Source organism: Aethalodelphis obliquidens, unplaced genomic scaffold, assembly GCF_003676395.1.
Source record: "Aethalodelphis obliquidens isolate GAN/ISIS:26980383/991018 unplaced genomic scaffold, ASM367639v1 scaffold26, whole genome shotgun sequence".
Classification (NCBI taxonomy): Eukaryota; Metazoa; Chordata; class Mammalia; order Artiodactyla; family Delphinidae; genus Aethalodelphis; species Aethalodelphis obliquidens.
The window spans coordinates 11,817,888-11,879,991 of NW_020837970.1; the positions used below are offsets into that span (position 1 = coordinate 11,817,888).

Consider the following 62,104-nt stretch of genomic DNA (forward strand, 5'->3'; position numbering starts at 1 on the left):
AGAGCCCGTGCTCCGCAACAAGAGAAGCCACCGCAATGAGAAGCCCGCGCACCGCAATGAAGTGTAGCCCCCGCTCACCACAACTAGAGGAAGCCTGCGCGCAGCAACGAAGACCCAACACAGCCAAAAATAAATAAATAAATAAAATTTTTAAAAAAAGAAATGGACTCATCCTGTACTTTCCATTCTGCACCTTGCTATCTTTCGGAGATTCTTCCTACCTCAGTACTCATAGACTCACTCAGTTCTTTTCAACAACTGCTCAGCATTCCATTGAATGGCTGCAGCTCAATTTATTTCACCATCCTCTGTTGATGGACTCTTGCGTTGGTTCCAGTTCTTTGCTATCATTACAGACAATACTGCAGCAGACATCCCTGCACATTTATCTCTGCCCTCTCACTGTTATTACTTTTGTGGTGTAGATTCTTACAAATGAAGGTGTTCAGCATGAAGTCTACGTACATTTTAAAAAATTCTGATAACTCCTGTCAAATTGTTTCACTATCTGGTCCCAGTTTCCTTCCACTGCTTTTGTTTCCATACCTTTACTGTCTGTTTTCACATGTTTGTTTTTTTAGGTGAACTTTAGTATCGTTTTGCCAAGTATTATCGGGCCTTGTTTTCGAATGAGTTTAGGGATGAATCAGCCACCATGCATGCCTTGAAAAGTTCACCGTCTGGCAAGGAATGGAGTGGAGAGAGCAGTGTAGTGGGGGATGATAGCTGCAAACATTTATTTCCATCAAGGCCAGGGCTGGCACCAAAGGCTGGACCATGGGCTCTGGGAACCCCCAAGAAAGAGTAGCATTTTGGGTCTGGGGCAATAAGGGAAGCCCCCACTGAGAAGGTGTCCTGCCTAGCCTTTGCCCTGGCTACAGAGCACTTTTAGAACACTGACTTATTAAATTCTCACAATAGCCCTTTGCATTAAGTAGTAGTATTATCTCCACCTTTCAGATGAGGAAACTGAGTCCTGGAGAATGAAGGTCTTGCCCAGCTCCATCCTCCCAGCTCTTAAATGCCTTTCCCTTTTTCTTTGCTGTGCTTCCCCCATCACCTCTACCCCCAGCCTCCTGCCCCACATCCTGTGCCATGCTGGCTGTGCTGACAGAGCCCTGGGCTGTGGGCGCTTGCCTATGGACTCTGCCCAGGGCTGGGTATCCTCCTTCCAGAGGCCTTGCACCCAGACCCCACTGTCCAGGTGGACTGGGCTTTCACAGCAGGCTCGCCCCTTCCACTGCTCTGAGGCCCAGACCACACGAAGCTGCCTCATTTCCCAACCCAGGAATGCTAGGTCATCCTATCCCATCCCTTCTCCAGGCAAACACCTCCTTCAGAAATTAGGCCTTCAGAAGTTCTTTTGGGTTAAGCATTTGCCACATTCTACATTTTTCTAAATGCACATCACTCTGACAGGAACCCACAGTAATTCCCAAAAGTTCTGTGTGAATAAAATCATTCTATCTTTTCCCTCAGGTTAAGAAAGGCCTGAGGCTCTCTGACAGGTCCTTGTGAAGTGGGAAATAAGGGGAGTGGGAATTAAACTGGCAGTTAACCCCACATTACAAACATCTCTGCCGCAACTCTTTCTCCCTCACCCAAGTACTTAGCCTGGCGTTCAAGGACCTTCACTGGGAATTCTGGGGAAAGCCTCATAAAGCAGAGCAGCAGGAAGCCCGGAGTGGAGGACCCAGCAGGGAGAGCCTTCTCCTTCACTGGAGGACATGGCCAACCTCAGGTCAGACTACAGCCTGTGTCCATCAGCCTCTCTGGTGATAGGAACAGATTACGTATGCGCACACTGGAGGGAATTACGGTATTTCCTGACTGCGGCTCTTTGCCGGCTCTGGCTCCCCAGTGTGTCCATAACAGGAACTGCAGTCGAGCCAAACCGGCTCCGCCCACTTCCGGCGGAGTTCCTGGAGGAGGCGCCGCTTCTGGAAGCCGGGCCGTCACGCGCGAGGTAACTCTCTCGTCTGTCTCCTCCGTACAGGGGGACTTGCTTGCGCTGTTTTCTGAGGTTTCCCCCCAAATCGCTTTCCTTCCTGACGACAGAGCTGCCCCCTAGAGTTGGGGTGCCCAGCGGAAGCTGGCCCGAAAGACGTCCTCGGGCTTCATCTGTAGCCGCTCCCGCGGCCCTGCCCGGGACCAGCACTGGCTGCGGCGCCTTGGGGACCACTGAGTTCGCCTTTGGAGAAGCCCACTCTGAACTCTTCAGTTGCTTGCAGTGTGTCTCTGGGCGAGTCATTAACCTTTCTGAACTGCACCTGTCTCCTCTGTAAAATGGAGCTTAGATTTATTAGCACTTGGGTTGTAAGGTAACTCAATGGGATGATCCAGGTGGCAGGTGGAGAGCAAGATAGTAATCACCATCATAATGGGACACTCACTGTGTGCATGAGGGAAGAAACTGAGATTTAGTGATTTTCCCAGAGTCAGGCGTCCAGAGAGGCAGAGCTGGGACTGGACTCAGGTAGACATGGGTACACAAGTGCTGGGGGTGTGGGTGGTGGTCCAAGGTTTGTGAGTTTAGGGGTGTGCTCAGAGGCCTGAAGAATATCCAACTTTGCCTCCTTTTGTGTCGTTAATCAATGCTGGCTTATAATGAATTATTCATGCCTTATTGATATAATACCTCAGTGGGCAGGGACCTAAAAGACCATCCATGGGCTTCCCTGGTGGCGCAGTGGTTGAGAGTCCGCCTGCCGATGCAGGGGACGCGGGTTCGTGCGCCGGTCCGGGAAGATCCCACGTGCCGCGGAGCGGCTGGGAACCATGAGCCATGGCCGCTGAGCCTGCACGTCCGGAGCCTGTGCTCCGCAACAGGAGAGGCCGCAACAATTAGAGGCCCGCGTACCGCAAAAAAAAAAAAAAAAAAAAAAAAAAAAAGACCATTCATGCTTATTTCCTTATGAAGAGCCAGGGAGAGACTTGTCCAGGGTCACATGGCCCGGCAGCTCAGAACTGGACTGGAGCTCAGTTCTGTCCCTGTGCTCCTGCTCTTCCACCCATCCTCCTGATTTGGTGGGAGCAGTTCTAGGAGAGGGGGAATGCTCCTTCCCACCCACAATCAAACTGCCCACTCAGTACAGGCTCCTCTCCAGGGGCTGCCCACTGGCCACTCCTGTCCCCACTTGTCAGGTCCTTCTGCCACTCCCTTCTTCTCCCTCCTGCACACACTCTGGGCCTCTCTCCCCTCACAGGGGTAATGCTCTAAGCAGAGAGGAAACCAGTGCAGCCTCTGGCTCCCAAGGGCTGGCACAAGATCAGCCAATATTTTACCACTGTGTGTGCTTGTGTGCGTGCGTGTGCACTTGTTGTTGTTGTCAGAAAGGGGCTAACATAATATATATAGCAAGTGACTGACAGTGGCATCTTTGGGTAGATGAATTGTGGGTGTTTTTTTCCTTGCTTGCGTTTTTAAATTTTCTTTAGTAATAAACAAACATTATTAATAAGACAGGAAATAAAAGTTGCTCTAAAATTCTGTTAAGAAAAAGGCCGGGACTTCCCTGGTGGCGCAGTGGTTAAGAATCCGCCTGCCAATGCAGGGGACACGGGTTCAATCCCTGGTCCGGGAAGATCCCACATGCAGGGGAGCAAGCCTGTGCGCAGCAACGAAGACCCAACGCAGCCAAAAGTAAATAAATAAAAATTTGAAGAAAAGAAAAAGGCCAACAATCATAAAAATGAGCTAGAGGTAAGAACAGATTGTTCGCTGAAAAAAAGAAAATGTTTCTTAAACATAGAAGAAGACTTTGCTCATAATGATAGAAATGCAAATTAAAATTACACTGAGTTAGCATTTCTTACCTATCAGATTGGCAAAAATCCAAGTTGGACGAGTTCTGTTGGGAAGGGTGTGAGGAAACACTTTCATACATTGCTGACGGGAGTGCAAAATAGTATAGATCCTACGTAGGGCATCTGGCAATAGCTAGCAAAATTGTGTGTGTAGTGTGTATTGACCCTTTGACCCAGAAATCCACTTCTAAGAATAGATCCTTTAGATGCACTGGTTAAAAAAATACCAAATGATGCTTGCAAGAGGCTACTCACCATAACGCTATTGTAATAGCAAAAGATTGGAAACAGGGCAAACATCCATCAGCAGGAACTGGTTGAATAAGCCACATGCTGGAGGACTCTGAGGCTGCAAAAGGCATAAGAAAGAGCTTGTACTACTGCAGAGAGATGGCTGAGGTGAGCTGTTCTGTAAATAAAGCAAGGTAGGTGTCCAGAATAGGCAAATCTGTAGAGACAGAAAGTAGATTAGTGGTTGCCTGGGGCTATGGGGGGATGGGAATACTGGGGAGGGGAAGGAAAACTGTAGGGTATGTGGGTATGAGGTTTCTTTTGGATGATGAAAATGTTCTAAAATTTACTGGTGATGATTACACATGAAAACCATTGCATTGTACACTTAAATGAGTGAATTGTACAATATGTAGCTTATATCTCCATAAAGCTGTTACTAAGAAAAGACAATGTGAGAAAAGTGTATATAGTATGCTACTGTAGGAAAGGGAGAAAAAATTATGTACATATTATTGAATTAAACAATATAAGGGTAAGCAACAACAACAATAAAGGTTTTATCAGTCAGGTGTCAGTCAGGATTCAGTTGGGGAACAGAATCACTTTGAGGTTGTGGTATGGAGGCTTTTTAAAAAAATTTAATTTATTTATTTGGGCTGTGCTGGATCTTCATTGCTGCGCACAGGCTTCCTCTAGTTGCGGTGAGCGGGGGCTACTCTTCGTTGCGGAGCGCGGGCTTCTCATTGCGGTGGCTTCTCTTGTTGTGGAGCACGGTCTCTAGGCGTGCATGCTTCAGTAGTTGCGGTGAGTGGGCTTAGTAGTTGTGGCTCACGGGCTCCAGAGCGCAGGCTCAGTAGTTGTGGCGCATGGGCTTAGTTGCCCCATGGCATGTGGGATCTTCCTGGACCAGGGCTTGAACCCATCTCCCCTGTATTAGTAGGCAGATTCTTAACCACTGGACCACCAGGGAAGTCCGGGATGGAGGCTTTTTGATGGTAATTCGCTTTGCACAATTGTGGAAGAGCTGGGGAAGACAGAGACTAGAAGGAGAGTAAGAGCATCAGAGGAGGCACTAGCCACTCTGAGAAACCAAGTTGGTCCAGCTGTGAAATGCAACCAGAGGTGAAGCTGCAGGAGGTCTGTGGGAAGCTGTTTCCTCTGTGTAGAGGATGCCACTGGGTCTGCCGCTGAGCATCTGTGGTGGCAGGAGGCCACTATTGGTCAACTGTGTCATCAGCTGGGAATAAAAGCTGGATATGGAGTGAAGGAGAGGGAGAATAAGGTGGAAGCTGCAGGTCTTAGACAACTGACTATGACAACCTTCAGAGACTTGACTTTGAAACTTGTAAACATTTTACATAATTCTAAAACAAAATTAATGTTAAAAAATATCTAAAGGGCTTCCCTGGTGGCGCAGTGGTTGAGAGTCCGCCTGCCGATGCAGGGGACGCAGGTTCGTGCCCCGGTCCGGGAAGATCCGCTGCTGGGCCCGTGAGCCTTGGCCGCTGAGCCTGCGCGCGTCCGGAGCCTGTGCTCCGCAACGGGAGAGGCCACAACAGTGAGAGGCCCGCGTACCACAAAAAAAAAAAAAACAAACTAAAGAGTCACTGCTGTATGTTATATATCGTAAGACTTCTCATCACATGGAAAAAAATTTTTTTTCTATTTCTTTAATGTTGTATCTACTTGAGATGATGGATGTTCACTAAACTTATTATGGTGATCACTTCATAATGTATGTAAGTCACATCATTATGCCATACACCTTAAAGCTACACAGTGCTGTATGTCAATTATAGCACAATTATCGCTCAATAAAACTGGAAGGAAAAAAAATCTAAAAAGCAAAATGAAACAAACCTATGCCTGTTGAGTTAGTAGCATAATCACATAGAGAGGAACTGTTCCAAGTGGCTTTAAAACAGTAGTGTGACTATACAGTTATCCCTCAGTATCCTGGAAAGATTGGTTCCAGGACCCCTGATACCAAAATCTGCAGATGCTCAAGTTCCTTATAGAGTGGCATAGTGAAACAGGAGGGAAGGGGACAGGGCACAACCTTTAAAAGAATGACACAGCCATAGGACATGACAAAAACTTGTTAGAACCGATTAGGTCCAAGATGGCAGAAGATTCAACTTCCAGTGGACCTTGAGCCTCATTACATGCTCCTTGTAATATGTTAGCATCTAAATAACATACCCACCAGTGCCATGACAGTTCTGAGGCTGACCATAAAAGGCCAAAAAGTGGGCAGTGGTCCAATTTCTGGAAATCCCCGCCCCTTCCTCAAAATAGTTGTAATAATCCTCCCACTCATTAGCCTATGACATTACCCAGTCCATAAAAACTAACCACGCCATATTTCAGGGCCTCTTGCCTTCTGAGATGGCCCACGCTGTCTGTGGAGTGTGTTTCTCTCTAAATAAATCCACTTCTTATCTATCCCTTTGTCTCTCACTGAATTCTTTCTTCGAGGAGACATCAAGAAGCTGAGCTTCATTAAGTCCTGAAACCAGATGTGTGATCTCAATTAAAAGACCGTGGGTTCAAGTCCCAATCTGGGTTTTGGCAGGGTTCGAGTCCAGGTACGTGGGTTCAAGTCCCAATATGAGTTGCACGGTTTCAATAGTATTTGCATATAGCCTACCCACATCCTCCCACATACTTTAAATCATCTCTAGATTACTTGTAATACCTAATACAGTGTAATGCTATGTAGATAGTTGCCAGTATGCAGCAAATTCAAGTGTTTTTTTCTTGAAACTTTCTGGAATTTTTTCCCAAATATTTTCGATCTGGGGTGGATTGAATCCTTGGATGCAGGTCTTGCAGATATGAGGGCCAACTGTATGCCCCTAGTGGGATATACCCAAATGACCAGACAAACTTTAAAAACAGTTTTCAGGAATCATGTTATTGGTTATTATGTTGAAATTGTTATTCCGAGACTGCTGTGAGTAGATTATAGGGTAAAGTGAATGCAGGATTTCCAACATGGGAGAAGGAAAACACAGATGTAATTTTGATGATGTTAGGTAAAACCCTGTTGTCTTGAACTTGAGTTGATAGTCATGAGTATGAACTCATGATGCATTTTATCAGAAGAAAAACAAATGAACAAACATTTCCTAGCCCTATCCACTGAAAGGTCCCAGAAATAAGACCAACCCAGTAGCAGTTATCATCCCTATGTTTACCAATGTATTATAAAAGGATATAACCCAGGAACAGCCAGAGGGAAGAGATGCACAGGGCAAGTATGGGAAGAGGGTGTGGAGCTTCCCCATCCATTCCGGGTCGTTGCTCTCCTGGAATCTCCACGTGTTCACCAACCTGGAAGCTCTCCGAACGCCCTCCTTTTGGGTTTTTATGGAGGCTTCATTACATAGGAATGATTGATGAAATAATTGACTACTGTTGACTGATTCAAACTCCAGCCCCTCTCCCCTCCTCAGAGGCTGGGGAGGGAAGAGGACTGAAAGATCTCACTGTCTAATCTCAATTGGTTCCCCAGGCAACCAGACCCCAATCTTAGGTCACCTAGAGGCTTCCCAAATCACCTCACTAGCATAACAAAAGACACCTTTCTCGCTCTCCACACGTGGGAGATTCCTAGGGTTTTAGGAGCTCTGCTCCAGGAACAGGGACAAAGACCAAATGTATATTTCTTATTATGAATCACAATATCAGAGTGGTTTAAAAAATGGATTTAGGAAATCATCAACGGCCGCTAACATCACACAAAGAGGGACAAGACGTTGTGTATTTTCTGATAGAAAGGAGCCTCTCCAAAACTCCACTTACAAAGCTTTGATCAATCTACCAGTTTATAGGAGACACAGGCGACAGAGGAACGTGTTAAATGACATCCTAGGGAAGTCATCAGCAAAACAGACTGTGGGAATCTCTACAGGTTATACGACCCAGTACAGTGAATCAACAAATAAATTGTGAGAGGGAGGGAGGGAGGGTGGGAAGGAGAGAGAAAGAGAGGGCGGGAGAGGGAGGGAGAGAAAGGGAGTGGAGTGGAACTTGCAGACTAAGAGACAAATCAGCCAATTTCAGTGTATGGAGCTTGTTGGAATTCTGATTCGAATAAACTATAGTAATTGGAGAAAGTTGAACACCGACTGAATAGTTGATGATATTAAGGAATTACTGTTAATTTTTAGGTGTGAAAATGGTATTTTTATTATGTTTTAAAATGAGGCTTTACTTATAGAGGTCCCTTAATGAGGCTTTACTTATAGAGATACTCACATTTATGGATAAAATGGTATTTATGAATCTGCTTAAAAATAATTCAGGAGGAGGAGAAAGTTCGTCGTGGATTGTTAATTGTTGAAACTGGATGATAGATAGGTATGTGGGGTTCATTATATTATTCTCTCTATCTTTGAGTATAGTTAAAAATTTCCGTAGCATTTACAAGACTCATATCTCTTAGATAAGATAAATATGGCAAAATATTAATATGTGGTACTATTCTTTCAATTTTTGTGTAGGTTTAAATTTTTCTAAACAAAACATTAGGAGAAAAGAAATAGTTGCTTTGTCTTGATCCTTTTGCCCCAGCAGGAGTACTCACAGCCCAGACCTTGCGCCCCCAGGGGCCCTTCTGAACAATCCTTTGGGCTTGGAAGAAGTCTTATGGTCACAGGCTACCACCTGGTGTAGCCCCCAGACCCAGCAAGGTCAGAGCTAGGAATAAAATCCAGGCATTTCTGGAGTCTTCCCAAATGTTGCCTGGGGCACCTGGAACTTCAGACCTTCTCGTTCAGGGCTCCCATCAACTTAGAGAGTCCTGTACAGTCGAGACTTGCCCTCCACTGTCCCTCCCTGTGATTTAATGGTGAACAAAAGTGCTTAAAGGGAAGTAGGGGAGGTAGCTAACAAGCCAGTAAACAAACATTCACATGACATATTCAAAAGTATTAAGCTAGGAGTCTTCACAGCCTCTGAAGGAGGAGACTGGCTGCTTGGGGGCACCCCACAGGGCTGTTGGGGCAGTGGAGGAGATCCCAGTGGCAGGAAGAGGTGCGCGGTGCTCGGGCCTCTCACTATCGCGGCCTCTCTTGTTGCGGAGCACAGGCTCCAGACGCGCAGGCTCAGAGCAGACAAAACTGTTCTATATGAAAAGCAAGGCTGCGCAGAGAACATTTGGATGTTACAGTCTGGTTAAGGAGAAGAGCGGCAGAGGAGATTTGGAAGAAGTAGGGGCCCTACTGGGATGAGTGGACCTTTGGGGAAAGAGATATTGAAATACAGTTTTTAGGACATTTTTCAGTGTCTGAATTTCCCTGAAATCCTTGCCACTTGTGTATTGGTTTGATATGATTTCAAACCCACTTGTTTATGACTTACGCGCAGCTGTTTTAATCTACTTGTTTGTGTCAAAGACAAGAAAAAAAAGAGTTGTTTTTAGAAGTAAAGTTGTTTTGATATGAGTGAAGTAAGCTGTGTCAGGATGTCTTCATCTCATCTGTTGCTGTTGATAAGCACTTAGTAGCTCAGCTGCTGAGGGGCCCCAATGGGGGCTTATCAGTAAGAATGTGTGGAGAAGCCACTATGGCAAGGGGCATTTAAACTATAAATACCGAGAGTTTTGCGTGGGATATATGAGAGTTTCGGTCTGGGCAAAGCTACCTTTTGCTGATCTAGCTCTCCGAAGATCTTGGGGCATTAGCTCCTGCCCTGGTAAAGACTACTCCTTTATCAGCGGTGGTGACAAACCTTGCAGCCTAGAAGGATACCTGCCTGCCAGATAATACAGGTGCCATCGTTGCCTAGCAACATGCTCTAGCAACAAGGGACTTTTATTTTTGCGTTGATAGCTGAATGTAGCTGTCTCTTGGCAAAGATGTCTCTCCTGAGAAACCAAAACTGGTAGAAAGGGTACACCTCAATTGAATTTGGGCTTTGAGCTCTACATCTGCCCCTGCCTGGAACAATAGTGTAATTAATCTATCATTTGTTGCGGAGCACAGGCTCCGGACGTGCAGGCTCAGCGGCCATGGCTCACGGGCCCAGACGTTCCATGGCATGTGGGATATTCCCGGACCGGGGCACGAACCCGCGTCCCCTGCATCGGCAGGCGGACTCCCAACCACTGCGCCACCAGGGAAGCCCTGTTTGTAGAATTTTTGATGATGGCCATTCTGATAGGTGTGAGATGGTACCTCATTGTAGTTTTGATTTTCATTTCTCTAATGATTAGTGAAGTTGAGCACTCTTTCATATGTGTGTTGGCTATCTGTTGTATATCTTCTTTGGAGAAATGTCTATTTAGTTTTTCTGCCCATTTTTGGATTGGGTTGTTTGTTTTTTTGATATTGAGCTGCATGAGCTGCTTGTAAATTTTGGAGATTAATCCTTTGTCAGTTGCTTCATTTGCAAGTATTTTCTCCCATTCTGAGGGTTGTCTTTTCGCCTTGTTTATGGTTTCCTTTGCTGTGCAAAAGTTTTAAGTTTCATTAGGTCCCATTTGTTTATTTTTGTTTTTATCTCCATTACTCTAGGAGGTGGGTCAAAAAGGATCTTGCTGTGATTTATGTCATAGAGTGTTCTGCCTATGTTTTCCTCTAAGAGTTTGATAGTGTCTGGCCTTACATTTAGGTCTTTAATCCATTTTGAGTTTATATTTGTGTATGGTGTTAGGGAGTGTTCTGATTTCATTCTTTTACATGTAGCTGTACAGTTTCCTGCACCACTTATTGAAGAGGCTGTCTTTTCTCCATTGTATACTCTTACCTCCTTTATCAAAGATAAGGTGGCCATATGTGCAGGAGTTTATCTCTGGGCTTTCTATCCTGTTCCATTGATCTATATTTCTGTTTTTGTGCCAGTACCATACTGTCTTGATTACTATAGCTTTGTAGTATAGTTTGAAGTCAGGGAGCCTGATTCCTCCAGCTCTGTTTTTCTTTCTCAGGATTGCTTTGGCTTTTCGGGGTCTTTTGTGTCTCCATACAAATCTTAAGATTTTTTGTTCTAGTTCTGTAGAAACTGCCATTGGTAATTTGATAGGGATTACACTGAATCCCTATCAACTTAGGGATTAGCAATTTGTAGATTGCTTTGGGTAGTGTAGTCATTTTCACAATGTTGATTCTTCCAATCCAAGAACATGGTATATCTCTCCATGTGTTCGTATCATCTTTAATTTCTTTCATTGGTGTCTTATAGTTTTCTGCATACAGGTCTTTTGTCTCCGTAGGTAGGTTTATTCCTAGGTATTTTATTCTTTTTGTTGCAGTGGTAAATGGGAGTGTTTCCTTAATTTCTCTTTCAGATTTTTCATCATTAGTGTATAGGAATGCAAGAGATTTCCATGCATTAATTTTGTGTCCTGCAACTTTACCAAATTCATTGATTAGCTCTAGTAGTTTTCTGGTAGCATCTTTAGGATTCTCTATGTATAGTATCATGTCATCTGCAAACAGTGAGAGCTTTACTTCTTCTTTTCCGATTTGGATTCCTTTTATTTCTTTTTCTTCTCTGATTGTTGTGGCTAAAACTTTCAAAACTATGTTGAATAATAGTGGTGAGAGTGGGCAACCTTGTCTTGTTCCTGATCTTAGAGGAAATGGTTTCAGTTTTTCACCATTGAGAACAATGTTGGCTGTGGGTTTGTCATATATGGTGTTTATTATGTTGAGGTAAGTTCCCTCTATGCCTACTTTCTGGAGGGTTTTTATCATAAATGTGTGTTGAATTTTGTCAAAAGCTTTTTTTTCATCTATTGAGATGATCATATGGTTTTTCTCCTTCAATTTGTTAATATGGTGTATCACATTGATTGATTTGCGTATACTGAAGAATCCTTGCATCCCTGGGATAAACCCCACTTGATCATGGTGTATGATCCTTTTAATGTGCTGTTGGATTCTGTTTGCTAGTATTTTGTTGAGGATTTTTGCATCTATGTTCATCAGTGATATTGGCCTGTAGTTTTCTTTCTTTGTGACATCCTTGTCTGGTTTTGGTATCAGGGTGATGGTGGCCTTATAGAATGAGTTTGGGAGTGTTCCTCCCTCTGCTGTATTTTGGAAGAGTTTGAGAAGGATAGGTGTTAGCTCTTCTCTAAATGTTTGATAGAATTCGCCTGTGAAGCCATCTGGTCCTGGGCTTTTGTTTGTTGGAAAATTTTTAATCACAGTCTCAATTTCAGTGCTTGTGATTGGTCTGTTTATATTTTCTAGTCTTCCTGGTTAGTCTCGGAAGGTTGTGTTTTTCTAAGAATGTGTCCATTTCTTCCATGTTGTCCATTTTATTGGCATATAGTTGCTTGTAGTAATCTCTCATGATCCTTTGTATTTCTGCAGTGTCAGTTGTTACTTCTCCTTTTTCATTTCTAATTCTATTGATTTGAGTCTTCTCCCTTTTTTTCTTGTTGAGTCTGGCTGATGGCTTATCAATTTTTTTTATCTTCTCAAAGAACCAGATTTTAGTTTTATTGATCTTTGCTATTGTTTCCTTCATTTCTTTTTCATTTATTTCTGATCTGATCTTAATGATTTCTTTCCATCCGCTAACTTTCGGGGTTTTTTGTTCTTCTTTCTCTAACTGCTTTAGGTATAAGGTTAGGATTTTTATTTGAGATGTTTCTTGTTTCTTGTGGTAGGATTGTATTGCTATAAACTTCCCTCTTAGAACTCCTTTTGTTGCATCCCATAGGTTTTGGGTCGTCGTGTTTTCATTGTCATTTGTTTCTAGGTAATTTTTGATTTCCTCTCTGATTTCTTCAGTGATCTCTTGGTTATTAAGTAGTGTATTGTTTTGCCTCCATGTATTTGTATTTTTAAAGATTTTTTCCTATAATTGATATCCAATCTCATGGCGTTGTGGTCAGAAAAGATACTGGATATGATTTCAGTTTTCTTAAATTTACTGAGGCTTGATTTGTGACCCAAGATATGATCTATCCTGGAGAATGTTCCATGAGCACTTGAGAAGAAAGTGTATTCTGTTGTTTTTGGATGGAATGTCCTATAAATACCAGGTAAGTCCATCTTGTTTAAAGTATCATTTAAAGCTTGTGTTTCCTTATTTATTTTCATTCTGTATGATCTGTCCATTGGTGAAAGTGGGGTGTTAAAGTCCCCTACTGTGATTATGTTACTGTCGATTTCCTCTTTTATGGCTGTTAGCATTTGCCTTATGTATTGTGGTGCTCCTATGTTAGGTGCGTAAATATTTACAATTGTTATATCTTCTTCTTGGATTGATCCCTTGATCATTATGTAGTGTCCTCCTTTGTCTCTTGTAATAGTCTTTATTTTAAAGTCTATTTTGTCTGATATGAGAATTACTACTCCAGCTTTCTTTTGATTTCCATTTGCATGGAATATCTTTTTCTATCCCCTCATTTTCAGTCTGTGTGTGTCCCTAGGTCTGAAGTGGGTCTCTTGTACACAGCATGTATACGGGTCTTGTTTTGTATCCATTCAGCCAGTCTGTGTCTTTTGGTTGGAGCATTTAATCCATTTACATTTTAGGTAGTTATTGATATGTATGTACTTATTGCCATTTTCTTAATTGTTTTGGGTTTGTTATTGTAGGTCTTTTCCTTCTCTTGTGTTTCCTGCCTAGAGAAGTTCCTTTAGCATTTGTTGTAAAGCTGGTTTGATGGTGCTGAATTCTCCTAGCTTTTGCTTCTCTGTAAAGGTTTTAATTCCTCCATTGAATCTGAATGAGACCCTTGCTGGGTAGAGTAATCTTAGTTGTAGGTTTTTCCCTTTCATCACTTTAAATGTGTCCTGCCACTCCCTTCTGGCTTGCAGAGTTTCTGCTGAAAGATCATCTGTTTACCTTATGGGGATTCCCTTGTGTGTTATTTGTTGTTTTTCCCTTGCTGCTTTTTTTTTGTTGTTGTTGTGGTACGTGGGCCTCTCACTGTTGTGGCCTCTCCCGTTGCAGAGAACAGGCTCTGGACGCGCAGGCCCAGCGGCCACAGCTCACCGGCCCAGCCGCTCCGCCACATGTGGGATCTTCCCAGACCGGGGCACGAACTCGCATCCCCTGCATCGGCAGGTGGACCCCCAACCACTGCGCCACCAGGGAAGCCCTCCCTTGCTGCTTTTAATATTTTTTCTTTGTATTTAATTTTTGTTAGTTTGATTAATATGTGTCTTGGCGTGTTTCTCCTCGGATTTATCCTCTATGGGACTCTATGCTTCCTGGACTTGATTGACTATTTCCTTTCCCATAGTGGGGAAATTCTCAACTATAATCTCTTTAAATATTTTCTCAGTCCCTTTCTTTCTCTCTTCTTCTTCTGGGACCTGTATAGTTCGAATGTTGGTGTGTTTAATGTTGTCCCAGAGGTCTCTGAGACAGTTCTCAATTCTTTTCATTCTTTTTCCTTTATTTTACTCTGCAGTAGTTATTTCCACTGTTTTATCTTCCAGGTCACTTATCCATTCTTCTGCCTCAGTTATTCTGCTATTGATTCCTTCTAGAATTTTTAATTTCATGTATTGTGTTGTTCATCATTGTTTGCTGTTTAATTCTTCTAGGTCCTTGTTAAACGTTTCTTGATTTTCTCCATTCTATTTCTAAGATTTTGGATCATCTTTACTACCATTACTCTGAATTCTTTTTCAGGTATACTGCCTATTTCCTCTTCATTTGTTTGGTCTGGTGGGTTTTTACTTTGCTCCTTCATGTGCTGTGTGTTTCTCTGTCTTCTCATCTTGCTTAACTTACTGTGTTTGGGGTCTCCTTTTCGCCGGCTGCAAGTTCGTAGTTCCTGTTGTTTTTGGTGTCTGTCCCCAGTGGCTAAAGTTGGTTCAGTGGGCTGTGTAGGCTTCCTGGTGGAGGGGACTGGTGCCTGTGTTCTGGAGGATGAGGCTGGATCTTGTCTTTCTGGTGGGCAGGACCATGTCTGTTTTGGGGTGTCTGTGACCTTATTATGATTTTAGGTGGCCTCTCTGGTAATGGGTGGGGTTGTGTTCCTGTCTTGCTAGTTGTTTGGCATAGGGTGTCCAGCACTGTAGCTTGGGTCGTTGCGTGGAGCTGGGTCTTAGCGTTGAGATGGAGATCTCTGGGAGAGCTTTTGCTGTTTAATATTATGTGGAGCTGGGAGGTCTCTGGTGGACCAATGTCCTGAAGTCAGCTCTGCCACCTCAGAGGCACAGGTCTGACACCTGGCCAGAGCACCAAGACCCTTTTAGCCACACAGCTGGAATAGGAAACTGTTTCTGTTCAATTCTGGAACAAAGTGGGGCTGGAAAGGGGACTTGATTGGGGTTTTCTTTTCAGAATCCTCTTTAATGAAGCAGGAGTGGGTGAACTAATCCAAAGTGAAGTCTGTTATATCTTGCTGGGGCTTGGAGCTGACATCCTCAGGCTTCTCTTGGTGCCTGCAGAACCGGTAGATCTCTGCACCCACCCACGAGATTCTTAAGAATTTATATAGAGGCCTGAACTGGGTTCATGTAGACCATCCAGATGGTCTCAACAATGCACTTCTCTCTCAATGCTGTATTCTTGAAAATGGCTCCCTCTTTATTGGCTTTTTAAGAGACATTATCCTGTATGCTAATAGCTTGTGAAATTATTATAATTTCTGCAGTGAGCCTATGTTAAATAAACTGTTGAGAAAGGCAATATCACTTGTATTCTTTTTCTTTCTTTAGAAAATATTTATTTATTTATTTTGGCTGTGCCAGGTCTTAGTTGCGGCACACGGGATCTTCGTTGTGGCATGTGGGATCTTTAGTTGCAGCATGTGGACTCTTAGTTACAGCATGCATGCGGGATCTAGTTCTCTGGTCAGGGATCGAATCCGAGACCCCTGCATTGGGAGCACGGAGTGTTACCCACTGGATCAACAGGGAAGTCCCCTGCATTATTTTTCAAGGCTTTGGAACCATGCTAGTGATTCTTTTGAGTATGAAATGAAAGGGCATTGGGCTCTGAGTGGGAATAGGTGGACCCGGTGTTATTTGTGTGTTCCAAAATTACAAATTGTGACCTCTCTCTGGAAGAAAAGGCATCATAGGGAGGTTGGGAAGAGTACAGGAAATAATGCTGATAAAGAACTGATACAGTGGCTGGTACACAGCTGTTGCTCAAGAAATGACGACAGCTCAAAGAGATTAATTAGACCTGCTTGGGAAAATAGGCATAAAAGCCTGAAAACGATGGATTGGAATGAAGTAGCGTTGACAGCTTAGAGCAGTGCTTCTCATATTTTGATGTACGCAGGAATCACCAGAGGTCCTGTGGAAATGCAGGTTCTGATTCAGTCAGTCTGGGGTGGGGCCTGGGATTCTGTCTTTCTAACAGAATGTCACCCAAATAACAAAGAAGCATGAAATCAACTAGGTAGATTGTGAAACACAAGTCACAGTTCTATTTTGTAAAACAAAGAAACCCTCTCTAATTTCTTAAGATACAAGGTAAGAACAGAGAAAAACCAGGAGGGCCATCTTGTGGAGAAACCTGTCACCAGTGCTAGAGGCCCTCAACCCACTTGAGTGATCTTAGGAAAGATCACTGTGCCTTGTCCAACCATGGACCATCAGGGCTGGATGGCTCACAGGCCCCACCTCCAACCCAGTGGTTTTAGGAGACCGAGGCCCACAGAGGGGAAGGGACTGACCTAGATCACCAGCTAGTTATGGCATCTACAAGGGAGCCTTCCTGGGAGGCTGGAGGCCAGGGGTGGGTGCTGTGGAGTTGAACTTGAAGGATGAAAAGGAGTTGGATAATGGGCCAGTTTGGTCCAGACTGAAATGGCAGTGTGGTGCAGTGAGTTTGAATCCAGCCTCTACCACTATTTGTTGCTGTGACCTTGAAAAGTTATTGGACACTTCTGAGCCTCAGTTTCCTCATCCATTAAATAGGGGTGACAATGTCTGTTTTGTAGAATTGCTGTGAGGATTAAGTGGGATAATGAATTTAAAAATCCCTGGCCAGAATGTGGGATCATTGAAGGCTGGGGAGGCCTCCTAGAGGAAGCCCATAGAAACTTCTGGGTTTAGAAGCACTGGATGGGTGTGGCCTAGCCTGGGTCAGGGTGGCTGGTCTGGTGGGGACAGCCAGGCTTCTGTCAGTCACCCACTTCCCAAGGGTTTCTCTAATGCTGACTCATGGTCACTTGGGTCTCACCTCCAGGTGCCCCAGGGAAGGTGTGGAGACACAGACTATCTCCAGACAGCAGTGGCTGCAGGAGGAAGATGATAAAGCAGCAGTCACTTCATTCTGCTGGTTCAAGACCATGGACATCAAGGATGGCAGCTGGGCAGCTGTGCCAGCCAACTGCTCCCTGGCACCTCTGCGTCCATCAGGGAGGCCAGGGCTTGGAGAGTGACCAACCACCAGCTGTCTGCAGGTTTGGCTCCATCAATGTCCTTTCCACCTACCAGATGTTCATGCTGTGGCTCTTAAATCAGACCAGCTGGGTTAGAGCCCTGGCTTCACCACTTACTGTGGGGGGTAGGAAGAGTTATTTACCCTCTCTGTGCTTCAGTTCCTTCCCCATAATCTGGTGGTGATAATGTCCATTTCATAGGGTGGTTTGGGGGACAAAATGAGATAATCCACACAAAGTCTTACCATGGGGCTCATTAACTGTTAGCTATTATCATTATGTTACTTTTCAAAGGCCATTCCAAGTACTTCCTCCTCCAGGAAGCCTTTCTGATCTACACTAATGACTGAAAGATATTTGTCCTCCTCTGATCCCACAAGAAATAGCAATGACTTCTTGCCTTGGGATAGAGATGCGTGGGACCCCACTATCCCCAAATCTAAAGAGGCTGTGAATGCCTAAAAGGCAAAGAAGAGAAGACATGGACATCCCCCAGGGTCTGAAGTACAACCCATTCTGATATGTTTAATGTGTATCGTTTTGTTTGTACTGTATGTACCTTTGCAAATCTGTGTTGTTCTGTGTGCAAGCATTTTTATTGGTATTGTGTTTTAGGTCTCATTTGGTTGTTTTACTCTTTCTGCTCAGCACTTGGTGTTTCAGTCCATGTTGCTGTAAATACACGTGGTCCTTGCATCTGTAGTTGCATAGTAGTACCACATTTTACCTATCCATCTACTCCCCCAGTGTGGACACTTAGGTTGTTTCCAGCTCCCAGTAACCACAAAACAACCCAGCAACAGAATCCTCTTACATTTCCCCTGATGAGCCTGTAAGAGAAGGAACTGGCTTTTAGGGTCAGAGTTCGCTGTGTTTAGTTTCCCTCATCACTGCCAAGACTCTTTGCCGAAATGGCTGTCCCAGGCTACCCCCACCAGCAGTGCACCTGGCCATGACACCCCTCATTCCCCACCACCATTTGGCATTATCCAGTTTTTCTAATTTTTGCCAGTCTAATCGGTGTAAGTGGTATCTCACTGTCATTTTAATTTGTATTTTTCTGATCATGAACAAATCCGACCATCTCTTCATATGCCTGCAGGCTTGCTGAGGTTACTGTTCCTTAAATGCCCACCCAAGTGCTTGGGGTCTGACTTTCAGCTCCTGGGGGCGCCAGACCAGGCTCCTGAGTCGCGAGCAAGGGGCCTGCGGGAGGTCGTGCATCTGGGACCGGGAGGCTGGGACAGCTCGCAGAAGAGACATTCCCAGGGGGACCTGCGGAGCCCCAAGTGGCTCCGAACCGCTGGGCCGTGGGCTGGTCGAGGGAGCCCGTAGAGAGACCCGCAGTCCGGCCCGGGATGGGAGGCGGTCGGGAGGTCGGAGCAGCTGCGCCCGCATCATACCCAAGAGCCAAGGAGGGGCGAGGGCTCTGGAGGAGTGGCTGCCGCCTGCACTCCGACGCTCCCGGGAGCCTCGTCCTCACCCCCAGCTCAGCTCCTCCTCCCTCAGCTCCTGGGCCCAGTCGGGCGGACGGGCCGCTCGCGACCAGGCAGAACACAGAGGACCTCCGGAGCTGCGGCATGGAGGAGGAGGAGCTGGCGTGGGAGACCCAGGGCCGTGAGTCCGCGGGGTGGGGGCCGGGACAGGGGCGGGTAGAGGCCCGAGAGGATGCGCCGCAACCCAGCGGGGGCGACCGAGCCTGAGATCTGCGCGGTCCGCGTGGCCACCTGCGTCTTGGGCTTCTTTGTGGCCCCGAGAGGAACTCGCACCCGGCGGAGGGGACATTGGCTGCTCACCCGGGACTGAGGGTGCTCCCCGCCCTGGAGTGGGGAGCTTGGGTGGAGGAGACATTAGCTCGAAAGAAGATGGGAATACGATCCTTTATTGGGTGCTTACTTTGTGTGCCAGCACTTTATTTGATCTCCACGGTAGCCTTCTGGGTAGGACCTACTGTTATCTCCATTTTGCAGAAGAGAAAGCTGAGGCACAAAGTGGTTAAACAAGTTGCCCAAGGTCACACAGCCTTAAAGTGGTAGAAATGCTGAGGGTCCCAGCTCCCTTAGAATGCCGGGGCTGGATGGGGAGTGGAGGAGGTATGGTGTGCTGCAGGGGGGATCAGGGCACCTCAGAGCCCCCTCCAGGAGTGTGCCTGGCTGCTAGGGCCTCTGGGCCAGGCAGTGGCATCCCTGTGGACATCAGCCAGCTTCGGGGACCTTTGGCTGCACTGCCTGGTAAAGGGAGAGAAGGACTGTGCCGTTTTCCTCACTGGGATGCAGATGGGAGTGGGGGTTCTATCAGGTGCTAAGCCTTTCAAACAGGTACAGGGTTCTGCTTGGGGCAGACATCACTTGAGCAGGCCCTTAAAGAACGTGCAGCAATGGATCATTGGGGTGCGCGGGAGGGAATTCTGCGCAGAGGACCCAGCATAGGCACAGGCTCAGAGGCCAGAGTGCAGTGTGTGTCTGTTGTGGCCAGAAAGAGGTTGCATGGATTGAGATGCATGGAAGAGATGAGACTGAAGTTGATTTCACTGGCGCTCTTCAGGGCCTCCATGCTCTCCTTCAGGCTCTTGGCTGTTTGCCAGCACAAACCAGGCCACTCTCCCAGGCTTCCGTCAAGAGAAAGGGAGTCAGAGCTGGTAGGAATCTCTACAGATCACTTTTTCACCCTCCTCTGATTCTACAGTGGAACTGAGGCCCCCAAGGGGGATGTTTCCTGCTGTTAGAAAGTGGCAGTGTGGGAACTAAACCCCAGCTTCCCTAAGCTTACGCCTGAACTGCCAGATCTTTTGCTGAACCTGGATCATAGTGGTTTTCGTCCAAGAGTTTAAGGAAAGGAATGCTCAGGACACAGTTGCTTCCTGGAGGTGTTTGAGATCTGAGAGGGATTCTTCCAGAAGGACCCTCTCCTCCCCTATGGGAAAGGCAGACCCTTTTAGGGGTGAGGAAGGGTGGCACCATCAATGGGGACCACACTTGGAAGGAGATGTTTCCCCCTTTCCCCTGAAGTATTGACATGAAGCTCCCCCTGTCCCCATACACCTCTTTCCTGCCATTTACCTGAGCTTGTGGTTTGGTTTTCCAGGGAACAAATGAGTCTGAACTGGGGCCACATCTTATATAGTTCAAAAGCCCTGAAGAGACTTAATGACTTGTGTGTCACTTATTCATTCAGCAAATATATGCCAGGGCCTGAATTTAGGGATATAGTAGTTAACAAGTCAGACAAAAATCTCTCCCTTCATGGGCTTATATTATAATGGGGGAAGCAGACAGTAAAGCTAATAAATATGTAAATATAGCATAGGCCAGTGGTGAGGGGTGGTGTGGAGAAAAGCAGGGCAGGGAGGTGGGTAGGGAGGGTGTTTCCTTGGTTGGGGCTTCACTGGCTCAGAGAGCCCTGAACGAAGGAAGCCCCACCCCACCCCCCCAGGTCTTTGGCCGCCAGAATTTATTCTCTGACCCTTTGTTTTGGAGGAATAATAGTGATGATGACGATGGTACTATTTGCCAGATACCATGCTAGGAGCTTTTCACATACTTACATCCAATCATTACAATAACCCTGCAGGGCAGCTCATGTCCCCATTTTGCAGATGAGGAAACTGAGGCACAGAAAAATTAAGTAACCTAAGTCACACAGCCAGGAAATGGCTCAGCCACAGGGCAGCAGCTCTGAGGTCCATAGGTTGCATCTGTGAGGCCTCAGAAAGCCCCAAACCCTCTCCTGTATTTGGAAAGCCACGTGGAATTTATCTGGAAAAAACAAATTGATGGCAGGCTTCTCTGTCACTTTAATGCATCCCAGCCTTCCCTGCCAAGACACTGGCGACCTGTCCCTGGATACACAGAGGGGCTGGGTCTGGACATTTGCAGTGGACCAAATGTGCAGGATGTAGGCTCATCAGCAATAAAACCTCAAATTACATGCCCTGTACTGATTGTGCAAAGGGCCAGCCAATATTGGGTTGGCCAAAGAGTTCATTCGAGTTTTTCTGTAAGATGTTACGGGAAAACCCAAACGAACTTTTTGGCCAGCCCAGTATTTGTCCCTTGTGCTTGTGTATCTAAGCCTTTCTGAAGTGGGGACAGGCATCTGTCAGCTTGGGGATTTTCATTGTCACTCATGGAAGCAGAGTTTTGTGGATTCCTTCATGTGCTCAGCTTTGGGCCCACTGTGAAGTGTGAGTGGGCTGGCAAGTGTCAGGTGTGGCCAGAGCCCCCAAGGAGCTTGAGGTCCAGCCAAAGAGACCGGACATCCTTATAAGCCAAGAGCAGTCAGGATGACGGCAGCATGGGGTTCTGGTGAGATGAGCCCTGGACCACGTCGTCAGGCCTGAGTCCCCCTGGCCTGGCCACCGACCCTCTGAGCCCACCGCTGGCCATGGCAAGGGGCTGGAAGGGGGGCTTGGAGGTTCCTTCTAGTCTGAGACTGAGATGAAGGTGCAGCGACAAGGATGAGAGGAGTGCAGAGACCACAGAGAAGGCAATCAGAGAGGGCCCCACAACCAGGAGGCAGAAGCTGGTTAGGATTAGGGGATGAGGAGAGAAAAGGTGGAGGGACGAAGACAAAGAAGCCGGGTGAACACGCACCTCTGGCCTCGCCCGGGCCTGACGCAGTGGGTGGCTCGGTAAATCCTGGCTGCCTTCTTCACTGATGGAGCCATGGGAAAGGTGGTTATCGACTCCAGTGGGAATGAATTGCATTCCCTTCCTCAAGAACAGCAATAGCAGTCAGGACAACTGGATGACAGGGCACCTCTGAGAGGGGAGGGGCACACACCTGGCTCCTGTGGATGGTCTTGCCCACGGTCTCCCAGCTTTAGGGTTCTGCCGAGTCCTGGTCATGTGGACATGAGGTGCGCTGGAAGGAGTAGCAACCTGTCTGGGGAAGTCTCCAACATTAAGAAAGAGGAGAAGCATCCACCCACCATTCTGAGCTGGAAGACCCCCTGCCTAGGAGACATTCAAGCCAGGGAGGGGCTGTTCCCCGATCCTCCTTACACAGTGTCGGGGGTCCTCCGCCCTCATCCTGCACCCCTTTTTGTCCCAACAGTGCTTCCTCTGGAGAGGCAGCTCCCTGAGGCTGCCCGCCGGAACCACGTTGGGAGGATGAAGGAGCCAATCGGGAGGAGAGTACACATCAGGGCCAGAAATCACGTGTGTAAAGGGGCTCCAGCTGGGAATAATGCTATAGTGTCACCTCCACACAGGAGGGACAGTTCCTGGAGCCTGGGGCAGGCACATCGGCACGTGTTAACTTGGGGGAGGCTCAGGCCCTGGCCTCCTTGTCCACTTTGCCTCAAAATCTCTGAGGCCCAAAGTCAGGGTCAGGATTCCAGTGCTCTTAACTCTTAATCCTTGTGACCCATCCAGAAGACTCCTCCAAGAAACAGATTTAGAGTCAGGAGGGCAGGGGGTCAAAGGTCAGGAGTCGGAGGCTGGCAGATAGGGACAGGCACCTGGAGAGACAAAGGTGGCCTGGTGCCTCTGGTCAGAAGTCCAGGGGTTCTGGACCAAGGGAGGCTGATGTGTCAGTTGCAATTTTTTTTTTTTTTTTACAGTGTTTTGTTTTAAAATCTTTATTGAATTTGTTACAATATGGCTTCTGTTTTATGCTTTGGTTTTTTGGCCACAAGGCATGTGAGATCTTAACTCCCCGACCAGGGATCCAACCTGCACCCCCTGCACTGGAAGGCGAAGTCTTAACCACTGGACCGCCAGGTCCCTGAGGCATCCTCCCAACGTGGTTCCGGCGGGCAGCCTCATGGAGCTGCCTCTCCAGAGGAAGCACTGTGTGGACAAAAAGGGGTGCAGGATGAGGGCGGAGGACCCCCGACACTGTGTAAGGAGGATTGGGGAACAGCCCCTCCCTGGCCTGAATGTCTCCTAGGCAGTTCAGTTCTCTGAGGGCCCGCTGTGCCTACTGAGTGTGTAAAACTGTTGTGGGCCCAGGCCTGCCCTTGGCCTGGTGGGGAGGCAGACCAGGCCTCAGGGAAGGGTGCAGGTGGGGTGGTTCGCAGCCCCGCTGGAGAAGGGGGCAGAGGGAAAAGCCATTCTTCTGGTTGGGGACACTGGGGATGGGCCTGGGTACCACGTGGGGTAGCCTCTCCGTGTGTTGGGGCTTCTAGCTGTCAGGAGCATCTTAGAGGAGATGCCAGGGCCTGGGTGAGAGGTCAGTGGAGGCTGAAAGGGTTGGATGCAGGATTCCTGACTGCAGCAGTTATCCTCTGTCTGGTTTGATGTGACAGGGGTACAACTTGGGTCTTCACAGCCTGCCTAGGGCTCAGTAATAGTAGCAGGAATTCTAGGGTGTGTCTGGTGTATTTTGGTTTTCAGAGCACTCATCTACCTGTTTCCTGGTGGTTCTCACTCACCCCTGGAGAGGGGAGGAGAGCAGGGAGGATTGGTCCTATTTCTAGATGGAGGCAGGTACAGAGGAGGGCAGCAAGTCACCTTAGGTCACACGGCACATTATTGGTGACTGGAGCCTTGGTCTCATCTCCTGGACAAGCACTTGCAAGGAAACATGGACTTGCAAGTTGGACTTGCATCTTATGGATGATAGGATGCTAATGCCAGATTCATTCATTCATTAACTCATTGAATGATTCATTTGTTCAATAAGTATTAAGGGCTTACTCTGTGCTGGCACTGTGCTAGGTGATGGGGACAGCAGAACCCATGGCAGACATGGTCCCAGCCCTCTTGGAGCTGATAGTCTGGTGGGAGAAAACAGACATTAAATAGAGTATCTCACAAATAGTTCATTCCCACTGTCACAATCTGAAAGCATGTGGGCGTCAGAGGGGCCCTCTCGGCCAGAAGTCCTCCCAAGGAAGTGGCATTTTTGTGGGAGCCAGTGAAAAAGGGCAGTGTTTTCAGGCAGAGGGGACAGAATGGGAAAGGAAGGGACAGCTCGTCCCCAGAGAGACCACACAGAAAATTAGTGTTTTCTTTTGTTGCCCCATCACATGCTGAAAACTGTGGAGGGAAGTGGGTTCATGGGTTGGAGGCTGGCCTCCCCCAGGCCTGCTCAGATGTGCTGAGGGCCAGAGACCAGGGTGAACTGCCAGGGCGGTCTGACAGTGAGTTTGGGGGTGGGGGATAGGTCAGAACCCTTCAACCCTGTTCTGAAGGAAGGAGGGGACAGAACCCAGGCACTCAGGATTCCTCAGGGACTTGGAAAATAATCCTCAGACACAGGTGGCTGCCCAGCAGAGGGAGCAACAGGAACAGACTTAGAGACAGGATGTTGTCTGGCATTTCTGAGAAGCAGTAGCCAGGCCATGCAGGGCCTCATAGGCCCAAGGTTTAGGCATTTGATCCAAGAGCAGTGGGAAGCTGGGAAGAGTTTTAGGTGGGGGACAGACGGATCTAGACATGGTGTTTTACTACATTCATTTCAGCAGCTGCAGAGTGGAAGAGGAGGGGGTCAGAGTGGGGCTGTGGCCCCAGCCGACTGGTCACCAGAGCCAGCAAAGGTCCTTCCACCCCGCAGACCAGCTGTCCTGGCCGGGAGGTAGGGAGGCTGTGCGAGGTGGGCCAGGCAGCCAGCTGGTGCCTCACAGGTTTCCTCTCCCTCCTGGCAGGTGGGCAGGGTGGCCCTGCACTGGGCTGCGGGCGCAGGGCACGAGCAGGCTGTGCGGCTGCTCTTGGTGTGTGTGCATGTCCGTCTTCCTGTCTGTCTCAGGGTGGGGCAGGGGCATCAGAACTCATTCTGGGTCTATGAGCCAGCTGTCATTGCCGAGGTTGTCACTGATACACAGACAAACAGGTGCAGGCTGGGCAGTGGGTGAGTCTTCAGGGGCCAATGACACTGTACCAATCCTACTTTCCCTTTGCACAGTCATAAAGATCTCTTCATTTTCAAGGGCCTTTCAGTTCTCAGCCTTTTCAGTCCCTCGTGATGTCATGTGAACAGGGAGAAATATGGGCTGTAGAACAGGTAATTGGGTGGGTTGACAAAGGCCTCATTAGTAAAACCATCGGGAGGGAGGTCTCTCATGATATGCCACAGGGCTCTGCCCTGGCAAACACTAACCCACAGCCTGGATAAAGACTAACAGTCTTACTTAACAAATTGGCAGGGAGCACACTGCTAAGAGAGAGAGCAGAATAATAACAAGGTCTACAAATTTATCTCTATGGGTTTGGATAAAGAGCTGAATCTGACAACGGCATTTGACAGGGATACATTTTTAAAAAATTATAAACTTCTCTGCAGAAACTTAGCTTCCATGGAAATACTTTTCTTTGTCCTGACTTCTCTTTGCTCTGAGGACCCACCATGAAGGGGGCTTGATTACAAGTCAGGGCTGGGGGTGGGGCAGCAACACCTACCTCCCCACTCCCTCACCCCATCTCCTCCCTGCTCCTGCTTAGGCCTCATTTAGAGATGACCCTGGAAGGAGAGTGTCTGGTTTCCTTAGTCTGAGCGTCCCAATAAACCACTGGAACTTCTTGCATCAGCCTTTTGCCCACAAAGACCCTCACTGTTGGGACTTCCCTGGTGGCATAGTGGTTAAGAATCCATCTGCCAATGCAGGAGACACGGGTTCGAGCCCTGGTCCGGGAAGATCCCACATGCCGCGGAGCAACTAAGCCCATGCGCCACAACTACTGAGCCTGCGCTCTATAGCCCGTGAGCCACAACTACTGAGCCTATGTGCCACAACTACTGAAGCCCGTGCGCCTGGAGCCTGTGCTCCACAACAAGAGAAGCCACAGCAATGAGAAGCCTGCACTCCGCAACGAAGAGTAGCCCCCGCTCGCCGCAACTAGAGAAAGCCCGCGTGCAGCAAGGAAGACCCAACGCAGCCAAAAATAAATAAGTAAATAAAATTTAAAAAAAAGACCCTTACTATCACCACCATGCTCTGTTATTTCTTCCTTGAGGGACTGAGTGAGAAAAGAAGATATGAGGGAGAAGAGTAAGAGAGGGTGCTTACAAATCTTCTCTGTTTCCTTTGCAAACAGCAATAAATACGTTTTGAAAAATAAGAAGGCTGGTAAGCGTGCCTACTTGAATAACAGGAGGGTAGAGGAGACACTGGAGAAGGGAAATCCTGTTGTTGGGGGGAAGGTCTCTAGTGAAAAGCCACAGGGCTCTGTCCTAGATAGCTCCTGGAACTAGGACAGTGAGGTACCTTGGGGTTCCCACTGGCAAGAGGCTCTGTCTCCCATGACTCTCCTTCCCCCAGCCTTGAGCCTTGACCCTTTTCATTCCCAAGCTCCTGTGGGCTTCTCCCCTTGGACTCTGTCCTTCGTCATCCAGCCAGCCCCCAGTTACTGATATTCTACCAGTAGCTGAGCTCTGAGCCAGTGCTGGGTCTCCTGGCCTCTTTGGTTCTAGCTGAGACCAGAGTCCCCATCTGAGGTGCTATGGTGGGTCCAGCACCTTCCCAAGGTTTCAGGAGGAAGGGCTTAAATTCTTGTGGTCACTCTTGACTCTTACTTCCAGCTTCTGCTCGGTTTTCGCCGTCCTCTTGAAATTTTGCACATAGTCCTTTGTCTCTCCCTTGGCATCACCCCTAACATGGATCACAGTCCTTCTCCCCACTTTCCATAGAGACCCCATTCACACACTCTGATGTGGGGCAGGCTTTCCAAAATAAGAGGTGGAGGGGATTTACATTACACACAAAAACAATGTAAAAATCCTAAAATCCTGTCTTTGACATTCCTGTTCTTTATTATTTTCTTTCCTTTACCATATGCTTTCTTTTCTTCTTTATTTTAAATTTATTTTTTAAATTGAAGTATAGTTGATTTATAATGTTGTGTTAATTTCTGCTGTACAGCAAAGTAACTCAGTTATACATATACATACATACTTTTTTATACTATTTTCCATTATGGTTTATCCCAGCACACTAAATATAGTTCCCAGTGCTATACAGTAGGACCTTGTCCATCTATTCTATATGTAACAGTTTGCATCTACTGACCCCAGAGTCCCAGCCCATCCCTCCCTCCTCCCCCCCTCCCCCTTGGCAACCACAATTTTGTTCTGTGCCATTCCTGTTCTTTAAAGTCCCTTGGTCCTTTCCTTGTCTTGGGCTTGGCCTCTTCCCCTGCCCCACTTTCAATGCTGTTATTGTCTGCACCGTCCCCGCCCTGCCTCCAAATTCCTGCCATCATGCCCAGTCAGTCCTTTCTGGGTTTCACCTTTCATCCCAACCACTTGTCACAGCTTTTACCCAAACCCAGTTCTGTCCCTAAGAGGGATTCTGGTGCCAACCACTAAGACCCCTTTTCCTGGTACCCCCCCAGAAGCTCTTTGTGGAGCCAAGTGGGGAAGTGGTTGTGACCAGGGTGCTCTGTGCAGGTGCTGGGGTGAGGCACCCTTTCCCCCAGAGGTCCAGACTGTGAAATTGAGGCTGATTCAGGACTAGGCCAACCCTGTTCTTCTGGCAGCTTAGAGTGTGCTGGGGATGAGGACACATCAGGGACACTGATCCCTTAGCCCTTCCTGAGGTGGGCTCTGCATTTCTGCTCCCAGCTGGACTTGGGAGCATTTTCCCACTGCAAGCCTGCTTATGCTTGTGGGGAGATTCTGTGGCCCATCAGTACCAGGTCACCCTGTGGGCTCATTCTATGAATGACAGGCCGTTGGCCTCACCAGGGGACCCAGAGCCACACATGACCCTGTTTCTGTGGGAAAATATGTTCTGGTCTTTGAACGCCCAACTTAGAGACAAACTTTGGGGCTGTCCAAAGCTGAGGGAGGCCAGTGCGGTCTGTAGGCAGAAGGTGGTGATGATCTCCCAGGCCTCTGTTCTGCTCAGACCCTGCCACATCCCACCACACTCAAGGAAAGACAGAGAAAAACCACTTCTAAGAGGGTGGCTGTCTGTCAGTGCATCCTGGGAGGTGAGGTGAGTTTGGAGGCCTGGGGGTGCTCTTCACAGAGAAGGAAAGGCTCAGTAGAGGTGGGGATGAAGCCTGCCCTCAGATGCAGAACCCCACGAAGGTGCAGGGCAGTGCAGGGGCTCTGGTGACCTGGAAACACTTTGCAGATGTTGAGGAAGAGCATCCTGCAAATAGGATCTGGGCTGCCATCAGAAGAAGGCCTAGATCTATTTTCAGTTGCTCCAAAGGGCCAGTAGGGTGGAAAGCACAGGGATGCAGGTTTCAATTCCGCATGAGGAGGGACTTTTCACGGTGAGAAGTGTTTGACGGTGCAGTGGTTGTCTTGTGCAGCGGCGAGATGCCGTCCCTTCATGTGCGCAGACCTAAGCCATCTGCCTGGAGGATGTTTCGCAGGAGGTTCAAACAGTTGATTCTCAAATGCCAGTCCAGGGTGAGGTCTTCACCAGTCACAGCAAATCAGAAAATTAGAACAATGCAGTGTATGTTTCATGAAGCTGTATTTGGAAAGAGTATACTCTGAGATCAGCTCCTTCCAAACTTTTTTGTGGTAAAACGGTCCATCTTTGTGAACTGGTGGTGAGAGGAGATGGCAGCTCTTTTATTTTTAAGGTTTATTTGGTATCCCCACAAAAGTTTGCAGTTGGTGGGAGAGTAAATCCTCAGAGTTATCACAGGGAGAAAATCTTTTTCCCTTTTTTCTTTTCTTTCTTTTTATTGTATCTATGTGAGAAGATGGCTGTTAGCTGAACCTACTGTGGTGATCATTTCACAATATATGTAAATCAAACGATCATGCTGTGTGCCTTAAACTTATACTGTGATGTATGTCAATTATTTGTCAATAAAACTGGGGGGGGGAATGTTTGCAATAGTATATCAGCCTCTGTTTAAAACAATTTCCTGGACTCTAAATTCCTAAGGCCCAGAGCTCCCCGGCCTGGGTGGCACTTAAGGTCCCTTATGGTTACACGATTGTGCAAAGCACACTTGGGCTCAGGTGGCACAGCCACGCCCCCTCATAGTCTCCTCCCTCCCCCCCCCCCCCCCCCAGCCATGTCCTCTCCCCAAGTTTAGGATGAATGCGCTTCTCCTGTCTGCCTGGTTCAACCACTTACGGATTCTCCAGATCCTGGTCAACTCCGGGGCCAAGATCCACTGTAAGAACAAGGTAAGGCCTCAGCTGGCAGCCCACTTGCCCGCTCTCTACCTCCTGCTGCACAGGGCTGCCCCCACCTCTGCTGCCTGTCCCCATCACTGCCCCATCTGTCCCCTCATGTGCCTCTGCCTGCCCCAGCTTGCCTCGACCCTCTGAGAAGCGTCCTGAACCCCCACCTGAGCTCAGCCTTGTGAAGCTGGGACCCTCACTACTTCCACTGGGGCTGGGAAAAGGGCCTGGGGACGCCTCTTTCATCAGCATTGAAAGCCCCTGGCTTCTGATCCCCCTACTCTTTACCACTCTGTGATGTTGAGACAGTCCCCAGTCCTCTGGCCAGCCTCTTGTTCACAAAGGGGAATTAAAGAAACACCCTCAGAAGATTAAATGAGAAGGAGGTAGGGCCTTCTCCCTCCCACGGGGCCCCGGCTCCCTTGCGGTCAGTATGGCCAGGTAGAAGGAGCAAAGCACCATTTACCAAACTCTGGGACCTTGGGCAAATTATTTTACCACCCTGATCCTCACTTTTCCCATTTGGAAATAAGAGTGCTAGTACCCATCTCTGAGCTGAGGCAGAAGTAACTGCAGTGCTGTGTCTAAAGTACCTGGCCCAGTGCCTGGCACGTTAGCGACCCTGGCAGTCCCCCGTTGCTCATTGGTGTGTGCTATGGTTTGAGGGAGGAGAGCCCCAGGGAGTCAAGAGTGCCCAGAATCCCTGAACTGGTGTCTCAACTTTTAGGGGGTTGGTGGCCCTTATGAAAATGCAAACATTTCTGGGCCAAATACCTTCAGCCAGGAGTTCTCAACCTTGGTCCTTAGAGAGACAGAATTTGGGGATCCATGAACTTTGAAGGGAAAACAAGGACCTTTTTTTTTTTGAACTGCCCTCTGCTTAAAATTTTAGCATTTCTTTCCATGATGAATGCAGGTAGAATTAATATACCTGTGACATTGTCTCTAAGACAAAATGTAGCTCTTTTCATATCACATTACAGTTTTTGCAGTTATCTCAAAATACTGTTTACGCTCATCATTACTTTGAAATCATGGCGGTAGTTATTAGACCTGTCACTAGATCTTGTTTAATGGATCAATAAAGCATATATGCTACTAGATAAAAAATTTGGGTTTTAATATTTTGATAATTCTATTTCAATATCATTGTTTTTCTTTTCTGGTAGGCAGAATACTGTCCGCCCCAAGATGTCCATATCCCTATCCCTAGAACCTGTGAACTCTAGAACCTAACATGGCAAAAGGAATTTTTCTGATGTGATTAAGTTAAGGACCTTGAGATGGGGAGAATATTCTGGATTATCCACATGTGCCCACATGTCCTTTTAGGGGAAAGAAGGAGGGAGGCAGGAGAGTCAGAGAAGATGTGATTGAAGGAAGCAGAGGTTGGAGTAATGTGACCCACAAGCCAAGGAATGCAGGTAGCCTCTAGAAGCTGGAAAGGCCAAGAAATGGATTCTCCTAGAAACTCCAGAAGAGAAGCAGCCCTCCCAGCCTATTTTAGACTTTTGACCTCCAGAACTGTAAGATAATAAATGGGTGTTCACCAGACACTAAAAAGGACCATGGCACACAGGAGGTCTGCCCTATACCATTGTTAGGATCTTGTTGGCAGTGGTAGAAATGTCTGACAGCTCTCAGTGAAGGATACCCCTAGGCTATGGGCTACAGGATCCAAGCCCAGAGTGTGGGATCCAAGCCCAGTTTCAAGCTGAGGGCCCTCCTGTCCAGTCCTGCCTGTCTGGCTTAGCCTTAGAGAGAGTCTCAGTGGTCTTGCAGAATCCAGTAGCTGTTGCGATGAAATTTGCTGTCAACACAGAATGAGCCTCAGTGTTCTAGAATGAGGGAGGTGAGGTCTTAAGTGTGTGTGGAGGGCAGGGCTCTGAGTAATGGATCTTCTAGTTAAGCAGGTCCACTCCATATTAGTTTTCTGTTTTTGGTAACAAACCACTCTAAAATGTAGTGGCTTAAAGTAACACTGATTTATGATTTTTCATAATATCATTGGCTGGTCAGTTCCTCCGGCCTTGCCTGGGCTTACTTATGAGGACACAGTCAGCACATGTCTGGGGCCTCTGCAGGAAGAGGGAACGTCACGGATGGTGTGGCCAGTGTCTCCAGGTGGTAGCTGACATTCATGGAGACTTCCTTCTGTGACAGCCCCAGGACATCAAAAGAGCAAGAGTAGAAGTAGCAAGGTTTCTTGAGATATTATTTCTACCGCATTCTACTGGTCAAAGCCCATCACAAGGTCAGCCTCGTTTCAGGGGGAGGAAAATATCGGATTCCTCCTCTTGATGTGAAGAGTAGCACAGTCCTGTTGCTTGATCTTGGGACAGTTTCTCAGTCTATCCTGTTTTTCATGACCTTGCCACTTTTGAAGAGTATTGGTCAAGTATTTTGTAGAATATCCTTCAATTTGGTTTTGTCTGATGTTTTTCTCATGATTAGATTGGGGTTATGGAATTTGGGGAAGAAGACCCCACAGGTCAAATGCCCTTCTCATTACCTCCTATCAGGGGCATGTGGTACCATTGTGATTCGTCACTGGTGATGGTCTCTTGATCCAGTTCTGACACCAATTCCGATGTGTGTTTTTTCCAGATCACCAAGCAGTTAACTCAGTTCCCCGTGGACACTGACCGGGAGTCCACAAATTTAACTCACTTCTGACACTACTTGGAGATAGTGTCAGATTCTGCCGGTTAAGGGTTCAGTCCTACAAGACTGCCCACGCTTTGGATGTCAATCACAAGCCCAGGTGGTTGCCTAGCTATATAATTGCCTGTAAATCAGAAGTTCCCACGACCCCCTCCCCAGGTTCGGTTAATTGCTAGAGCGGCTCTCAGAACTCAGGTAACCGGTTTACTTACTATATTTCTGGTTTATTACGAAGGATATTAAGGATATGAATCATCAATGGCCAGATGAAGAGATGCATAGGGCAAGGTCCTGAACGCAGGTGCTTGTGTCCCCACGGAGTTTGGGACCCGGCACATGGATGTGATCTGATTCACCAACCTGCAAGTTCTCCAAGCCCTGTCCTTTTGGGGTTTTAATGGAGGCTTCATTACATAGACTTGATAGATTAAATTCTCAGCCCTTGGTCATTGACTGAACCTTCATCCCCTCTCCTCTCCTCAGAGGTGAGGAGGTGGGACTGGAAGTTCCAACCCTCTAATCACTGTTGGTTCCCCTGGCAACCAGCCCCCATCCTTTATTTACTTAGGGGCTTCAAGTCACCTCGTTAACATCATAAAAGACACCTTTATCACTGTTACCATTTAGGAGATTCCTAGGGTTTTAGGAGCTCTGTGCCAGGAGCCAGGACTAAGACCGAATATATATTTCTTATTATAAATCATAATATCAAGCTTGATCACTTGGTTAAAGAGGTGTCGGCCAGGTTTCTCCACTGGAATGTTAGCATTTTTCCCTTTCCGTACTCTATTGTTAGAAACTCTTTGTCGTTTTAATTTGCATTTCAATAATGACTAATGATGTCATATATTTTTTCATGTGCTTATTTGTCATTCCATATATCTTCTTTGGTGTGCAGATTATTTTTTAATTGGGGTAATTTCTTATTGATGAGTTTTTAGAGTTCTTTGTAGATTTTGGATGTATTTCAAAATAAATGCAGACATCAATGTATTTCCCTCTAAATATGTCAGCATGCGTATCATTAACTAGAGTTCAAATTCTTTGTATACAATGAAATACAAGCTGAGTCCTTTTTTTTTTTTTTTTTTGCGGTACACACTGTTTTTTGTGTTTTTTTTGTGGTCTCACTGTTGTGGCCTCTCCCGTTGCGGAGCACAGGGTCCGGACGCGCAGGCTCAGCAGCCATGGCTCACGGGCCTAGCCGCTCTGCGGCATGTGGGATCTTCCCGGACCAGGGCACGAACCCACGTCCCCTGCATTGGCAGGCGGACTCTCAACCACTGCGCCACCAGGGAAGCCCAAGCTGAGTCTTTAAAAAAATATTTATTTATTTATTTATTTTTTATTTGGTTGCACCAGGTCTTAGTTGTAGCTTGTGGGCTCCTTAGTTGCGGCTCCAGGGCTCCTCATTTTAGCTGCAGCTTGCCAGCTCCTTAGTTGTGGCATGTGAACTCTTAGTTGCGGCGTGCATGTGGGATCTAGCTCCCTGACCAGGGATGGAATCTAGGCCCCCTGCATTGGGAGTGTGGAGTCTTATCCACTACACCACCAGGGAAGTCCCTACACACTGAAATTTGACAAGTGCTACTCCTCTGTAACCCAAACCACTGTCAAGATGTAGAAGACTGTTCCATTGATTTTTATGACCCATTGATGGTTACAATCTATTTAGAAAAGTACTCCAAATAATCTAGCTGTAATGCAAGGCCAGGGTAGAAGCTCTGGACTATAAACATAGGATCTGCAAACCTCCCTCACTTAAATATTGCTTCTGGGGCTAAGAGACCTTCAATAAAGCGAAGCACAATAAGCCTGTATTATCCTAACTTGACCTATGAGGAAATGGGTGCTCACAGAGGTATAGGTAACTTGCCGAAGACCCCAGAGCTGATAAATGCTGGAGCTGGAATTTGAACTCTGGCATCCTGAGTCCCACCAGCCCCCGTGAGGCTAAGTGGGTCCTGTGGATGTCCCAGGGGCCTATCCCCATTTTCAGTGTGGTTTCCTTTGGAAAGCTGTTCTGATCACAAACACTCATTGTCTGGGAGACAGCCAGTGTGTGAGCAAGGCCTCCCTTCGCAGACTGCAGGGACCACCCTGGGCTTGTTTCCAGGACAGCCTGACCTTACTGCACTGCGCAGCCCAAAAAGGCCATGTGCCAGTGCTGGCGTTCATAACAGAGGACCTGGAGGACGTGGCCCTGGACCACGCTGACAAGGTGAGTGTGGCCTCAAGGCTGTGTGTCCTTCCCATCGGGCTTGGGATTCCTGGGGCCTCTCCTGTACATTCCTTGAGTGCATCCCTTGAGCCATGGGTAGTGCAGACTGGACCCCACCTCAGGGAGTTGCTGGTCTAGAAGGGGCATTAGGCACAAATGAGCAGGACGCCAGCAGCACATGGTCAGTTCCCTCAGAGAGACTCTGATATGGACTAGACAGGTTAGAGAAGGGAGACAGTGCTTTCTGCTTCCTGGAGGAGGTGGAATTTGGTAAATGAATAGATTTCATCAGTAAGATTAGAAAGCAAGGGGCATTCCAGATGGAGGAGAGACAATTGCTAGAGCTTTAGAGGAAAAGGGTGTGTGAGTTCAGATGGGTTAGAATCTTGGGTTTTGGTGTGTGAGTTTTGGTGTGTGAGTTCAGATGGGTTAGAATCTTGGGAATGAAGGCCTGAGAGGTTGTTCGGGGCCTTCATGGAGATCTCAACCCGCAGCCTCAGGAATGGGTCCTTTATTCAGGAGCCACAGGAGGATTTCAGTGGGGGAGGGACCCACCAAGTGGGGTCTTGTTGGGAAGATGGTCTGGGCTTTCCAGGCAGGGTGTATAAGGCAAGGTGGGGGAGAGTGTCTGGAGCCCTGCAAGCCCAGTGTGGTTGGGAAACTGAGGCCAGGTGGGCAGGGCGAGGAAGATTCACTTTCTTCTCCTCCCCCGCCAGCTGGGAAGGACAGCATTTCATCGGGCTGCAGAGCACGGGCAGCTGGACTTCCTTGTGGGCTCTGGCTGTGACCACAGTGTCAAAGACAAGGTACTGTAACCATGGGTCCCAGGGGGAGGGCCGGGCTCTGGGCTCCTGACCGGGGTGGTCACGGGCAGCTCACCTGTGTCTACTGCCAACTGCAGCGTGCTAGAGGGGCTGGTGGCCCAAAGACCAGCGTGTGTCTGATGCTCATGCAGCAGGCATTTTTTGAGCACACACTATGGGCCAGCTGTGTGCTATGTGTGAAGAGGACAAAGATGCCCAAGACGCAGTTTCTTAATCAAGGAATTCAACCACAATCCTAGGAAAGAGCTGTGAGCCAATGTGGGGAGCCAGGATGGCAAATCTGATTGGTTGGTAGTGATGCCTGGAGTGGGTGTGAGCGGGGCTGTGATTCCACTGGGGATGTCTGTTGCTGGGGGGAATGGGGAGGAGTTGGGGGACGGTAGCCACATGCCTGCTGGTTATTTGCTTTCTTTGTGTTTTAGTAATCTACTATGATTATGGCAAAAGTAGGACGAGACCGCTGAGGAGGGAGCAGTTCATTCAGGGTGGAGAGCTTATAAGCAGGAATTCACCTATCTGAGAATAGATGAGGGGTTGGGACCCAAGGGGACTACCCTACAAATGACTTGTATCAATGGACCATTGCGAGTCATTAGGCAAATGTGTTGCAGCAAATTCTAAACAGTGCTTCCAACAAAGGGAAGAATTCCACTGTTAATTTTCTGATTAATATGCTTGGCTAGGATACAAGGAGTTCTGTTTACAAAGCTAGTGACAGAGCTCACAGACCAATGAATCACAGGATCTTAGATCAAGGGCCAGTTCAACCTTCTCGTTTTACAGATGTGGAAGCTCAGGCCCAGAGAAGGGGATACTGTAGCCAAGGTCACACAGCAAGACAAAGGTCGAGCTGGGTTTGGAGCCAGCATCCTGATGCCCCGCTGTGCTCCTCCTTCATCAGGCTGCCTCCTGCGGCCCTGAGCCCTGGGGGTCTGCACCAAATCTGTCCACCCACACTCAGCCTTTCAGGATGAAAAGGCTAAGTTAGGTTCTGAGATTCAGATCAGGCTGATTTCCTTCATTTCAGAAACATGGGCAGAGCAGGTTGTGCTCTGTGCCAGGCCCTGAGCCAGGAACTGGGAGTACGGACAGGGGTAAAGAATGACCCTCACCAGGACACATCTACCCAGGAGGCAAAAAAAAAAAAAAAAAATGATGTACTCAGGGCCCCAAGAGAGCAGAAGCACCAAACTAGAAAGCAAGAAAATTTCAGCTTTGGTGAACTCACCCAAAATCTTGCAATCAGAAATGCTAGGAAGAAGCTTTTAAAATTACATGTCCCTGTTAAGTGTTGTATTTTCCAATGAGGAATGTTTTCATTTTGAATTTCATTTGGGGAGAGGGCACAGCACGTTTTTCAAGGCTTTGGGCCACTGAAGGCCTGACTCGTGCTAGGACCCGCCAGCCCGTGTAGGGGGACAGACCTGTCAGAACAGATGACAACATACCTCACGCTGCAGGTGCTGTGGTAGGGAGGCATTGAGAGCCCGGAGTGAGTGATTAATTCCTCCGGAAATGTCAAGGAGAGGCTGACAGGGCCCCACAGAGGTGGAGAGGCTGGATGTCCCCACGGGTGGAGGGGAGAGGCCAGGCCCAAGGCCAAGGCCTCCTTCCACCCAGCCCCGTGTCCTACCTGGGCAGAGTGTGAGGACCCTGGGCAGGGAGTCCATGCCATCTGCAGCTTCAAAGGGTAGGAGGTAGATATTTATAATCCAGAAGGAAGAGGGAAGCCCTGCCCTGTTTCCACAGCTCTGCTAACTGGGGGCACGTGCCAAACCCCAATGTTCACACACTTCCTTCCGGTCTCTTTGAACACAGAGACTTCAGGCTGTGGCTACACCGCCCACAGCCTGACCCTTGCCTGCTGTGGCGAGCCGACCACGGAGCGGGTGGGAGAAGAGCCGAAAAAAGCTGTTGAGGGGATTTTTTAAACTTAATTTTATTTATTAATATAATATAATGATGATCATAAAGGAAATGTAGATGTTTCCTCCTTGACCCTGTAAGATAGTTATAGCTGTTTATGTGTGTGTGTTTATCTATCATGGGGGCGGGGTATATTTTTAACTACTTTAAGTACTGCTTTGGCTTCTGTATGTGTTCACATCCTCATTGGGCCCTTTATAGATATCTGTGCCTAAACACACAGGGAAGGTACTGAGACAGGCCAGGGCAGAGGAAAGCACTGGTTCAGCTCGATCGTCCCCATGGCCTTCTGGGCATGATACATGGCTGAAGCTGGGTCCTCCCTTCTGGGTGCTTTTGTGGGTCCCTCCAGGGTCCTTGTCCTGGTCCCCCATCTGTGGTTCCTCTGTAGGGACATACCTTTTCTCGGGCTGGCCATGTCCAGCTGCCTCTTCTTCCCTGGGGCCCCTTACCCTCCTGCAGCAAGTTCCCTTTAAAGACGATCCCAAATAGGCTGCCCTCTGTGGGACCACTTCCAACACAAAGAACACTGTGCCCTTTGCCCGCCCAGTGGAGCCACCTCTCTTGGCTCTGTCACTGCCACCTTTAGACTTCTCAAGGGTGAGGCTGCTCCCAATCCTCTGGTTCTCGAGTTCCAGGAGACACAGGTCAAGCTCTCCATCATATTATGTATTATCATTGAACAAATATCTACTGAGTGTCTGTCACGTGCCCAGGCCCTATTCTAGGCACTTGGGGAAATTTCAGAGAACAAAATGGACAAAAATCCTTGCCCTTGTGATGCTTATTTCCAACCAATGAAAAACAAGCATAGTATACAAGTGGATTGTAGAGGGTGTTAGGTGGTCAGTGCTATGGGGGAACAGGAAAAGTGGAGCAGGGTAAGGGGATCAGGAGAACAGGAGGTGGGAGTTGTGGTTTTCAGTATTGTGGTCACGGTGGGCTGCACTATTCAATGAGAAGCTGACATCTTGAGCAAAGGCGCAGGAGGCGAGCGATTGGGCTGTGTGGCTGCTGGGCACAGCCTGAGCACAAGGAGAGTCTCTGGGGCTGTAGCCTGAGCAGAGAGAGGGGATGCATCTGGGGTCACTGAGTTGGGACTGGCTTTAGACTGGAGCATGGAAAAATAGGGATTTAAAAAAAAATTTTTTTTAAGTAATATGTCCGTCTTAAAGTGTACGAAAAGAGACCAGAACTTGCCCCTTGAAAGTGCCCCTGGTTTTTGGTAGTTTTTGGCACAGTTCTCAGAGCAGGGTGGCATTGGCCCAGCGTGCAGGGCTGCAGCTCGTCACCAACTTGCTCTATAACCCGGACATGTCTCCCCTCTCTGGATCTTAGCTCCAGCGCGTCCCCAGGGCCTTCAAGGGTCTATGATTCCACTGACCCCTCAGGAGCCCTTCTCCCTGCAGGAGGGGAACACAGCCCTTCACCCGGCCGCCCGCTGGGGCCACCTGGCCGTGCTGCAGCGGCTCATGGACGTCAGGCTGGACCTGGAGGAGAGGAATGCGGTGAGTCACCACCTGGAGGATGCAGAGATGTGTGACACTAGCTTGCCCCCTGCCTTCCAGGAGCCCGCAGCCCGTGGTGCAGCCTGGTTTCCCCTGGTAGGGGCTCTGAAGCCAGGAGCGAGGACGTGTTCTCAAACAGCCTACGAGGAAAAGATGAGCAGGAGCACAAAACTCCAGGCTCGGAGGGGCACCGGGCCTGAGGGATCACGGAGCAGTCATACGCACAGTGTGCGTTCAAAGAAGGGAGAGGTCACTGTGGCCAGGATGGAGTAGGAGGGAATAGACAGAGCGGGGATGAGGCGGCTTGGAGGGCAAGGAGAACACCAGCAGAGCTGTGGCGGAGGGAGTGAATGCACCATATGTCCCTCAAGGTGAGAATCAGGGGCGGGGCTCAGGGAACCACAGATCACCAGGTCATGTCTGCAGTAGCAGGGAGGGGAGAGCTCAAAGAGCCCTGGAGCCCTGGCAGTAGGGGTGTCCTCCGGTCTTGGGCTCTGGCCTCAGCCTCCTGCCAGCCTCACACCGCTCCCCTGTGTTTCAGGAAGGTCTGACTGCCCTGCACGCAGCTGCTGAAGGGATCCACCCCGACTGTGTGCAACTCCTCCTCGGGGCCGGGAGTAGCGCGAACGCCCTCACCCAGGTAGCCGGGCCTCCTCACGACTGGTGTGTGCCCTCGGCTGCCTGCAGAGACGTGACTGTCAACTGTAGGAGCCACGATGATTCCTGAACACTGTGTGAACAAGGCTGTGAGGGAACAGGCTCAGCTGTTGAGCTCTGTGACTTTGGGCAAGTTACTTAATCTCTCCGAGCCTCGTTTCTCAACTATAAATTGGAGGTGATATATACTTACTATTTTATATTGCTATGAAGGCTAAATACCTAGCATATTGCCTGGGACATAACAGGAGCTCAGTACCCATTAGTGTCTTATTGCTGGGCACGTGACAGTTCACAAAGCCCTTTCATAACTATTACCTCAGAAAAATTCCCCCCATTTTACAGATGAGAGAGGTTCAGTGACTTTCCCAGGTCACAAGTTGGTAAGAAGCAAAGCTGAGTCTGAAAAGCCTATTCCCCTGACTCCAGAGTTTATGGCCTGAAACGTTTGCCTTGCCCAGCTGGGGTAGGGGTGGGGTGTCCGCAACATGAGGCCCACACCGCAATTAGAGCTGGAGCCTGGGTGTGACTCTGGGACAGGCCTCTTTCTCCCTTACCATTGCACTCTATGAGTTGGCCATTAGAAATTCTCTGTGTCCTTGAAAAGGGGGTTGTGGCCTTTCTTTAGGTAGGAGGTTGGTGTTTTTGTTTTGTTTTGCTTTTTATTTTTAGATCAGTGACAAATACTCTTTCTTGGCTGGTTGAACAGCTGCAGAGTCTGGAATTCTCTTTTTCTAAATTTCAATAATGTAGCAAAAATAATATTAATAGTGAATAATATAAATAATAGCAAAAATAGTTTAAAAACAGAGGAATGAAAATGATATGCTAAAAATATTTAACACAAAAGAAGGCAGGGCTTCCCTGGTGGCCCAGTGGTTGGGAGTCCGCCTGCCGATGCAGGGGGCACGGGTTCGTGCCCCGGTCCGGGAAGATCCCACATGCTGTGGAGCTGCTGTGCCCGTGAGCCATGGCCACTGAGCCTGCGCGTCCGGAGCCTGTGCTCCGCAACGGGAGAAAATAAACATAACATTGTAAATCAACTATTCTTCAATAAAATAAAAAAAAAAAAAAAAGGCAGTCAAGGGGAAACAGAACAAAAAAAAACAAGAGACATTCAGAAAAAAAATAGCAAAGGGAATTCCCTGGTGGTGTCAGTGGTTAGGACTTTGCACTTTCACTGCCGAGTCGGGAACTAAGATTGACAAGCTGCGCAGCTCAGCCGGAAAAAAAAAGAAAAGAAAAGAAAAAGCAAAATGGCAAATGTAAATATAATAATAATATAAATCGTAAATTCCCTTAAATGTGAATAATGCTTTATAAACCACAAAACATTTAATTTGCTCCCCTGGAAGCTCTGGAGACTACTACCCCAGGGACATAGCGGGGGACATTACAGCCAAGAGGGGGAAAGTAGCTGTTCCAGGGCACCAGCCGTGTCCTTCTGTTGCTGGTGAATTTAAGGTTCTTTCTTCATTGGAAAAGAATTTGGAGACGAAGTGATAGGTAAGAATCAGATTTATTTAGAGAGAAACACACTCCACAGACAGAGTGTGGACTATCTCGGAAGGCAAGAGGCAAGAGGCCCTGAAATATGGCGTGGTTAATTTTTATGGACTGGGTAATTTCATAGGCTAATGAGTGGGAGGATTATTCCATCTATTTTGAGGAAGGGGCGGGGATTTCCAGAAATTGGGCCACTGCCCACTTTTGGGCCTTTTACGGTTAGCCTCAGAACTGTCATGGCGCTGGTGGGTGTGTCATTTAGCATGCTAAGGTATTACAGTGAGCATATAATGAGGCTCAAGGTCTACTGGAGGTCGAATCTTCTGCCATCTTGGACCTAGTTGGTTTTCATTAGTTTTCATCATGTACTGTGGCTATGTCATTCTTTTTTTTTTTTTTTTTTTTTCTGTACGCGGGCCTCTCACTGTTGTGGCCTCTCCCGTTGCGGAGCACAGGCTCCGGACGCGCAGGCTCAGCGGCCATGGCTCACGGGCCCAGCCACTCCGCGGCATGTGGGATCTTCCCGGACCAGGGCACGAACCCGTGTCCCCTGCATCGGCAGGCGGACTCTCAACCACTGCGCCACCAGGGAAGCCCATATGTCATTCTTTTAAAGGTTGTGCCCTGCCCCCTTCACTCCTGTTTCACTTCCATCAGCAAGGTGTTGCTCCTTAGTCAGAAAGGCCCTTTCTCTGTGCCCAGCACTAGGCACTGGGAGGGGGCACAGACAGGTCATGCCATGGCCACCTCCCCAGCAGTAACAGCACAGGAGCTTAGAGACTCAGGGGGTTAGATCCAGCTGGTGGTCGTTGGTGGCTTGGAGCTGCCCACCTCACCGGCTCTCGTGCTCCAGCCTTGACTTGAGGTTTCTGGCAGAGGCCACGGTCTATTCTGACACTCCCACCTCTGGCAGTGTTGTGCAGCAGGGTCTCTGAGGAGGGGGCAAACCCAAAGTGATTGCATTTCCCACGGGGAGGTGGATGGATTCCCACCCACCCTGTAAACTTGCTCAGACTCGACTTTGGGAGGGTGACCAACTCATCCTGGTCTGCCCATACTGTCCTGATTTTAAAACAGAAAGTCTCGCATCCAGGGAACCTTCAGCCCCAGGCAATCTGGGACAGTTGGTTACCTAGTGGGTCCTGCCTGAGATGAAGTCTCATCCAGGAGGAAGCCCTCCCTCTGGCCCTGCCAGGCTCCTCTGTGGATGTGCTTAGACCAGCTCCAGCTGGACAGTACATGCTGGGTGGGATTTGCCCTGTACAGGTAAATCTTATTGGTCCCCCTCCTTGAAAACCATCTCCTCAGCATCTATACTCCATGTGTCTTTACTGGCTAAGGAACTGTGAAGGCTTTGGCCTTTGTTCCGGAGTCTGTGACTGGAGGTGAGGAAAATCCTGAGACCATAGTGAACTCCTTTTACTAGTCACCAGGCCTGGGCAAGTCATTGATTTCTCCTGCCTCAGGGTTTAATGGGGATAATAGTCCCATGGGGGTTGTAAGCTGTGAATGGGATAATGAATCTCAAAGTGCTTTGTAAACCCTGCTGTGAGGGGTCCTTAGGATGCTGCATTGATGCCTGTTTCCCTCTAGAAAAAGCAGAGCTGCTTCCACTACGCAGCCCTCAGTGGCTCTGAGGACATGGCCTGGGCCCTCGTCCATGCAGGAGGAAGCACTAATGTGGCTGATCACGTACGTGTGGGGCCTGGATGGAAGGTGGGGAGGCAGGGGATACACTGCCGAGTCTCCCAGGACCTCACTTCTCAACAGAGAAATGGAGAACAGATTAGTGGTGGTGGGGGGCTAGGGATGGGGGCGTGGGGCAGAGAAGGGAGGAGGGTGTGGTTATAAAAGGACTACACAAGGGACCCTTATGGTGATGGAACTGTGCTGCATCTTGACTATGTAAGGGATACACGAACCTACACGTGTGATAAAATTACATAGAACACACATGTATACAAATGACTACAAGTGAAACTGGGGACATCTGAGTAAGATGGTGGGTATTATCAATGTCAGTGTTCTGGTTGGGATATTGTACTGTGGCTTTGTAAGATGTTACCATTGGAGTGGGGAGAACAGAGCAGACGGGTGTTGAGGGTGGGAAGAAGGCTTTTCACCAGATACCTTTTGTTCTTTCTGGTTCTTTAGGTTTCTATAAATAAAATTGTAAACCAATGAAAAGCAGTACTTGCTCTCTTTCCACTCCCCTTTCCTACCACATTCCCACAGATCTATTTCCAGGACGATGGAGGCCATATCCAGCCTCCTTGGTTATTTTATCTCCGTGGCCTGCTGCTTCCTGGAGAGCCACCATTAGAGCTCTGATAAGTTTCCTAGCTCATCTGCGTTGTGCACTTGAGCCAGTTTCCAGTGTCTGCCCATTCACTCTCACAGGAGACCTTCTTTTGGCCTGATTTTGATTTCACAGTTATCTAGCAATGATCTGAGGACACTGCTGAAATTCTGTGGTAGTTTTACCTAGGTTTTTAAATTTTTTTCTAGATGTGTTTCAGAATACTTTTTGTCATTTATTGCTATTTGGGTTTGGGATTACATGAAGCCTGTAAATAATATAAGAGAAAATGGTCATCTTTGTAATATTTTATTTTTTCACTACAAACATGTCTTGCCATTTCTTTATGTCTTCTTTTGAATCCCTCAGTGATGTTCTATGGTTTTTGTTTGCCTTTGTAATAGCCATTTCCAATTATACTCTTCATAGGTACTTTATATATTTTGACCGTCATTGCAAATAGACTATCTTTTTAAAATATGTCATTTCTTGTGGGCATTCAATACAGGAATGCTACTGACTTTGGTATTTTTATCTTCTATATGATTTTCATTGATTTTGCTAGAGGTTTTTTTTTTTTTTTTGGTGGGGGTATAATAACTATTTTGACCTGTGTAGATATACAGTCACGTTGCCTACAAGTAATCGTATAGTTTAAATCTTCTTTTCCAATATCCATAAACTGTTTTTTTCTGGCCTAAACTAGTAATGGCAGTCATGGGCATTTTTGTTGTATGTGTGCGTGTTCTGTTCTGTCACCTTTTGGTACTCAACATGTGAGGGTGTTTTTCCACAGTAAGTATAGATCTATCCTATTGATTTTTCTGGCTTTGTACTGTTCTACTAGATGTGTATCACCACACACCTAGACAGAAGGTTGCTGTGGCGGTATCTCCACTTAGTCATGTAGTCAGTGCTCACAGGGAACCACTGGAGATGGAGTCCTCCAGCCTTGAGTGAGGCCTTGGGTGAACGTTGGGTTTCGGTGAGACCTCTATTCTGGTCCCGGCTGGCTCTCTCATTCATTCATTTCATACATAAATAGTGGTTGAGCACCTACCTAGATGCCGGGGGTAGAAAGTCCAGTAACACAGGGTCTCTATTAGTTACGTGTCCTTGGGTGTGTCATGTAAGTTTTATGAACTTATTAAGTGTTCTCATTTGTAAGGTGGAAGTACGAATAAGAACACCATTCCTATATACTTGCTAGGTTCATGTGTGGAGTAAATGAGATAGCAGAGAATCTTAAGGTGCTGTTGCTAGAAGGGACCTCAGCAAGCATCACTTGCCAGATGAAGATGACTTGCCCAAAGTCACGTAGTGAGTTCCTGGCCTGGCAAGCTCTCAAACTTGGGATTTCAGGCTCCTGCCCACCATGAGGATCGATTGTGGCCCAAGGGATTCAGGCTGTGGGCTGTAAATTCCTCAGGCCACTCATGTCATCCGAGAAGTGAGAAGGTCCAAACTCAGAAGCACTATCTATACAGTAAGTCCCCTACACATGAACCAGTTCCGTTCCGAGAGCACATTTGTAAGTCCAGTTTGTTCATAAGTCCAACAAAGTTTGCCTAGATACCCAACTAACACAATTGGCTATATAGTACTGTACTGTAATATGTTTATAATACTTTTCACACAAATAATACATAAAAAACAAACACACAAAATAAAACATTTTAAATCTTACAGTACAGTACCTTGAAAAGTACAGTAGTACAGTACAACAGCTGGCATACAGGGGCTGGCACTGAGTGGACAGGCAAGAAGAGTCACTGACTGGAGGGGGGAGAGGAGGTGGGAGATGGTAGAGCTGAAGGATCGTCAGCAATAAGAGACGGAGGGCAAGCTGCAATTTCACTCATGCCTGACTTTGACGGCAGAGGTTCTGGTTCCTTGCTGGATTCAATTCTATCTACCCTCTTTAAAAAATGATTCAGTGATGTCTGGGTAGTAGCTCTTTTTTTCTCATCATAGATGACATAGCAGTACTGGGTTGCATTCTGAACGGCTGCTGCAACTTTCGTGTACCTTTCTGTGTTCGGGTCCTGTGCCTCAAAAACTAACTGTGGGGCTTCCCTGGTGGCGCAGTGGTTGAGAGTCCGCCTGCCGATACAGGGGACGCGGGTTCGTGCCCCGGCTGGGAAGATCCCACATGCCGTGGAGCGGCTGGGCCTGTGAGCCATGGCCGCTGAGCCTGCACGTCCGGAGCCTGTGCTCCGCAACGGGAGAGGCCACAACAGTGAGAGGCCCGCGTACCGAAAAAAAAAAAAAAAAAAGAAACAAGTTGTCAAATGAAAAAAAAAAAAACAACTGACAGTGCCTCCTCAAATGAAGAAAATCCCCTTGCCATTTCCTGCGTCGTGAATCACTTCGTTTCTTCAGTTACCTCTTCTTCCTCTTGTGTCTCTTTGTCCTTTCTCTGAGCCTCCAGTTCCATCAGGTCTTCATCAGTAAGCTCCTCGTGTTGCACAGCAACAGTACTGTACAGTAAAGTACACAAAAGCACGACTAGTAGAGGATGCACGCATGTGACAATGTACGCCAGACATGTGAATTAATTTATGTGATCGGACACGCGCACGCATGCTCGCATCTTTGAAAGTTCGCAACTTGAAGGTTCGTACGTAGGGAACTTAACTGTACTCCTCCCAACTCCCATCTTCTAGCACCAGCCTGCAGCTGGGCAGTCCTGGGAGGGACCCATCAACTGATCTGTGCCTCTCCACCGCCCCCAGCAGGCGCCTCTCCTGTGCACATCACCGTGAAGCACAACTTCCCCGTCCTGGTGCAGCTCCTTATCGACACCGGCAGTGACCTGGACGCCGTTGACAATGTAAGTGGCTGCAGAAACCATCTGGGCCCCATGGAGCCTCTGGGCACCCTCCCAGGTTAGCAGGGCTTAACTGTGGTCTACTAGCCTGGCCCAGAATTGAGGAATCACTCTTTCAGCTTGTCAAAAGTTGTTTGAATATTTGTTGAAGGTAGCATTATTTTATCAACCATTCCTCTATTTTGAACATTTGAGTATTTCCAAGTTTCTGTCATGATGTATAGAACACTGTGGTAAACATTTTGCTACATGCAACCTTTTCCTTTCATTGATTTTTTTTTTTTTTTCCCCTTAGGGAAAATTCCCAGGGCAGGGGTGACTGGGTTAATCTTGTATAACAAGAGGCCTCTGAGTCCTGAAGTTGTGATCAATCAGGAGCGTTTTAAAATCCCCATCCCCACAATCCACCCCCCAACCATACAATCCTCAGGGCCGCCACACACAACCACTAGTGGTGGAAAGCAATTTGACAGAATATAACATATACCTTTGAAATGGTCAGTATTTGCATGTCTGAGAATTGAGCCTCAAGAAATATATTAAGAGCTCATGTACCAAGATATTTGTTGTAGCAGTCTATCAGTTTTCATTTCAAAAAGGGCCCCAAATACTTAATAAGAGAGAAGTGCTCGGTTAAATTATGGTATAGGCATAGATAGGCTCTTATGGAGTTATATAAAAATGGTGTTTATAGAGTTTATAATATGCAGGAAGTTATACAGATGCAAAATGTATATACAGGATGATCTCAAATATGTAAAACCATAAAACTAAAAACATTCTGCCTTAAAGAAAATACTAGAAGAAATGTACTAAGACTGTTAACAAAGGTTGACTTAGGTGGGATAGCGAGTGGTATTTTTTCTTTGTTCTTTCTACTTTTTTGTTATTTACTGAGTTTGCTGAGTATTATGTTTATGATTAAATCCAGTTTACCCTCCCACATAACTTCTTTTTTTTATATAAATTTATTTTATTATTTTTATTTTTGACTGCGTTGGGTCTTCGTTGCTGCATGTGGGCTTTTCTCTGGTTGTGCCAAGCGGGGGCTACTCTTCGTTGTGGTGCGCAGGCTTCTCATTGCGGTGGCTTCTCTTGTTGGGAGCATGGGCTCTAGGCACCTGGGCTTCAGTAGTTGCGGCTCATGGGCTCTAGAGCACAGGCTCAGTAGTTGTGGCACATGGGCTTAGTTGCTCTGCAGCATGTGGGATCTTCCTGGACCAGGGCTCAAACCTGTCTGTGTCTCCTACATTGGCAGGTGGATTCTTAACCAGTGCGCCACCGGGGAAGCCCCACATAACTTCTTAGAGAAACTCTGTTAAGGCCCAGTTGGGCGTGTACCCACCTTGGTCCTGTCCTGGCTTTGAGCCACAGACCATCTCTACATGCTTTTCTGCTCTCCGTCCTCTTGGCTTCTTTTCCAGAGGCAGTAGACACCCCTCACCTTGCCGCCGAGCACGCCTGGCAGGACATAGTGGGTATTCTCCTCATTGCTGGGGTTAACTTAAACCTGAGAGATAAGGTACCTCTGCTCACAACCAGCCTCCCTTGCAAGCTTTCATGACTCCCTCTTTGCCAGAGATCCTGATGCAAATGCCTCCTGCTCCCAGAATGTTCAAGGCTTCCCATCTGTTATATATCAGCTCAAAGGCAACCTCCTCCAGGAAGCCTTCCTGCCCCTCCATCACCTTCCCCTGTGTCCTCTGAGGTCCCTCAGCACTTGGCCCACCCCTCTCCTGGTCCTTGCCTGTGATATGTTTGTCTTCTGTTTCATGGCCCACATCAGACTTTGAGCTCCTTGAGTCATCTGCTGGGGAGAGGGGAAGAGAGCTAGAGGAATAGCATGTCACCACCCCACAACTCCGTACGTGTGAAACAGGGTTGGGGGAAGCTTCCTGGGTCACGGTGCTTCTGGGGTGGCCACCTCCTCAGGTGGCCAGAAGTTTGAGAAGAGCTGAAGGCTTAGTATGAGGCTGAAGAGGTCACAGGCTCATGAGGGGAAGGGCCCTTGCACACGTGGCCCAGCCCTTGGGATGGTGTGGGAAAGAGATGGGGGCAGGGAACAGGCCCTGAGGCTGGACCTGGGAAGGGCTTCCGGCTTCCTGGGAGAGAAGCTGGGGCCCGGGGCAGCTGGCCAAGCTTGAAGAGGAGCTTCCCATCTCCCCGCAGGTCCCTGGAGGTGGTGGAGGCCAGCACTCTGCCAGAGGCCTGGAGCAAAGGGCTGGAAACCTGAGGGGAGGCAGCAAACTTGACACAGGAGTCCAAGCCCCTTCTCTGGGTTCTGGTTTCATCTGAGACATGAGGCTGGTAACATCTATCTCACAGGTGACCTTGAAGACTTATGCAGGCTGAGTTTTATAAGCTTTAAGTCCTCCTATTCTAGAAGAACACAAGAGGTGGTTGCTGGAATTATTGCCTTATTCTACCTGTGACTTTTCCACACCCAGAATTACTGCCAGAAAACCCTTCTGCTCTCCAGTGTAGACTGCTGGAAACCACTTTCTTTGGGTAGGAGGGTCTGTAGTCAGTGCTAGAGGCCACCCTATACCCTCTTATAGGAACTCTGGATTCCCTTCTCCCTTCTTACCCGCAGCAAGGAAAAACCACCTTGCCAGTGGCCACCCACATCAACCATGTCAGCCTGGTGGAAATCATAAAAGCCGATTGCTTCTACAGATGGGAGAAGGTACTGAGACCCGGTGCTTGGTCTCTCCATGTTGGAAAGGGAGTGGCCATGGCTTCAGGTGGAGTTGGTTTTGAACCCCAGCCCTGACCAATTCAGGGGCCCCTCAGTTTCCAAGCGAGTGATAATCCCTGCCTTACCTAACACTAGGGTTCTTTGAGGGCATCCAGAGATGGGTGAACACCCAAACCACAGTGAAATAAGGCTGACTGAGGTCCGTGCCAGTGTGGAGATACTAGTAGACCCTGCTGCAGCTCCTGGTTGATGGATGAATGCATTCATGCATGAATAAAGAAATGGCAAATTGTTTCCAGCTCACTGTCAGCTCCAGGTGATTGGAATTGTGGCTTGAGGTGTTCTATTCAGGCAACTTTCTGAGCCCAGAAGGAAAGTGTGCTGCGATTGATTAGTGATATCTGCTGTGGATTTGGGAAAGAGGAGTGGCAGTTGTAAGGTCCTGCATTTACAGCTCCATGTCAGCAAATGGGGGTGGGTTGAGAGATTTTTTGTTGTCCTTAATGGTTGCTTTTATACACAGAAAATAAATTTTTGCATTTATTTCAGTTTTAGAAATTAATACTAAATTGTTTACAAAATTTAAATCCTACTTTTCCTCAAACTTTTAAATTTATTTTTACAATCTTATTATTATATTTATACAACTAGTAAATTTTAAACAGTCACTTTCAAGGAAGCCTTTTGATTAAAGTTTGGTCCCATGTTTAAGCTTAGTTAAACTACCTTAAAGGTTTTAAACTGAAAGAATAAATTTAATATAATAGGTTTTCTTTTCAAGCACTTCAAATGCTTCCTAAATTCTTAAATTATCCCATTAAATCCAATAAATTAAACCTATAAAGTGAATCTCGAATATCATAAACATTCTGATATTGTTTACAAATTTAGTAAATTTCTCTTAACACTTCTCAAAAAAATCACTGTCCAGAAATCAATCAATTGATAAATTTCCATAGGAATCATAAGATTTTCTCTTTCACTGACGTGCTGGATTCTCGTAAATATTACAACCCCTTTACATACAACAGATTACTCCTAAATATTAATACCAACGGTTTGATGAACTGATTCATCTCTATGCTTAATTTTAAACCACCTCAGGCTTTAAAAGTTTTCAACACTAAGGCAGTGGTGCAGTTAGAATCACAAATCCCTCCTTCCTACCCCTAGACCAATTCAATCAGAATCTAAGGGATAAGGGCCAAGCTTCTGTGGTTCTTAAAGCTCCCAGATGATCCCAATGTAAGATGCAGTTGAGAACACAGCTCGAAAGAAACAGTTTTTACCACCCAAGGAGAGAGCCAAGCTCCCAGGTCGTCACCTCCCAGGTGACTGGCCAGACACAGTTAACCAGGATGTAAGATTCAGAGCTGCAGATGCTAGAACTCACCTGACCTTTTTTTTTTTCACACACACACACTGTATTTTATTTTTACAAGAGATAAATAAACTGACACCAAGCATTGTAAATGGATGACCACAACAAAAGCAAAAATGATTGCAATTAATAAACACGAAACACACTCATACTATGTCATAATATTGACATTCCGTCCAGTAATCCTCCACTGTAACAGTTGCTTTACTTTGCAGTGGTCACCTGAGCTTTTTAACAACTAGAAATCTGCATCCACATCCTTTCGAGGGGCTTTTGTGGCTTTTTTTTTTTTATTTTTTGATTTTTTTTTTTTTTTTTTTTTTTTTTAAAGCAGGTTTTTTTTTTTAACATCTTTATTGGATTATAACTGCTTTACAATGGTGTGCTAGTTTCTGCTTTATAACAAAGTGAATCAGTTATACATACACATATGTTCCCACCTCTCTTCCCTCTTGCGTCTCCCTCCCTCACACCCTCCCTATCCCACCCCTCTAGGTGGTCACAAAGCACCGAGCTGATCTCCCTGTGCTATGTGGCTGCTTCCCACTAGCTATCTACCTTACGTTTGGTAGTGTATATATGTCCATGCCACTCTTTCCCTTTGTCACAGCTTACCCTTCCCCCCCCCATATCCTCAAGTCCATTCTCTAGTAGGTCTGTGTCTTTATTCCTGTTTTACCCCTAGGTTCTTCATGACATTTTTTTTTCTTAAATTCCATATATATGTGTCAGCATATGGTATTTGTCTTTCTCTTTCTGACTTACCTCACTCTGTATGACAAGACTCTAGGTCCATCCACCTCATTACAAATAGCTCAATTTCGTTTCTTTTTATGGCTGAGTAATACTTCTGTGGGTTTAACTTAAGTTATTACATAATTTTTGGTAACCTCTCATTTTATCACCTGCTTTGCATAGAAAGAATTCTGTAATCCAGACCTTCTCTACTTGTTGTCATTTGGCAAGTTTAGTTCGTGCCTGATTCTTGGCTTGCCTGGTTTTAGCCACAGCTGCTGAGTCATTCTACTGACACTCGTGCTATATGAACACAAAGAAAAGAGAGAAATGGGAAGGCTTCCTGGAAGAGGTGGCACCCAGGTGGTCTTTTGACTGTGGCAATGGGATTGAGAGACAGGGAGGTGAGAAAAGGAATTCTGGATGAAGAAACAGTGTAAGCAACTCAGTTTCCAACACTCAAAGCAAGGCACAGAGTCAGAAACCAGAGTAATGGACACTATGCCTCAGGCCTGTGATGACATCAGTTCTGTGTCCAGGCTCACGAGGGACAGCCTGGCAGGGATTTCCCCCAGACAGCTGCTGCACTTCTGGGATCTGCCCCACAGGACCAGCTCTCATGCAGGGACCTCTGTGACCCCTCTGGGAAGAGCTTGACCTTTAAGCAGGACCATCGGCAGGAAACACATCAGCTCCGCTCTGTGCTGTGGTGACTGGCCTCCAGGTACCTGCAGCCCCACGAGTGGAAGAAGCTGGCGTATTGCTGGGAGTTCACCGAGGCCCACGTCCACGCCATTGAGCAACAGTGGACAGGTACCACCTTGCCTTGGTGCCCCAGAGCAACCAGGTGGAGGGGTGGGGGCACGTGGGGTGTGTTCAGTTTTCTGTGCTTCTGGGGGAAAAGCCTTAGCAAGCCACACGCCACTTCCAACACATCACGTGCTCTTCCCCTCTCCAGGCCTTTACACAGACTGGGCCCTCTGCCCCTCCCTCCACATTGACCTGTGAACTTCACATTCTTCACGAATCAGCTTGAGCTGAAACCCATCATTCACACATGAAACTAAAGGTGCTCCCTGTAAAAAGGAGAGGAGCTGCTGTTGCCACTATTATTTAACATCTATTTGAAAATTCGGGCCCTGGTATTAAGGCATGAGACAGAAATAGAAATTGAGTGTAAATACTGGAAAGGAAGAGAGAGATTTATTAATTTCAGATGAGATACACACACACACACACACACACACACACACACACAGGAAGTCCAGAAGAATCAACGGAAAAACTCTTAGAATAAAATAATTCAATGAAATGGCTAAACATGATTAAATACACGAACACCATAGTATTCCTCTGTACCATCAATAAGTGGGCAAAATATATAGAGGTATATATATGTAAAAATGTATATTTTAAATATATTAAAAAATTTTGTTTAAAAATATATAATATATATTAAAAATGTATGTAAAAATATACTCCATTTACAATAGTGTGTGTTTCTAAGAAGAAATATGAATGACATATGAGTAAGACAATACAAATTATTTGAACTATAAAAGAAGACTTGGGTAAGTAGAATGACATTCTGTATTTCCAGCTAAAAGAAGTGTCATGTAGATATTGATTTTCCCCGTATTAAAGCTTTGATCCAATTTTAATCAAATCAAAATAGGAGGTTTTTGAAACTTGACTAAAGGATTCTACAGTTCGTCTGAAAGAAGAAACAGGGAATATATAAATGAATATTCTGGAGGAAAAAAGCGAAGAGGGTCTAACTCAACCAGACTCAATGTTAGAAAGCTAGAATATTTAACACAGAGAGATACCTGACAGAAACATAGGCAAATCAGGTAGTGGAATAGAGTGGGGAGTCCACAAGTGAACTCTATTACCCATGCGGATTTCATAGACGATAAAGGAGCACTGGTAAATTACAGGGCTGGGGACAAGGGGTAGTGAATAAACGGGTCAAATGAAACTGCTACATCACGAGCAGCACCAGGAGGAAGTGCCTGCTGGGGGCCCACGGACACCAGAACATCAGGGACGCAGTGGCTGACTGACTTGGACCTGATGGCTGTGCCCCCATGGCTGAGCCAGCCCATCTGTCCCTAGCTGGGAGAGCTGACCTGGTCACAGTTGAATAACAAGCTAACCCCACCACCAGCACTGAAGAGCATGGGCACTTATTTTCCAAACATTGTAATCACCTGGGAAGGCTTAACACTGATCTGTTGCCTAGGCCACACCCAGACTCAAGTACTAGGAATCTCAGAACGGGGAGGGGGACCCAGGTGTCAGTGTTTGCTAAAGCCTCCCAGGTGTCTCCAGTGAGCACTTATGGCTGAGAACCACTGGTTCGGGGGAAAGAACAGGGCCGCTAGCTTGCAAGTCACAGGTTATTGTGAGCCGCCAGAGAGATGAACTGTACAGTCGTGTGTGCATCGTGGTACCACAGTGAATGCCAATTCTTTCTCTCTTCCCAGTGACACCAATAGGATAGATGGTGGATGCTCAGGGGAAAGCCTGGCACTGGGGAGATCCAGGTGTCCCTGACACGAAACTCCACCCCCATCCCATCTGAGGCTGCTCCTCCCCTTCCTCCCATGCCCTCCCCATATATGGGCTGAGTTCTGTGAGCGCTTAGAGGAGGGTCTGATGTTCTGGTGGCGGTAAGGGGTGTGCTCAGGCCTGGCTCTGGTAAGGCAGGCGGGGTTGACGCCTTCTCTCTCTCTCTTTCTCCCCTCGTGATACTCAGGCACCGAGAGCTACCGGGAGCACGGGCACCGGTCACAGCCAGTGAGAACCCCAGCAGAGTGCTCTTCAAAGGCCTCGTCGCCATTGGCAGGAGGGACCTGGCTGGTAAGTGTCCCCCCGCCCGCCTGCTGTTCAGGGCAGCCCCGGGTGCGAGTCAGAGTTGCATGGCCCCGCTGGAATGCAGCAGGGCCCTCCAAGGCTGCTCAGACCACGGCGCTGTGGCGCTGGCTCTGAACCTTTCAGATTGATGGTCCTAGCCCTGCCTCCTCCTGGAACCCAGACGGAGCCTTGGGCAACTCACAGTACCTCCTGGCCCCAGTCTCCCCATCTGTGCCGTGAGGGTGACCCAGACGATCCCTATCACCTTCACAGCCCCAACGCCACTGAAGCTACAATCTCTTCCTATCCAGCTCTCTATACTACATTGATTTGTTTTTTTCTCCAGTTTGGAGTAGGGTGGGAACAGCCTGCAGGCTTGTTTTTCACAAACATTAAGACCTATGGGCCAAAACTGGCTTAAGATGAGTTGAACCAGTAACATCTGGTCAAATAAAATTTCTGAGGCCGTCACAACCTATTTGAGTCTGTCAATCCCAAAAGCGTTTTTTGGGATTTGCGATTCAGGGCACCATGTAGAACCATCAGGTAAGCGGAGTAACAGGTTCTAGTAATGATCCCTCATTAAAAACAAAATTGGCTCATGATGAAAAAGGCTTAAACTCTGTAACCTCCATTGCCATGGTGCATTACAGGGCAACCACAGGATGGGGTACTAGGCAGCCATCCATAGTAATGAAGGTACATCAGTCACTTGGCAACAAGGAAAAGCGTCAATAGCACGTTATCAAGGAGCAAGAGGAAAGTCCCCTGTGTGGTCGATCTCCCCCAGCTGCCACACACAAGGTGAGAAAACAGTCACTTCAGAGGGGAGGAATTAGGGATGACTTGGTTCTTCTTCCAGCATGTTCTTAAATACTACTCTGCATCTTCTTTTAACATAAACTCTTGCAGGCAATTAAAACATCAAACTAGCCTTGTGAGGCAGCGCTCAGGCAACAAGAGGCAACAGGATTCTTGTCTTTGGCAGAAAGCATCAGGAAGAAAGCAAACGATGACTCTAGCGCCCCAAGGAGGTGCACAGCCATGTAACTGGAGGGACTGGACATTCAGGAGCATGGAACCTGAGTGGGGGCCACTGAACAGAGGAGGACCACCGTTTAAGGGCTTAAAAAGCAATTACTGTAAACAGACTTCCAGCTGCTTCCACTGAAACCCATATTAGGACCAGCAGGCAAGTGTTTGTGATCTTTTTCATGGAGGCCTGTCTCAGGTTTTGCAGGTAATCCCTTCCCAGAGGTATCGTCATTTGCAGCTCTCAGTTTACTTTCATCTCCTGCATCTCACTGGAGCCTCACAGCAGCCCTCTGTGGTGCAAGGGATGTCTTTTCAGAGAGGACTCTGGGCACAGGGTGGATAAGCAGCTCATCAGGTGGTGAGGTCAGGGGCCAAACTGAGCATTCCTGTCTCCCCAACCTGGTGAAGGGCTCCATCCATCCCTTATGAGAAGGACCGCCCTTAATTCAATCCCTGACTTTTATGAATGCTGTGCTTACTCCACAACTGTTTCTAGTCTCAGCTTATTTGTACATTTTGACAGTTCCAGGAGGCACACACGCATTTTTTCCCTCTTTTTCAAAATACCTTTTAAAGTTTTAAGCTCTCAATTTTAAAATCATTTCAGACTTACGAAAAAGCTGCAGAAATAGTTCAAAGAATTTCCAAATACTCTTCACTCAGCTTCCCCAAATGTTAACATCTTACATAACCAGGAAATTAACACTGCTAGGATACTATTTTTTTTAAACCTTTTTGTTTTTTAGATGTTGGGGGTAGGAGTTTATTAATTAATTTTTGCTGTGTTGGGTCTTCGTTTCTGTGCGAGGGCTTTCTCTAGTTGTGGCAAGTGGGGGCCACTCTTCATCGCGGTGCGCGGGCCTCTCACTATCGCGGCCTTTCTTGTTGCGGAGCACAGGCTCCAGACGCGCAGGCTCAGTAGTTGTGGCTCACGGGCCTCGTTGCTCCGCGGCATGTGGGATCTTCCCAGACCAGGGCTCGAACCCGTGTCCCCTGCATTAGCAGGCAGATTCTCAACCACTGCACCACCAGGGAAGCCTGCTAGGATACTATTAACTCACCTTCACACCTTATTCAAATTTTGTCATTTGAGCCGGGAAGTTCTGCCTGAAAGCTGTTTCTGTCTAATGTGAGCTCTCCTGCATGTGGCACAGCTGGCTGTGGCCAGTTTCGGAGCCCATATCTTAGAAAAGCTCCCCACAAAGTTAGCCTTTGGGCCTGCGTCCTGGGAAGAAGACAGAATAAAAACTGCTAGAGTTGAAAGGGGCTCCAGTTCTCACACATAGCTGGTGGGAGTTCACAGTGGTACAATCCTCTGAAAGGCAATTTGGCATTATCCACGAAACTACAAATACATTTACCCTTTGACGTAGCAGTCCCACATCTAGGCATTTATCCTACAGAGAAACCTGCAAACATTATATAATACTAACACACATGCAAGTGAACAAAGGTGAAACTATGCTGTGAGATGGATGTATGGGAACTGTGTACTATCTGCTCAGTTTTCTTTAACTGTTATTAAAAAAATAGTCTATTTTTAAAAATAACTGAAACTAAAACTTACAAAAAGAAAATGAGGCTTTGAAACCAACCCATCAGGTTGATGATTTGAGAGGTGTGTCTGGCCTGAGGCCTCACAGTTTGCGGTGGGATTCAGTCCCCAGCACAGCACACAGCCTCCCTGCCATTGTGGCACCCTTCATCTGCACATGCTGTGTTGAGATGGAGAACCTTCTTCTACCATCTATTCCATATGAGAAAGGTATTTCATACCACATGGGACTTGGATCACTTACCTGGATGAATTTTGTTTTTTGTTTTATTTTTTATTTGGTTTTGGCTGCATTCGGTCTTTGTTGCTGCACACGGGCTTTCTCTAGTTGCGGCGAGTGGGGGCTGCTCTTTGTTGCAGTGCATGGGCTTCTCATTGTGGTGGCTTCTCTTGTTGCAGAGCACAGGCTCTAGGCACAAGGGCTTCAGTAGTTGTGGCACGCAGGCTCAGTAGTTGTGGCTCATGGGCTCTAGAGCACAGGCTCAGTAGTTGTGGTGCACAGGCTTAGGTGCTCTGTGGCATGTGGGATCTTCCCAGGCCAGGGCTTGAACCCAGGTCCTCTGCATTGGCAGGCAGATTCTTAACCACTGCGCCACCAGGGAAGCCCTGTTGTTTGTTTTTTGAGATAAAAAAGCAAGTCCATAAATAAAGTTTAAACGTTGAAATATATCTCTCAAGTTCAATACTTATTTCTTTTGTTTGGGAAATCAATAGCAAAATTTCAAACAAGCTATTGTGGATTTTTTTTTCTTAAACAGGATTTACAAGATTGATTTATAGGGTTCTCATGAATGATCTCTTGTTGCCTACTCAATCAACCTGTAAACAATTTTTTTAAACTTAAAAAATTTTTTTTAAACTTTTAAAAATATTTAGATCAATAATTTTTTATTGAATTATAGTTGATTTACAATATTGTGTTAGCTTCAAGTGTACATCATAGTGATTCAGTTTTCTGATTATATTCCATTATAGGTATTTATTAGATACTAAATGTAGTTCCCTGTGCTATACAGTAAACCCTTGTTGCTTATCTGTTTTATGTATAGTACTTTATACATGTTAATCCCATATTTCTAATTTGTCCCTCCCCACCTCCCTCACTCCTTTGGTAACCATAGGGTTTTTTTCTTTGTAAGTCTGTTTCTGTTTTGTAAATAAGTTCATTTGTACTATTTTTTAGATTCCACATATAAGTGATATTATATAGTATTTCTCTGTTTGACTTACTTCACTAAATATAATATTCTCTAGGTCTATCCATGTTGCTGCAAATGGCAATATTTCATTATTTTTTATGGCTGAGTAAGACTCCATTGTATATATATACCACATCTTCTTAAGCTGCTCACCTGTTGATGGACATTTGGGTTATTTCCATGTCCTGGCTATTGTAAATAGTGCTGCTGTGAACAGCACTATTCATAGTGCATGTGTTTTTTTGAATTAGAATTTTCGTCTTTTCTGGATACATACTCAGGAGTGGATTGCTGGATCATATAGCTGCTCTGTTTTTAGTTTCTAAAAAATATTTATTTATTTGTTTATTTTTATTTATTTGGGCTGTGCCAGGGATCTTAGCTGCAGCATGCAGGATCTAATTCCCTGACCAGGGATTGAACCCAGGCCCCCTGCCTTGGGAGCCCAGAGTCTTCACCACTGGACCACCAGGGAAGTCCCTATTTTTAGTTTTTTAAGGAACCTCCATACTGTTTGCCATAGTGGCTGAACAGTTTACATTCCCAACAGTGTATTAGGGTACACTTTTCTCCACATCCTCTCCAACATTTGCTATTTGTGGACTTTTTGATGATAGCTATTATAACAGGTGTAAGGTGATATCTCATTGTGGTTTTGATTTGCATTTCTCTAATCATTAATGATGTTGGGCATCTTTTCATGTGCCTATTGGTCGTCTGTATGTCTTCTTTGGAGAAATGTCTATTTAGATCTTCTGCCCGTTTTCTGATTGGGTTGTTTGTTTTTTGATATTGAGTTGAATGACCTGTTTGTATATTTTGGATATTAACCCCTTGTATGTTGCATCATTTGCAAATATTTTCTCCCATTCCGTAGGTTGTCTTTTTGTTTTGTTGATGGTTTCCTATTTTTTCCTCTCTCTCTCTCTCACACACACACACACACACACACACACACACACACACACTGTATTTTATTTTTACAAGAGATAAGTAAATGGACACCAAGCATTGTAAATGGATGATCACAACAAAAGCAACAATGATTGCAATTACCAAACACGAAACACGCTCATACTATGTCATAATATTGACATTCAGTCCAGTAATCCTCCACTGTAACAGCTCCTTTACTTTGCAGTGAAAATTGATTTGTATATTTTTTGCCTCTGAGTCCTTGTGGGATTTTTTTTTAATTCAAACAAAGTCACAAAAATTATAATCATCCTCATCAGTTCACTCAGTCCCATGTAATAAATTTTTTTTTCATCTTGATCTTTTGTTAGCACTTTTATGAATTCATCACTTTTCCATTAGAGTTCTGAAAATGCTTATTCATTCAGTTCAGCAGTATAGTCAGTTACCAGAAACCTGTACTTGTCAGAGTCTTTTCCATGAATTCCTTGAAGATGAAACCCTTTTATAGGAACATTTTTGCAGAAGCATCAGAGTACACCCAGAACTGTCTGTAAATGACAAAAGACATAAAAATGACCACGGTTAAAGATTTGATGAAAGTCCATAATAATGCAAATGACAAGGTAATTTAGTTATTTCTGAGATACACTTTTTAAGGTAATAACTAGAATTATGACTTATAACATTATACTAGAACATATAAGATTTTTAGAAATTTCATGTAATGCCTGAAACATTCATATTAACAAATTTCCATACAAATAAACCAAAGAAAGTTTAGTATTAGTTTTTTTGGTTGGTTTTTTATATTGCAGGTTCTTATTAGTCATCAATTTTATACACATCGGTGTAGACATGTCAATCCCAATTGCCCAATTCAGCACACCACTATCCCCACCCCACCGTGGTTTTCCCCCCTTAGTGTCCATACGTTTGTTCTCTACATCTGTGTCTCAACTTCTGCCCTGCAAACCGGTTCATCTGTACCATTTTTCTAGGTTCCACATACATGCGTTAATATACGATATTTGTTTTTCTCTTTCTGACTTACTTCACTCTGTATGACAGTCTCGAGGTCCACCCACGTCTCAACAAATGACTCAATTTCGTTCCATTTTATGGCTGAGTAATATTCCATTGTATATATGTACCACAACTTCTTTATCCATTTGTCTGTCGATGGGCATTTAGGTTGCTTCCATGACCTGGCTATTGTAAATAGTGCTGCAGTGAACGTTGGGCTGCATGTGTCTTTTTGAATTATGATTTTCTCTGGGTATATGCCCAGTAGTGGGATTGCTGGATCATATGGTAATTCTATTTTTAGTTTTTTAAGGAACCTCCATACTGTTCTCCATAGTGGCTGTATCAATTTACATTCCCACCAACAGTGCAAGAGAGTTCCCTTTTCTCCACACCCTCTCCGGCATTTGTTGCTTGTAGATTTTTTTTTTTTTTTTGCTGTACTTGGGCCTCTCACTGTTGTGGCCTCTCCCATTGCGGAGCACAAGCTCCGGACGCGCAGGCTCAGCGGCCATGGCTCACGGGCCCAGCCGCTCCGCGGCATGTGGGATCTTCCCGGACCTGGGCACGAACCCATGTCCCCTGCATCGGCAGGCGGACTCTCAACCACTGCACCACCAGGGAAGCCCCTGCTTGTAGATTTTTTGATGATGCCCATTCTTACTGGTGTGAGGTGATACCTCACTGTAGTTTTGACTTGCATTTCTCTAATAATTAGTGATGTTGAGCAGCTTTTCATGTGCTTATTGTCCATCTGTATGTCTTCTTTGGAGAAATGTCTATTTAGGTCTTATGCCCATTTTTGGATTGGGTTGTTGGTTTCTTTAATTTTGAGCTGCATGAGCTGTTTATATATTTTGGAGATTAATCATTTGTTGATTCGTTTGCAAATATTTTCTCCCATTCTGAGGGTTATCTTTTCGTCTTGTTTATGGTTTCCTTTGCTGTGCAAAAGCTTTGAAGTTTCACTAGGTCCCATTTGTTTATTTTTGTTTTTATTTCCATTACTCTAGGAGGTGGATCAAAAAAGATCTTGCTGTGATTTATGTCAAAGAGTGTTCTTCCTATGTTTTTCTCTAGAGTTTTATAGTGTCTGGTCTTACATTTAGGTCTCTAATACATTTTAAGTTTATTTTTGTGTATGGTGTTAGGGAGTGTTCTAATTTCATTCTTTTACATGTAGCTGTCCAGTTTTCCCAGCACCACTTATTGAAGAGGCTGTCCTTTCTCGACTGTATATCTTTGCCTCCTTTGTCATAGATTAGTTGACCATAGGTGTGTGAGTTTATCTCTGGGCTTTCTATCCTGTTCCACTGGTCTATATTTCTGTTTTTGTGCCAGTACCGTATTGTCTTGATGACTCTAGCTTTGTATGTAGTCTGAAGTCAGGGAGTCTGATTCCTCCAGCTCCATTTTTTTCCCTCAAGACTGCTTTGGCTATTCGGGGTCTTTTGTGTCTCCATAAAAATATTAAGATTTTTGTTCTAGTTCTGTAAAAAATGCCATTGGTAGTTTGATAGGGATTGCACTGAATCTGTAGATTGCTTTGGGTAGTATAGTCATTTTCACAATATTGATTCTTCTAATCCAAGAACATGGTATATCTCTCCATCTGTTGGTATCATCTTTAATTTCTTTCATCAGTCTTATAGTTTTCTGCATACAGGTCTTTTGTCTCCCTAGGTAGGGTTATTCCTAGGTATTTTATTCTTTTTGTTGCAGTGGTAAATGGAAATGTTTTCATAATTTCTCCTTCAGATTTTTCATCATTAGTGTATAAGAATGCAGGAGATTTCTGTGCATTAATTTTATATCCTGCAACTTTACCACATTCATTGATTAGCTCTAGTAGTTTTCTGGTGGCATCTTTAGGATTCTCTAAGTATAGTATCATGTCATCTGCAAACAGTGACAGTTTTACTTCTTTTCCAATTTGTATTCCTTTTATTTCTTTTTCTTCTCTGATTGACAGGGCTAGGACTTCCAAAACTATCTTGAATAATAGTGGTGAGAGTGGACATCCTTCTCTCGTTCCTGATCTTAGAGGGAATCCTTCAGTTTTTCACCATTGAGAATGATGTTTGTGTGGGTTTGTCGTATATGGCCTTTATTATGTTGAGGTAGGTTTGCTCTATGCCCACCTTTCTGGAGAGTTTTTATAATAAATGGGTGTTGAATTTTGTCAAAAGCTTTTTCTGCATCTACTGAGATGATCATATGGTTTTTCTTCTTCAGTTTGTTAATATGGTGTGTCACATTGATTGATTTGCATATACTGAAGAATCCTTGCATCCCTGGGATAAATCCCACTTGATCATGGTGTATGATCCTTTTTTTTTTTTAACATCTTTATTGGGGTATAATTGCTTTACAGTGGTGTGTTAGTGTCTGCTTTATAACAAAGTGAATCAGTTATACATATACCTATGTTCCCATATCTCTTGCCTCTCCCTACCTCCCACACTCCCTATCCCACCCCTCCAGGCAGTCACAAAGCACCAAGCCGATATCCCTGTGCCATGCGGCTGCTTCCCACTAGCTATCTACCTTACGTTTGTTAGTGTGTATATGTCCATGCCTCTCTCTCGCCCTGTCACAGCTCACCGTTCCCCCTCCCCATATCCTCAAGTCCGTTCTCCAGTAGGTCTGTGTCTTTATTCCTGTCTTACCCCTAGGTTCTCCATGACATTTTTTTTTCTTAAATTCCATATATATGTGTTACCATACGGTATTTGTCGTTCTCTTTCTGACTTACTTCACTCTGTATCACAGACTCTAGGTCTATCCACCTCATTACAAATAGCTCAATTTCATTTCCTTTTATGGCTGAGTAATATTCCATTGTATATATGTGCCACATCTTCT

The 62,104-nt window shown here is 46.5% G+C and overlaps 1 protein-coding gene across 1 annotated transcript; it reads left to right on the forward strand.

Annotated features, from left to right (window-relative positions):
• Nucleotides 1–27,287: 27,287 nt before the first annotated feature.
• ANKDD1A (ankyrin repeat and death domain containing 1A) lies at nt 27,288–54,701 on the forward strand. Its single transcript, XM_027123317.1, is given in 13 exon segments — nt 27,288–29,404; nt 34,182–34,286; nt 35,003–35,092; nt 38,446–38,544; nt 39,086–39,184; nt 42,301–42,403; nt 45,745–45,839; nt 47,263–47,358; nt 48,430–48,522; nt 51,259–51,463; nt 53,412–53,441; nt 53,444–53,515; nt 54,498–54,701. Coding segments are annotated over 13 exon segments (1,242 nt in total). The 5' UTR covers nt 27,288–29,311; the 3' UTR covers nt 54,560–54,701.
• Nucleotides 54,702–62,104: the final 7,403 nt, after the last annotated feature.